At 34.9% G+C, this 72,089-nt stretch overlaps 5 protein-coding genes across 6 annotated transcripts; 2 read left to right on the top strand and 3 right to left on the bottom strand.

Annotated features, from left to right (window-relative positions):
* The first annotated feature begins 31,235 nt into the window (after positions 1-31,235).
* On the top strand, positions 31,236-35,185 carry LOC132165717 (protein NUCLEAR FUSION DEFECTIVE 4). Its single transcript, XM_059576386.2, has 3 exons — positions 31,236-31,747; positions 32,930-33,840; positions 34,352-35,185. The coding sequence occupies exons 1-3, from the start codon at positions 31,424-31,426 to the stop codon at positions 34,836-34,838; spliced, it is 1,722 nt and encodes a 573-aa protein (XP_059432369.1). The 5' UTR covers positions 31,236-31,423; the 3' UTR covers positions 34,839-35,185.
* A 2,036-nt stretch (positions 35,186-37,221) lies between these two features.
* On the bottom strand, positions 37,222-38,348 carry LOC132166240 (sterile alpha motif (SAM) domain protein). Its single transcript, XM_059577018.2, has one exon. The coding sequence runs from the start codon at positions 38,281-38,283 to the stop codon at positions 37,432-37,434; it is 852 nt and encodes a 283-aa protein (XP_059433001.2). The 5' UTR covers positions 38,284-38,348; the 3' UTR covers positions 37,222-37,431.
* A 7,807-nt stretch (positions 38,349-46,155) lies between these two features.
* Positions 46,156-49,383, bottom strand: LOC132165478 (LOW protein: nuclease-like protein). 2 transcript variants are annotated; one of them, XM_059576063.2, is made up of 3 exons: positions 47,984-49,383; positions 47,078-47,175; positions 46,156-46,933 (listed from the first exon to the last, which is right to left on the bottom strand). In XM_059576063.2, the coding sequence occupies exons 1-2, from the start codon at positions 49,352-49,354 to the stop codon at positions 47,164-47,166; spliced, it is 1,383 nt and encodes a 460-aa protein (XP_059432046.2). In that variant the 5' UTR covers positions 49,355-49,383; the 3' UTR covers positions 46,156-46,933; positions 47,078-47,163. The 2 variants fall into 2 exon arrangements, with proteins under 2 accessions (XP_059432046.2, XP_088367781.1); XM_088511655.1 differs by having other exon boundaries at positions 46,156-46,825.
* Positions 49,384-52,413: 3,030 nt separating this feature from the next.
* NUB1 (ubiquitin-associated (UBA)/TS-N domain-containing protein) lies at positions 52,414-58,619 on the top strand. The gene is made up of 11 exons (XM_059576064.2): positions 52,414-52,895; positions 54,425-54,547; positions 54,683-54,779; positions 55,286-55,321; positions 55,900-56,087; positions 56,194-56,296; positions 56,789-56,970; positions 57,055-57,132; positions 57,402-57,504; positions 57,586-57,679; positions 58,054-58,619. The coding sequence occupies exons 1-11, from the start codon at positions 52,594-52,596 to the stop codon at positions 58,407-58,409; spliced, it is 1,662 nt and encodes a 553-aa protein (XP_059432047.1). The 5' UTR covers positions 52,414-52,593; the 3' UTR covers positions 58,410-58,619.
* A 1,497-nt stretch (positions 58,620-60,116) lies between these two features.
* OS9 (ER lectin-like protein) lies at positions 60,117-64,392 on the bottom strand. Its single transcript, XM_059575438.2, has 8 exons — positions 64,218-64,392; positions 62,876-62,949; positions 61,698-61,901; positions 61,527-61,598; positions 61,186-61,301; positions 61,020-61,086; positions 60,835-60,941; positions 60,117-60,388 (listed from the first exon to the last, which is right to left on the bottom strand). The coding sequence occupies exons 1-8, from the start codon at positions 64,297-64,299 to the stop codon at positions 60,232-60,234; spliced, it is 879 nt and encodes a 292-aa protein (XP_059431421.2). The 5' UTR covers positions 64,300-64,392; the 3' UTR covers positions 60,117-60,231.
* Positions 64,393-72,089: the final 7,697 nt, after the last annotated feature.

The following is a 72,089-nucleotide window of genomic DNA, read 5'->3' as shown; positions in this document are numbered from 1 at the left end:
CAAACGCTCCTCCATATATAAAGACACGTAAAGACACGGAAGAGAGGGAGAGAAGCGGGCAACAGAAACAAAAGAAAAAAAATCTGAAGCAGCGCCACAGAGAGCATAGAAGAAAAGAAAAAGATCTGGAGAAGCGCCACAAAGAGTATAGAAGAAAAGAAAAAGAAAAAGTGCCGCAAGGCACTCGGGTAGCAGAGTTGGACTTCTCTCTCCATGTATTTCTAGCTTTAATTTATTTCTTTTTTTATTTAAGGTTTAATAGTTAGTAATTTGTTTTCAGTATTTATTTTCATAGCCATGAGAGGCTAAACCCTCAACTAAGGTTGAGGATGAAGCCTCACAAATGATTAGCAATAGTATTTTAATGTAATTCAATATTTTTCTGATTATATGAGTTTGATTCTAATTGTTCTATTTTTATTCAATTATTTGGTGTCCCTTTTAATTGATTGTTTGGTTTATTTGTTTAAATATTGTATATCTATTGTCATTTGTTCATCAGATACATCAGATTATTTGATTTAAGTTGGATATCCCTTGTGATTTGTGCAAAGCACGGATACATTAGATGATTTAAATTAAATCAAGTATCCTTTGTGAATCGTACAAAGAACGGATACTTTGGATCATTTGATTTATTTATTTTGCAAAACTAGAACATACATAAAATGTGTCGTTGAAAACTTTGAAAATTATTGATGAACATGAAAGTTGTTGCTATGAGTTTGTGAGGGATAATTCCAAAACCTTAGTATTCGTCCATTGATTTATTTTATCTTGTTTTAGTTTATGTTTGCTTATTTCAAATTCAAAAATCACACAAAATTTGGAACTAGGTTAAAATATTATTAGTTTAGATAGAAATTAATTTTTACGACACAATTTCCCGTGGATTCGACCTCGCACTTGCATAAACTATATTGCAAACGACTCGTGCACTTGCGAGTAACATTTAAAACTCACAACAAGACTAATAAGAAGGATGTAAAATGTTCTTGGCTTATGTGGTTGAGTCACCTAACTTTGAGGTGATGCAACATGACTTTTTGTTTGTAAAGGAATTCTCAGGTCTTTTTCCTAAGGACTTGTTGGAATTACCCATATACCTTGAGATCAAGTTTTGTATCGAGTTGGTATTGAGCACCTTGGTAATGTTTAAGGCACCTTACGAGATGGCACTGTCTAAGTTGAGAAAAACTGAAGTCACAACTGCAGGAGTTTTTGGATAAGGCTCCGTCCGCTTAATGTGTGTCTATTGGGAGTACTATTGTTGTTTGGGAAGAAGATGGATAGGATGATGTGGATGTGGATAAATTACCGGGAGCTAAACCAAGTGACTTTGAAGAATAACTATCCTCTACCCTAAATTGGGACATGTTTGATCAGTTGTAAGGCAATGATGTGTTCTCCAAAATAAACCTTTGGTCAGGGCATGTGCTAGGTTTTAGCGTGGCTTTATTCAATGCACATGTTCGTCTTTGTTCTCTAGTTGTATTGTTTTTAAAACCTTGATGTGAGTTTGCAAGCTATTTTGTGCAAATGGAGTTTCCCATTAGAAGAATGTCAGAAAGGCAAGTAACAAGACTTACATAATGACTCTCGGACATCCCTATTGGATGACACAACAGAACTGGCAAGTAACGAGACTTACAGAATGACTCTCGGCCAACCCCGTTGGATGGCACATCAGAACGAGCAAGTGACGGGGCGTTAAGTTTGCTCTCAGCCTACTCCGTTGGATGGCACGTTAGAATATAGACGTGACATGACTTTTAGTTTGCTCTTGGCCTAACCCATCGGAAGGCACGTCAAAATGCGGACGTGATGGGACTTTTGTTTTTGCTCTCTACTTACCCCGTTAGATGGGGCATCATAACTTGGACGTGACGGGAATGCAAAGGTTTTACTATCCACTTCATGATGCGATTCATTCCCCGTTAAGACGTGAATAATTTTAGATCCTTAGATACACGTTCCTTTGTTTTTTCGGTCTTAACAAGACCTGAATCCCGTTAAGACATGATGGTTTGACTTTTGTGTTAAAAGAAAACTGTTATTTCAAAAGAGAAGTGCTTACCTCTTTTGTATGTATTTTGTGCCCTCCTCTATGAGATATATTCACATACTCCACTTGCTATGCTTTAGCTTGATCATTTGCTTTAGTGCTTTCCTCATTTGACAAAAACCATTGTATGTGTTCAATCTCGATTGTTTGATTTGAATTATGTTTGTTGACATTTGACTTCCTAACTAGTATCCTCTTAAGTTTGTTTAGTAAGTCTGTTGTGTTGAGTTAATTTTAGTTTTTATTTTTTTTTAAAAGGGGGGGGGGGGGGGGGGGGGGAGAAGGTGAGAAGGTGTTTGTTTTCTCGTGTTAACGGGGCTAATTTCTCGTCTTAACATATTGCGCATGGACTCCTTTGCCAACTTCGGACTTGCAACTGAGAAAAATATAAATAAAAAGAACAAAATAAATAAATAAATAAAACGAAATTAGAAAAGTAAAATAGAACAGAAAAGAATTAAGTTAAATCTAACCTTTAAAACTTAACTACGTAACTGTTTGCAGTCCTTAGCAACAACGCCAAAAATTGATGTCGTGTTTTTGTGTACAAAAATATCAATAATAAAATTACCACTCGTAATAGAATGAATCATTGTAGGATAGGGCAATATAGATGGTGTCGTGCCTCAAGGACTGTGTAGGTGTTGTTATCAAGATTTTCAGAATTAAATATAACTCAATTAAAAAATGACTGTTTGTTTTTGGATTTATAAAGTAAATGCATAAAATAAAACAAAAGTAGATTGTGATGAGAGAGGGAATAGGGGGTTGATTTTATTACTAACCGCATAATAATGGTCAATAATAAATTACTAAGGAAAATTCATTCTATTCATGATAAAATTTGTGTCACTCGAGTAGTTAAGAAAATACCATTATTAAGAAATAAGTATAATGCATCTTTGGTTGGCATGGGCCATCTGCCTAACCTCTAGATTCGATATGATTCATCTTCCCTACGTATAGACTATCAAATATCTTAATAAGTTACACACAATCAATGGATAAGTATAACTCATCTTAGGTTAGTACAAATTGTCTACCTAAATTACACTAAACTAGGGTGTAGACAAATTTGTCTTCCCTAAGCATGGTCTATCTAATCCTATTTATCATGTTTCAATTAAAACCGTTATGTAATAATAATTCATATAATTACAGAAAATACGAAGGATTAAGTTCAATTAATATAAAAGGCTTTCTAAGAAAAGAGAATAATTTCATAATGATTAAATATAAACATTAAGATCAATATTTACAGTTATACAACCATCATGAATATAGAAATACCCAAATTAAAATACAATTAAACCATTGTTACTTGGAAATGGCTACATCAACACCCTATTACAGATTTAGTTGCTCATGCTAGTTCTCAGATAGCGTTTTGTTATGATCATCTTCTCTTCAACTCTTCAAGCCTACAAGAAGATCTTGTGAATTATCTTCCTCTAAAACTAAGCAGACATTTCTCTTGAAGTTTGAGGCCTTGAAGTGGTAGAAAAGTTGGATTTCCCTCCCCTAGTCAAATTAGGAGACCTAGGCTTCTTTCCAAATCAATTCTATGCTTCTGTCTGCCAAGTCTTCCCGAGCACAAGGGATAGTGCCCTCGAACTTAGGGATTGCTGTAATACCCTGGCAAAACACATGTTTTAATAGATTAATGACTTGCTACAAAAATGGTTAATACTTTCATAAAAAATAGCTTTAAAACAAAGAGACCCAAATCCCCTATGATTAACCCAAGCCCTAGAAGTTTCCAAGACCAAATCCAGAAACCCCACTATCTGACTGAACATTCGCTAGGGACCACACAAACGTTCGCACTTAACTCAAGTACGAAAGTTCGCTAGGGGACCTCACGAGCGTTCGTTGACCAGTCCTTGAACCAGTGGGCAATGCCCCAGAACGTAACCCTTTTATTCAACGTGTAATAGTACCCAAACGTTCGCCCAATAGTACCCAAACGTTCATTGACACATTGAAAAACAATTTAAATCCATTCTCCACCTTTCCAGAGCAAAGCATGCCCCAATCTCCTATATAAGCGATGCCTTCAATCCTCAGTCTTCCCTAACCTCAGAAAAAACCCTAACCCAAGTGTGAGAAGTGACGTGGAGAGAGAGAAGGAAGAAAGCTTGGTGCTTTTGCTATCTTCTAAGTTAATCTCCTTACCCATTCCCTTTGCCTTTTTCTATTGTTAAAAGTATTACAAGTTTTAAAGATGTTTTGACAAGCCCTTACACATATTTGATTACAAGGACCAAGAACGTTTTGAAAGAGTTTTTAACCCTTCATTTATAACTTTGAATTGCTTGATAGCATGATGTGTTACTTTGCATGTGTCTACTTAGTAGCCTAGGGTGAGGTATATCAACCCTTAGTTTCAGATAGAAGAGTTTGAAGCTTTTAGTTGAAAGCCTTAACTCTTTGGCTGAACGTTCGCTCTTGAGCCCCAGTGTTCGACTAGAAAGCAAGGCATCTGCCCTTTAGCTCCAAATGTGCAATATTAGGGCTCAAAGACCCCTTTTTAATATATAGGACTTTGTCACCATCCTCCTAGGAGTTCTCTAGTACTGTGCATAATGATTAGTTGTTCCGCGTCCATATTTTGAGGATTATACCTATCCCTTTGGTGAATAATAGATTACTCAAATTATTTCACATTCCTATGCATTAACTCTGATTATGCATAGAGGGGCGGTTTCTCATTTAGCCACCAGTTGGTTAAAATAGGGTAATTGCCAGTAACTCTACCAGACTAGTCAAGGTCAGTTTTGGAGGCGTTACAGTTTGGTATAAGAGCATACAGTCTTGCCGACCGTAGCGTATAATATGAGACTAGAACGTGATACACTAGGTATAAATCTTGAAGGACTGGAGCATAGGATAGACCTAGGTTCCCTGATTTGTGTTTGATTGAGGTGCGGGCTAAAGTAATAGCCTTTTGATTGCTTAGTATTAGGGTGAACAGAATCACCTGCTTTGTGTTACAAGCACTTGATCCTACTATACACTCAAATGCGCGATGGATGCCAACACCGGGCTACTGTTTGAGAATGGCCAGCAGAGTATGGGCCTTACACACCTAGATACAAGCTTCGTTCCATACAACGCAAGGTTTCAACCCAAACCTTTCAATGGCTGAAGTCCCTGCCACTTGATTAGATCCAAGGAGGGAAAATACATTCAGAATCCAAGGGTGGCCAGACAACGGAAAAATGGAAGCGTCGTAGCATATCAGCAGTAATGGATTTTCCGTCTATCCCCGGAAGATATAATCCTTACCTTAGCACGGAAAGGAAACAGGAAATGCACAAGCACCTGACCCAAATTCCAGATGAATACGCTAAGATGGAGCAAGAAGAGATCCAACAATTGAAGGTAACAGCCTTGCCAGCTGGGTCGGGATGACAAAAGGCCGTTTTCCTCTCCAATATCAACAAGGAGTATGAGGCATTGGTTAAAGACGAGGAAGACCCGTTAGAAGAGCCAACCAGGGAGTGCTAGACTTAGAGGTTGGGTAGCTACGAGATAGCTAGGATACTCAATGTACTTAGAAGTACACTTTGTACTAGATGCTCTTGTATTTTAAAATGAATTTCACAAAGTCGATTTTCGTGTGCCTTTTTGTGAAGGGGTTCTAAAAAATATCCAGCCCATTGACTACAATAATGAAGCCTATAAAATGAGTTTTCAGTAATTGAAACAAAGATTGGTAACTGCTCTTGTGTTGACTCTTCTTGTAACACTCCAAAATTAATTAACTATGGTTATTAACTTAGAGTGTTTCTCTTAGTGCTTCCAAATTAATTAATCCACTCTTAATCAATTGGAAGTACTACCTATAAAATATAGCAAAAAGCGGAAAACATTGAGATTAGCTAAAAGTCTAAATTCCTTAATGTCATTTTCTACCATCAATACGAAAAAAAAAAAAGAAAAAAAAAAGAAAAGGTTACGCAATATATAAAATAGTCAATGAACGATCTTAATAGGATAAAGAAAAAAAATATAAAAAAGCCATCAAAATTACCAACCGTTTACGATAGAGCCCTACAATGTTCAAAAGATACTAAAGTAACCCATCAAACTACCAAACTGTGTCAAAAAGGTCATATCTTTTTTTTATATTCCGACAATACCCCTATTCTTTTAAAAATAAATGAAAATAATATTAAAATAAAAAATAAATTAAATTATTTTTTAAACAAAAATGAAAAAAAAAAACAAGGGGTGAATAAATATAAAATATATATTTTTGAAATAAATAAAAAATTATTCACTGTAGTTGCCTTAAATTACAAATTGCTTGTACGATATAAAAAATTGGATAAATGGAAAATCAAACCATGTGGTTGGCTCAACTGGGAGGCAGCCCTTTCCTTTTTTTTTTTTTAAAAAAAAGAAAAAATTAAAAAATTAATTTTAGTTTTTTAAAAAATAAGGGTATTATAGGAATATAAAAAAGATGTGGCCTTTTGACATGCTTTGGTAGTTTGACTAGCTACTTTAGCTTCTTTTGAACATCGTAAGACTCTTTTAAAAACAACTGTTAGTTTGTGAGGCTTTTTTATATTTTTTCCTAGGATAAATTTAAGTCAAGATGTCGACGTAGAATTTACATTAAATTTTATATGTCATTTCCCTCAAGCTTAAGCTACCTCATTGGTAATATGAAAAATAGTGGTGTGAGTGTTACGGATAAGTCAAATTTTATTATATAAAAAGTTATTAATAAACAATTAAATATGATAGTTAATAATTGATAAAATAATGAAACAAAAAAATTGATTTATTAATTAATTTGAATTGATTTATTGATTTATTAATTTATTTTAATATGATAGTTAATTTACATTAAATTTAGGGATTGCCACTTCAGTTTTAAAATGACTTTGTACTAAAAAAAAAAAAATTGTAATACCCAAATTAGTTTCCAAAATGGAAATGTCAATAGGTTTGTATTGGCCGTTCATCCTACTTTTGCTCAAAAAATGTTATCACTTTGTGCTTTGGTATAAAAATCTTCCAAATTTTTTATCTTAATTATCATAAGTTACCATTGGGGTGAGTCATGTAATCAGCTCCCATGGGCTTCACGAAAAGTTGTCAATAAAAAAAGTCAGTGTCTTGAGGAAAATCATATGATCATCCATATACATGTTATTTTCACCTTTCTCTCAATGATTTAGATTTCTAAATTTATAGTAAACTCCACCAAAATCGAATGGTAAGATTTTAGACAAGTACGATCATTACTTTAATTCAAACTCCTATTATTTATTTCATGATTGAATTCTTAAGGCAACTTTTAAATCCTATAGTCTTTGAATTGCATGATTTCATGTTATTCTCCAAGAAATTTTGCATATATGTAGATCTCTCTTCTTGATCATCTACATGACACAAGGAGAAGATTATCAAAAGTAGATTATAATTAGAACACGTAATCATGCATCGTGTCTATTGATTTCTTCTACTTAACATGTATGCACTTGCAAGAAATCACGTGTCACCACCCCATTGGTTTCGTTCATTGAGTTATAATTTCATGTTAAGACATTAGATTTTCTTCAATTATTTTGGATTAAACACTCTCAATATTTCTTTATCGTGTATTTATCAAGCCACCATAAATGGAAATGGTAAGTTGCACATGGTCATTTATGATAAATAGAATCATGAGCAGTTATATATTTATGAGATTAAGATGCCACTATTTAAGGGAATAAGATTTGGAAAACAACTTTGAGATCATAACAACCAACAAAATTTTGATCTTCTATTCCCTATATATAGTACTCTGAGTCTACAAAGTATGTCCATTGTCACTTAGAACTTTAGTTTTAACCATGATGAAGAAATATTTAGTTGCAGCTATCTTCTTCATTGTTTGCTCAGTCTCGCTTCGTGCTTATGCTGAGGAACTCGATTCACATCATATTCATCCAAATCACGAGCTCGACTCAGATGATGACTTGGCCCTGTTGAAGAAATGTCTCAAGTTTGAGCACACAATAAAGAAATGTGCTGCCCGGAACCTTGGTTCCCATCTAGCGGGGCAGAAAGTACAAATAGGCTCTAAATGCTGCGGGGTTGTTAAAGAATTTGATGAGGGTTGCGTTCCTAAATTTACAGTTTTTGAAATTGATAACTATTTATTTGGTTGGTTGAATGACAGTTGTGTTCAGCAGCAGAATTTACCAAATCCACCTGTTTCATCGACTCAACCTACACCGGTTGGCAACCAGCCATCCTCTTCACCATTTGAACTGCCATTCTCGACTTTTCAGCCGCCTGTACTGTCGTTGCCTCAAGCTTTTCCTGTTGGTTATCATGATGGCTGTGTGTTAAGCGTTGGACTTACGACCCATTCTTGGAGAGGAATAGCAAATACTAGAAAAGTTCACTGCGTACTGAAACGAGAAAAAGGCACCCAATGTGATTCGGGAGACCCCTACGATAAAGTCAGCGAAACCTGTTGGTTGTACTTCAATCATTTAAAAACGTCCGAACACAACAAAGTGGTTCGGGTTAATCCCCATTTTGTAGATTCTTCGGATTAAATTATGAAGTTTCAACTTAGCCATGGATGGTTGTAAGCGTGTCAGTTGGAATGAGACCTGCTACGAGGTTTCATTGAAATAAATTATCGCCTAAGTTATGAGCTAGTGTTTCGTTGTTGTTTTAGGTTTGTTTTTCTAAGTGCTTTATTATTTAACTAGTAGTGAGTATGGTTCTTTGCTTTTTTCTCTGTTATTGCAATTTGTTGAGTTTAATTATGCTATTATATATTAAGTCTAATGGTGCCTTATTCTTATCATTCAATGTGTGTCCAAATAAAATATGGATTCGTATTCAAAGCTTTTGTACAAGTAATTATGCGAATGCACGAACAAATTTGTTTATTCCTTTTTACTTTTTGATTGATTAATTTCAGGAGAGATTTCATTGCAATCAACCATCGATCACACGGCTGTGGACCACGCCTAATGAACCGGAAGTCACTAGTTCGAATTTCCCTCCCCCTTCTCTTTTGTGGACATGTCAAAAAAAAAAAAAAAAAAAAATACCCATTGATCACACAAATAGAAAATTGAACATTAATTTGATGAGTAATGTTGTTTAGTAAATTCTAATTCGACTTCCACACAACTATGATGATATGACAGTAAAAATTAGTCTTTAATTTTTTTTTCTTTTTACTAGTTCTTGTTGATTCAAAGGCTAATTTTTACTGCCACATTATCATAGTTGTATTTGAGTCCTATGAGAGTCTTTTAAATAGCATAACTCTTAGTGGCATTAAAAGCTTCAGATTTATTTAATAGCCCCTTCAATAAATTCCATGCAATAAGTTATCCATTATCAACACTGGGAAAAAAAAAGTCTACCATTGTCTCCCTAAATTCCAAGTTTGTCAATTTTATTATTTTTTTGATCGAGTAATGATATAAGAAGAACTCTAGTCCTTCTAAATGTGATGTGTCTTTTATAATTGTTAAATTACCAGTTATGCAAAAAGCTTAAGTTGATAGAAAAAGGTAAATTTAATCACGTAATCAATACTTTAACACTCCTCCTCACGTGGGCTCAAACTCCCTTTTAATAGGTGATGCCCAACTCGTAGAATATTTAATTTAAATGGGGGGTGATTTGACGGAGTCAACACTACAAAAATATGATTTTTTGGTAACGACCCATTAGTGACGTGTCAAGCCTGTTAACATGTCACTAACGGTTAGTAACGTGTGTGGCAAGTTAAAAAATTGAATCACTATGTGGTAGTCATGAAATATTAAAATTTTTATATATTGCGCAATATATAAAATAGTCAATGAACGATCATAATAGGATAAATTTAATTCAAGATGTTGACGTAGAATTTGCATTCAATTTTATATGTCATTTCCCTCAAGCTTAAGCTACATCATTGTTTATGCCAAAAATGAGTGAAGGTTAGGGATGCTACAAATTTTACCATATAGAAAGTTATTTATAAATAAATGTGATAGTTCATAGTTGATAAAAAAAAAAAAAAAAAAAATGAAATGAAGCAAAAAAATTGATTTATTAATTTCTTTTAATTATTTCATGATTTATGGATTGTCACTACAGTTTAAAATGACTTTATACTAAAATTTATAATACCCAAATTATTTTCCAAAATGGAAATGTCAATAGGTTTGTATTGGCCGTACATCCTACTTTTGTTGGATAAAAATGTTATTACCTTGTGATTTGCTATAAAAATCTTCCAATTTCTTTATCTAATCATAAGTTACCATTGGGGTGAGTCATATAATCAGCTCGATCCCATGGGCTTCACGAAAAGTTTTCAATAAAAAAAGTCAGTGTCTTGAGGAAAATCCTATGATCTTCCATATACATGTTATTTTCACCTTTCTCTCTCAATGATTTAGATTTCTAAATTTATAGTAAACTCCACCAAAATCGAATGGTAAGATTTTAAACAAGTACGTACGAGATCATTACTTTAATTCAAAACTCCCATTATTTATTTCATGATTGGATTCTTAAGGCAACTTTTAAATCCTATAATCTTTGATTTGCATGATTTCATGTTGAGATTTTTTTTTTTTTTTTTTTTTTAAAAAAAAAAGGGCGCCATCATTGGATTCTCCAAGAAATTTTGCATCTCTCTAGATCAAGTAATGCTACAAGTCCTTTTTGTGTCCCTCTTGAGTCCTTCCAAGAATGATACTGCTATTAAAATTACCATTAGGCTTATGATTGATCATTATTGAATTTTGATCAAATTGTGATTTTAATAGCCACATCATTCTTAGAGGGACTCAAGAGGAACACAAGAATGGCTTCTAGAATTACTCATCTAGATCTCTTCTTGATCATGTACATGACACAAGGAGAAGATTATCAAAAGTAGATTATAATTAGAACACGTAATCATGCATTGTGTCCATTGATTTCATCTACTTAATATGTATGCACTTGCAAGAAATCACGTGTCACCACCCCATTGGTTTCATTCATTGAGTTTATAATTTCATGTTTAAGACGTTAGATTTTCTTTAATTGTTTTGGATTAAACAGTCTCAATGTTTCTTTATCGTGTGTTTATTAGGCCACCATAAATGGAAATGGTAAGTTGCACATGGTCATTTATGATAAATAGAATCATGAGCAGTTATATATTTATGAGATTATGATGCCTCTATTTAAGGGAATAAGATTTGAAAAACAACTTTGAGATCATACCGACCAACAAATTTTGATCTTCTATCACCTATATATATAATCTGAGTCTACAAAGTATGTTCATTATCACTTGTTCTTCTCATAGAACTTTAGTTTTAACCATGATGAAGAAAGATTTAGTTGCAGCTATCTTCTTCATTGTTTGCTCAGTCTCGATTAGTGCTTATGCTGAGGATTACTTTATCCTGATGAAGAAATGTGCCAACTTTCAGGAAACGCTAAAAATATGTGCTGGCCGTAACTTTGGTTCCTATGTAGCGGGGAAGAAATTAGACGCAGACTCGAAATGCTGCAGGGTTATTAAAGAATTTGATGACGATTGCGCTTCTAAATTTATAGCTTATGAAGCTGAAATGCTTGTAATTGGTTGGTTGAAGGATAGTTGCGGTAACCGGCAGCCTTCTCCACCGACTCCGACAACTCCATCTCCACCACCTTCTTCATCGACTCCGGCAACTCCTAGTAAGCCAACACCAACTATTGCACCATGCTCACCTATTGGTCAGTTGCTTGGTCTTTGTGATACACCTCCTCCGGCGATTCCGGTAAATCGAAATAGGCCGGCTCCAATTATTCCACCATGTTCACCTTTAGGTAAGTTGATTGGTCGTTGTGATAGTAAACCACCTTCTTCATCGACTCCGACATCTCAATCTCAAATGTCAAGTCAGCCATGAATGATTGTGGGCGATGAACTGTCGTTTTACGTTACGAGTGTTTCATTGTTGTTTCAGGTTATGAGTGTTTCGTTGTTGTTTTAGTTTTGTTTTTCTAGTGGTTCGTTATCGATGTATGTCAAAATAAAATATGGATTCATTTTCAAAGCTTTTATACAAGTAATGGATTGATTAATTCCAGAAGAGATTTCGTTTAAAACATCAGGTGTTTGTCGTACGTACAAGTTAGGTGTTGAGGCAGATCACATGCACAGGTCAACCGTTGTCTTCTAAACTACTCTGGCAACACCAAACCAAGTAACTTTTATTGCTATTTCTTTTCAAGACAACACATTTTACTGTTCATAAAAAATTAGAGGAAAATTAAGAATATTTTTGAGAGGGTCTTCTTTTTTTTTTATTTTTTGAAATATGTGAGGGTCTTCTTAAAATGCCTTAAAGTTCAGGAGAATCATTAAGAATAACTATTTTTCCAAAAACAAATTAAGAAGGTTGTTTTAAGATTAAAAATTCCTATAAAGATATATAGTTACTGCAATTTTTTTTTTTTTTTTCTCAAAAACATTCACTCATATACATGTTCAATAATAAGCAAAATATTGAACATGTATATGCATGAGTGATTGTTTTCATTTGAAAATTTTCAATGAAAGCTACTAATTTTTTGGATATAAGCTAACACTTCAAAAATGTGCTATATTTTTCCTATATTTATCCACCCCTTGAGTTTTTATTTTTTTCTTTTTATTATTTTTTTTTAAAAAAAAATAGTTTTGTTTTGTTTTTTATTTTATTAATTCTTTTATTTCAGTTTTTAAAAGAATAAGGGCATTATAGGAATATAATAAAAAAATGTGGTATTCTTAACACACTTTGGTAGTTTAATTGATCACTTTAGCACATTTTAATCATCATGGAGCTCTTTTAAAAACAACTTTTAGCTGAAGGGGCTTTTTTATATTTTTTTTTCCTTAATAATTTTATTTACAACAAAGATATAATAAAAAAATATAAAACAATTTAGTAACTAAATAAATTAAATTGAGATAATAACAATAAAAAAATAAAATAAAATAAAAAAAGATTTTTAAGTAGATGATATCAATGAGATAACATTTGTTTTTTAAAACATCATAACTCAACCATATACACGTTATTTTCGCCTTTATCTCAATCATTTAAATTTTAAAATTTACAGTAAACTCCACCAAAATGGCATTGTAAGATCTTAGATGAGTTTGATCATGACTTTAGTTTCACCATTTAATTCCTATAATCTTTGATTTGCATGATTTCATGATAAGATTGAAAAAAAAAAAAAAAAAAAAAAAAAAAAAAAAAAACCCCCTTACAAAATTGCATAATAGGTAAGGCTAGGTATAGGTTATATCGGTGTCGTTATGGGTATTTTCGATTTTCGAACCGAATAACCGGTTAATTTGGTTAAATCTTACCAATAATAATTGATTTCAAAATTTTCGGTTAAAATCGAAAATAAGTTAAATCGATTGGTTAACCGATACTTATCAATTGGGCTTTTTAAATAGGGCTAAGACAAAGTCTGCAGTTTTTATTAAAATTAAAATGGGCCAAGAATGGGATGTTTTGAACTTTTAGAGGCCTAATTTTTTATTTTTTATTTTTTTAATTAAAGGGAAAAATACAAAATTAGTCTTTGTGGTTTACTTGATTTACAATTAACTCCTTATAGTATCAAAATGAATTCAAAAGTCCTTAAGGTATGCCAAAAAAAAATAATTTAGTCCCTACAGTCAAATTCCGTTTACTGACTTAACAGATTATGATAACATAAAACGTTAGAACCAATAAAATTGTGATATTTATCATATTTAAGTCAGTGTCACATTAACAGAATCTGTTAAATTAGTAGACATAATTTGACTGTAGGGACAAAATTATTTTTTTGGCATACTTTGGGGACTTTTAAGTTCATTTTGATATCACAAGGAATTAATTGTAAATCAGGTAAACCACAAGGACTAATTTTTCATTTTCCCTTAACTAAAACAACAATTTAATCTTTAACATACAAACCAATAAAATCTCTTTTTGGGCCAAATTGGTTATTTTTTGGCCCAAATAGTTTTTTTAGGGTTAAACAAGTATTGATTGGACACGTTTATAAGCACCCTTAACATATTCATTATCTTAGATAATTACAAATTGTCACTAATATAGATAAAATTAAATGATAACCGATTAATATTGCTAGGATGCTACCCTATTATACTTCGGCGGTTAAGTCGGTTAATTTGTTTTCAGTTTGGTTTGGTTACAGAAGTCGGTATAAATTTTTATTTCCTTTACCCAGAGTTGAAAGTCAGTAGAATCGATAGGTGGTTGATAGCGGTTCGGTGACGGTCGGTAGACGATAATCGAATATTTTGCCCACCCCTAATAATAGGATCTCATATTCTTTTGGATAACCTTGGCTTAAAGAAAGTGAAAGTTTCTAATAAATTCCTGAGTCAGTGCATGAAGAAAAAAAAATATACTTTTTTTGTTTGTTACAAAAAAACTTTTACAAACTGATGTGGTATAACATGATTGGATATAAGATAAGTTCAAATTTTAAAAAACCTAATCATGTTGTGTCACATCAGTTTCTGTAAAATTTATTTGTAAGCCTAACACCTTTTTTTTTTTTTTTTTTTTTTTTTTTTCGATTTTTTAGTCTCTGAGTCAATCGAAAAGATGTCATAGGCCTTTCCGTTACATTTTCTTCAAAATGTCTAACACTCGTCATTTAATTTCAAAACTCACCTTTTCTGTTTGCGGAGAACTATTAGAATATGAGATATGCGCTAACAGATAAATTTATGTATTTGATTACTATTGCTATATGGTGCTTTTATAGACTAAACAAATTCCGAGGACGGAATTTTTATAAGGGGGGAAGGATGTGACATCCTATAAATTTTATAGATTAAAATAAAATTATAAAGCATTTTGTTTATATATATATATATATATATGAAGACTCTTTTAGTTAGGAAAATATTAGTGGGGTTGTTAGCCTATTAAATATTTGGGAGCTTTTAGATTTATTGCTTAATAATAATAATAATAATTTTATTAAAAAAAAAAAAAAACGTGTTCTTCAAAAAAATTTTGTTCATGCAACGTGTTCTTCAAACCAACACTTTGGTTCATGCAATTTTCTTTTTAACACCTAGTAATCAACGTGTTTTCATCAATATGTCTCTTACTTTGGAATTGCCATGTGGTTTCATGCACTAGGAAAAAGCCTCCACGTCACGCCTCCGATTAAGGTGAATAGGGGAAACGCGAACTCAAAAGAAAATCACAACAATTAAGGAACAATTATCAGAGATCATTACATTAATATTAAGCCAAGGAAAAATAGGAAGTCAAAAGTTATATAGAATTAGTGTTTTACTATGAACATTTAGAAAATCTCGTTTACACATGAGCTGGGAATCCAAAACAAATATTTCAAGCCCTGTCAGGAGGCATAATCAAAAGTGACCACTATAGGGGGTTATAGCCTCCCCATGCATCAAGTATTCTCCTATATATATACATAACAAAAATTGTGCAGTATACAAAAAAACAAAAGTCTGCACAACAATGGCTTGATCTTTGCAACCCATTGGAATCCCATGCTCTAATCCTCCTACGGCTCCGCAAAGCAGTAGGTCCAGGTGTCCCAATCATAAGGCCATATGATTGGGTCCTCGAGAGCAAGGACACCCACGGGCAACCTCATTCTCAAAATTATAATGTACAGCGGCATCTGAAAATTTTAAAAGGGAAAAGGGTTGAGTTCGACAACTCAGTAAGTAGCCACAACACCAAGATGCTATAAACATGCTATGCAGATGTTATGCTATAATAATAAAATAATTGACAATTAATACAAGAATATCATGTAAAATGTACAAGCACCTCATTTTACTTTCTTTCAAAACTACTGTTTTACCCTTTTGACCCGACACCACAAATTTACTGTGAGCGGCGCACGTTGGCTTGTCCCGAAAGACCTATATGTTCATCCTGTCGTCACAGGGGAGAGCTACCAGGTTGGGAACTTCCCTAGGTGAAGGCCACCTGGCCAGTAGCACACACCTTCTCGTAACCGTCCTTCGGTGTGCTTGCCATGCTACCCTATGCGGTACCGATCGTCACTATAATCGTGTCTCGGGTGAAACATTTAAAACCATGAATGCACATATAACATTTCATATGATCTGTAAGCTCATCTGTAATTGTATGCTATGCCATGAATTTTGATAGCTTTTTTCATTCATAATTGTAGTCATGCATAAATCATGAAATATGGTAACTGTAACATGTAAAATTTCTAAACAATGACATATGATTGAATAAAACTTAGCATTAAAATATGAAAGGAAGTGAATCCTTTATAAAATCCCCAACATTTTATTTCAAAGATTTATAATAAAATTTGTTGAGGTTTTTGATGTTGTGTCCTTTTACTTGGATTTGACGCTGGGTTGGGTCGAGTCGTCCTTTCACCTAAATAAATTGTAAAGATGAATTGAGAAGAATATTTAAAGTTTTAGTCAAAGATTTAAATAAAATATTCATATATATATATATGTGTGTGTGTGTGGGTGCACGATCCCCCATGTGTAATTGCACAGGTATGTATATATATACATATAATTCTCATGATATCCAATTTCCCTCCCAATATGTTGTACACGTGTATAAATATATTTATAAAAATACTATATATATATATATATACACATGTGTGAGGTGCTAGACATTTATCCAAGAGATTAACACAATAAAAATATTATTATTGCTATTACCATTATTATGGATGTATAATAGTTAATTACGAAAACAATATACTTATGTGGAAAAGAATCTGTCTAAACAAAATATATATAATCTCCATAAACCTATAGAACTAACATTCCAATAAAAAGAGTCGAACTCCTTAGATAACCACCCAAACAAAAATTCTAAAATATCCATAATAAGCAAATACTAACCTATCCTAAATCTCTTTCAAGAAAATAAAATAATAATAGAGAAGGGGACTTACCGCTATTGTGCTTAAATGGGGGGGAGGGGGGAGGGGGAGGGGGGGTTGCAAGGAACTGAATAAACTCCTACTTTCGCTATTGAGGTTGTAAGGGGAAGAGAAGGCTTTTGGGTGTATATATAGTGTTGAGAGGGATATAAAATAATACAAAAAATCTGAGTTAAAGGACAAGTGTTTAAAGGCTAAGGGAATAGTCATGCTAGAGTACATCGGTCCTATTACGTGGAGGGTTTTTCCTAGTATATGAAACCACATGGCAATTCCAAAGTAAGAGACATATTGATGAAGACACGTTGATTACTAGGTGTTAAAAAGAAAATTCCATGAACCAAAGTGTTGGTTTGAAGGACACGTTGCATGAACAAAAGTGTTTTGAAGGACACGTTTTTTTTTTTTTTTTTTAATAAAATTATTATTATTATTATTAAGCAATAAATCTAAAAGCTCCCAAATATTTAATAAGCTAACAACCCCACTAATATTCTCCTAACTAAAAGAGTCCTCATATATATATATATATATATATATATATATTCACATGTGTGAGGTGCTAGACATTTATCCAAGAGATTAACACAATAAAAATTTTATTATTGCTATTACCATTATTATGGATGTATAATAGTTAATTACGAAAACAATATACTTATGTGAAAAAAAATCTGTCTAAACAAAATATACTAACCTATCCTAAATCTCTTTCAAGAAAATAAAATAAAATAAAATAATAAAATAATAATAGAGAAGGGGACTTACCGCTATTGTAAGGGGAAGAGAAGGCTTTTGGGTGTATATTGGGGGGGGGGGGGGGTGGTGGTTGCAAGGAACTGAATAAACTCCTACCTTTCGCTACTGAGGTTGTGAGGGGAAGAGAAGGCTTTTGGGTGTATATATATATAGTGTTAAGAGGGATATAAAATAATACAAAAAATCTGAGTTAAAGGACAAGTGTTTAAAGGCTAAGGGAATAGTCATGCTAGAGTACATCTGTCCTATTACGTGGAAGCTTTTTCCTAGTGCATGAAACCACATGGCAATTCCAAAGTAAGAGACATATTGATGAAGACACGTTGATTACTAGGTGTTAAAAAGAAAATTGCATGAACCAAAGTGTTGGTTTGAAGGACACGTTGCATGAACAAAAGTGTTTTGACGGACACGTTCTTTTTTTTTTTTTTAATAAAATTATTATTATTATTATTATTAAGCAATAAATCTAAAAGCTTCCAAATATTTAATAGGCTAACAACCCCACTAATATTCTCCTAACTAAAAGAGTCCTTATATATATATATATAAACAAAATGCTTTATAATTTTATTTTAATCTATAAAATTTATAGGATGTCACATCCTTCCCCCCTTATACAAATTCCGTCATCGGAATTTGTTTAGTCTATAAAAGCACCATATAGCAATAGTAATCAAATACATAAATCTATCCGTTAACGCATACCTCATATTCTAATAATTCTCCGCAAACAAAAAATGGTACTTCTTGCGTATCTCCTCTTCTAATTCCCACGACGCTTCTTCAATTTCATGATTCCTCCACAAAACTTTCACTAGTGGAATGCTTTTCGTATGTAGCTCTTGGACTTTGTGATCTAATACTTTTACCGGAACCTCTTCATATGCCAAATCTCCTTGTAACTGCAACGGTTCATATCGAATTACGTGGGATGGCTCAAGGATGTATTTTCTCAGCATAGAGACATGAAAGACATTATGTATATTTGCAAGTCCCGGAGGTAAGGCTATACGGTAGGCCACAAGACCTACTTTCTCCAGAATTTCAAACGGTCCGATGAAGCGAGGGTTCAACTTCCCTTTCTTACCAAATCTAGTGACTCTCTTCATTGGTGCCACTCTAAGAAACGCTTTGTCGCCTTCTGTAAATTCCAAGCTTCTTCGACGTATATTTGCATATCTTTTCTGTTGGTCTTAAGCTGCTGACAGTCTTTGTCGAATTAAAGCGACTTTATCTATGGTATCCTGCACAATATCTAGTCCTAAAATCCTTCGTTCACCAACTCATCCCAATAAAGTGGGGATCGACATTTTTCGTCCGTACAATGCTTCATATGGAGCCATTCCAATACTTGCTTGATGGCTGTTATTGTAAGCGAATTCCACCAAATGAAGATAGCGTGCCCAGCTACCACTGAAATCTAGTACACAGGCTCGTAACATGTTCTCCAATGTTTGGATGGTCCTCTCTGACTGTCCGTCCGTCTGAGGATGGTATGCAGTGCTAAATCTCAACTTAGTCCCCATTGCTTCTTGTAGACTCTTTCAAAATCTTGACGTGAAACGAGGATCTTTATCTGACACTATTCATACAGGTACTCCATGTAATCAAACAATCTCCTGTAAATACAGTTCTGTCAGCTTCTCCAGTGAGTATCTCACCTTTATTGGAATAAAGTGAGCGGCTTTAGTCAACCTATCCACAATCACCCATATTGTATCGTATTCTGCCTGAGTTCGTAGTAACCCCATTAAAAAGTCCATGGCTATTTCTTCCAATTTCCACATCGATATTTCTAAAGGTTGTAGTGGTCCTGCAGGTCTTTGATGTTCTGCTTTGATTTGTTGACATGTCGAGCACCGCCCTACAAATTCAGTAATGTCCCGCTTCATTCCGTTCCACCAAAAACGTTCCTTAAGATCCCGATACATTTTAGTGCCTCCTGGGTGTACTATATATGGTGAGACGTGTGCTTCTTCCAATATCAGCTTCTTTATCTCCTCATTATTAGGCACACAAACTTTATTCTGGTATCTGAACAAACCATCTGATGTGGTACCAAAACCCAAAATCCGACCTTTGTTGACTTTCTCCTTAATTTGAATGATCTCTTCATCTTTTTCTTGAGCCACACGGATATCCTCCAGTAGTGTGGATTTAATCTTGAGTTTCGCCATTAATGCTTGCACCTCTCCTATCACGATCTCCATATCGAGCTTCTCAATGTCCGCCTTTAGATTATGGGGTAAGGCTTTTAAACATGCTATCTCACTTCTTGATTTTCTGCTTAGGGCATCTGCAACCACATTGGCTTTCCCGGGGTGGTAATTAATTACACAGTCGTAGTCCTTTATTAGCTTCAGCCATCGCCTCTGCCTTAAATTCAATTCCTTTTGTGTGAATAAGTATTTAAGACTCTTGTGATCTGTATAGATTTCGCACTTCACCCCGTAAAGATAATGTCTCTAGATTTTTAATGCAAAAACTACTGCAGCAAGTTCTAAATCATGAGTGGGATAGTTCAGCTCATAACTTTTAAGTTGTCGCGAGGCATATGTTACTACTCTGTTGTTTTGCATGAGGACGCAGCCAAGCCCCTTTCTAGAAGCATCACTATAAATAACAAATCCACAAGATTCTAATGGAAGTGTTAAGATTGGAGTAGTTACCAACCGCCGTTTTAGTTCTTGAAAACTTTGCTCACATTCATCAGTCCACAAGAAACGAGCATTCTTTCTTGTCAAAGCAGTCAGTGGTCTAGACAATTTTGAAAAACCTTCTACAAAATGCCGATAATAGCCAGCCAGACCCAAGAAACTTCTGATTTCATGTATATTGGTGGGTCTCTCCCAATTTACTACAGCTTCAACTTTCTTGGGGTCTACTGAGATGCAGTCTTTTGATACTACATGCCCGAGAAAAGTGACTCTATCCAACCAAAACTCGCACTTTGAGAACTTTGCGAACAACTGTTTCTCTCTAAGCCTTTGCAAAACACACCTCAAATGGTCTTCATGTTCTTTCATACTTTTGGAGTAGATTAAGATATCGTCAATGAACACCACCACGAATTGATTTAAGAAATCATGGAATACTCGATTCATCAGATCCATGAATGCTGCTGGGGCATTAGCTAATCCAAATGGCATTACCAAATACTCATAATGGCCATATCGGGTGCGGAAAGCCGTCTTGGAAATATCGTCCCTCCTTATCCTCAACTGGTGATACCCCGAACGAAGGTTGATCTTCGAGAAAATCAGAGCACCCTTCAACTGGTCGAACAAATCATCTATGTGAGGTAGTGGATATCTATTTTTTATGGTGATTTTGTTAAATTCCCGATAGTCAATACACATCCGAAAAGTACCATCCTTCTTTTTCACAAAGAGCACAAGTGCTCCCCATGGCGATACGCTGGGGCGTATGAATCCTTTGTCTAACAATTCTTGTAGCTGGGTCTTTAATTCTTTTAATTCTGCTGGTGCCATCCTGTAGGGTGCCTTGGATATTGGAGCTGCTCTTGGAATTAAATCAATGCAAAATTCTATTTCCCTGTCAGAAGGAAGTCCTGGAAAGTCTTCTGGAAAGACATCAAGAAATTCTTGCACCACGGTTATCTCCTCCATTTTTCTCTCCTCTTGAGGCGACTCCTTTAAACATGCCAGGTAGACTTGACATCCTTCTAGTAATAATTGCTTGGCTTGTGTTGCTGAAATTAGTTGTGGAGTAACGCCCACATTGGTTCCCACAAATTTGAATTCGGAATCAGTTGGAAATCTGAAAATTATCTCTTTGTTGTGGCAATCAATGATGGCATGATTGTTTGATAACCAGTCTATTCCGAGGATAATATCGAACCCTTCCATATCAAATACTATCAAATTAGCAGTGAGGGTTCTTCCCTCAATAAGAATTGGGCAACCCAAGACTATTTTCCTGCATAACACTGATTTGCCTACCGGGGTAGATACTAGTACTCCTACTTCTATAGGTTCTATATTAATACAAAATTTCCTAACATACTTAGCTGATATAAAAGAATGAGTAGCTCCAGAATCGAATAAAACCACAGCCTTGCCAAATAAGAGAGATAGAATACCTGTGAATACTCCATTCTCCGTTTCTGCTTCTCCTAGTGTGAGGGCATAACCCTGGCTTGAGTGGGTGGTAGGCGATTATTCCTTGCCTGTAGTGATGCAGCACCTCCTTTTGCCCTTGGGCAATCCCGTGCAAAGTGACTGGCCTGACCGCATCAATAGCACATATTAGTCCTCGTACGACACAATCCGTAGTGGGGGCGTTGGCATTTTGGACAAGGCGCACCGATGGTTGAACTCGGTCCATTCCCTATGGGTTTGACTTCATGATTATTTCCATTCGACCTTCGTCTCCATCCAGCTTGGTTTTGATTTGGTGGGGGTGCAACCCTCTTTCGTGTTTCCGCTATTGCTAAAGCACTCCTCTTCACGCTCTCCTCAGCTAGAGAGGCCTTGTTGACTAATTCCACAAAATCTTGAATTTCAAAGCATACAACACGTTCATGGATTCGTGGGTTAAGACCCTGTTCAAACTTCCTTACTTGATTTTGTTCATCCGCCACCAAGTAGGGAGCAAAGCGAGCCAATTCATTGAAGCAGCCAACATACTAGGCGACTGTCATATTTCCCTGGGTGAGGTCCATGAATTCTCGAGCCTTCGCATCCCTGAGAATCTTGGGAAAATATTGCTGGAGAAATTCTTTCTGAAATCACTGCCAAGAGATTGCTTCCTCCCTACCTAGTTCTTGAATTAGTAATACCTTTTTGGCAGTCCACCAGTGCCTGGCTTCACCTGATAGTCGAAAAGCAGTGTATTGTACTTATTGTTCTTCTGTGCAACCTGCAAATCGCAAAATCTCTTCCACATCAGTCAGCCAATTTTCGCATACCATAGGATCTCGTTTCCCATCGAACGGAGGAATGGGGAGTCGCTCGAAGCGTTTGATTGGGCAGCCGCGCTCCTCCTCACGGGGTGCTTCTCTTCTAAGATCAGTTATGGCTGTGACAAATTGCCTAGCCATAGCTTGAAGCATCTGAGCCATATCCGAGGTAGCCTCGACTTCCAAACCTTAGGATGATCCTTCTCTTCCTTCTGCCATGACTCTGTAACATGTCAAAAATTAGAGTTTCCTATCTAACTACTTGCAAAAATTATAAACGTAGTGATGCAATCTGACCAAAGCCTAGGTTAAGAAAATACAAGTCAAACTTATAGTTGACTTGGCTCTGATACCATACTTGTCACGCCCCCGATTAAGGTGAATAGGGGAAACGTGAACTCAAAAGAAAATCACAACAATTAAGGAACAATTATCAGAGATCATTACATTAATATTAAGCCAAGGAAAAATAGGAAGTCAAAAGTTATATAGAATTAGTGTTTTACTATGAACATTTAGAAAATCTCGTTTACACATGAGCTGAGAATCCAAAACAAACATTTCAAGCCCTGTCAGGAGGCATAATCAAAAGTGACCACTATAGGGGGTTATAGCCTCCCCATGCATCAAGTGTTCTCCTATATATATATACATAACAAAAATTGTTCAGTCTACAAAAAAACAAAAGTCTGCACAACAATGGCTTGATCTTTGCAACCGTTCGGCTAAACTATTGGAGTCAAAATTTTAAATCTACTCAAAATCCACATTCTAATCTACTTATCTACATGAAATAAGGAGAAGATTATTAACAAACTTTGTTCAAAAACAGAATCTCATATCTCACCAATCTAGTAATTATCTGTATCCTTATTTCTCTTCCAAAAGTTGATTAAATCAAAGTTTATTAGAACACGTAATCATGCATTGTGTCTATTGATTTCATCTACTTAGTATGCACGTGCTTGCGAGAAATCACGTGGCAACACATCCCAAATTTTTCTCTCAAAAGTTAGTTTTCAAATGATATGTCACAATCTCATAAGATTTATTATTTTGGGAAATGTATCACCAACTCATGAGATGGTGACACATCATTTGGGAAGGAAGTCTTGGGATGTCTAGCATTTCCCTTGATTTTATACTTTCATGTTTAAGACATTAGAAAAAGCATTAGAGTAGTACCACACATTATATTATTTGGTGAGCATGGTGATTAAGCAGCTCTCTTGAATAATAAAATAAGTAATTAACATTTTTACATTTAATTTCTTCAATTGTTTTGAATTAAATAGTCTTGGTATTTCTCTTCTTTCTTAAGATAAAAATGCAAGAAGCAATTTGAACTCCAACAAGAGTGCAGCATGTAGGGATTCTTACATCTCAAAGCTTGTCAAAATTAAGCATTCTCAGGGTTGAATTTTTATTAAGGAGTATGATTTAGTTGAGAATTTCAACCCTTCTACAGCTTAAAAAATAAAAAATAAAAAATAAAACTATATCATATACTTTTATTCAATAAGAATCCAACAATATTAACATTGCAATCTCAACTAATTTTTGTTTTTGTTTTTTTTTTTTTTTTGGTTAACAAAAAAATGGATGTCGATCCACAATTAGGAGAAACTTTTATCTTTTATTTTTTTTAATTTATTTTTTTTTTTTAAATTGATTTTTATCCAACAATCTTGAAGGTCGCTTATGAAGATTCACAATTAAGATGATTTTTGCTTGATTTTTGTTTCTCCCCCTATACAAGAAAATAAGGGAAAATATAAAATAAAAATTAAAAAAAAAAAAAAACCCTCAACTAACCGCGGTTTTTAAAAGAGCATTATAATGTTCAAAATGTGTTAAAATAGCATATCAAACTACCAAAGTCTGTAAAAGGCCACATTTATTTTATATTCATATAATACCCTCGTAATTTTAAAAACTAAAAAAAAAAAAATTAAAAAAAAAAAAAAAAAAAAATCTAAAACTAAAACTAAAAAATTAATTCTTTAAAAAAAAGGAAAAGGCAGCCAAGCCTTTCCTCTTTCTTTCTTCTTCTGTTTTTTTTAATAAAAAAATTAACTTTTTTTTATTAAGAATGACACGTGTCACTATTTTATTGGCATTGACGTGACATTTACCAAAATTTGTCAAATTTTTTAACGAAATTTGCCTCCAGTTACTAAATTGTTTTGTTGGTGTATCCTAGAAACCTCATATTTCACTTTTGTTAGTTTTTAGGTTGGCTAATTCGGTGTCTAAAAATTTAATTTTTTCTCCGTTGAAGCTTCGTTCGTTGGGTGTTCATATGATTGTCCAATCAGGAGTTACACTTAGTAAATCTAGATAGGTTCATTCGTTGTTCGTTGTGGGCTCGGACGAGAATTGTCAGAGAAGAAGTTTAACCTAGACGTGCTTGAACGAGTATCAAGCCTGTCCGAACGAAAGCTGTCTATTGTTGCATTAGGGTTTTTCAACTTTAGCTTGGATTTCTATAAAACCCTAATTCCGTTCGAAAAAGACCGTTTGCTGCCCGAATGCGATTTCAAATTTTTTATAATAAGGTTTTCTACTTCAACAAGGAAACCTAATTCTCAATTGCCTATATATAAGACTCTATAGAGCATGATTTTCCCAAGCAACTTAGAGACAAAATTTCATATTGTGCTAAAAGAGGATTATCAGTATTTAGAGCTTCAAAGATATTTTCTCTTAGAGTGTTGATGTGCTTGAGAAGCCAATTTGTTCATCAACGATAAGAAGTCTGATGCGGTATTTTTTGTGTCCAAAAATATCAATAATAAAAATAACCACTCGCAATAGGACGAATCTTTGTAGGATACGGCTACAGAGAGGGTGTCGAACCTCAAGGACTGCAGGGGTTTAATTATCAAAATTCGAAAGATTAAAATTAACTTAATTAAAAGAGAATGATTTGTTTGTGTGAATTTAAAGTGCATAAAATAAACGGAAATAAAAAGAGTAAATAGATGAGAGAGAGAGTAGGGTATTGACTTCACCTCTATCCGCACAACAATGGCTAATCATAATTAATCCTAGAAATTCATTCTATGCATGTTATAAATAAACAAGAAACTACCTTATTAAAGAATAAGCATAATCTATCTTCGGTTGGCACGGATTGTCCACCTAACCACTAAGATGCGGTACGACCCGTCTTCCCTAGGTATAAATTATCAAATTCTTTAACAGGATACACACAATCAATGAATAAGCATAACCCATCTTCGGTTGGCACAAACTGTCTACCTAAATTACACTAAACTAGGGTGTAGTACAATCCGTCTTCCTAGGCATGGCCTATCAAATCCTATTGATCATATGTCAATTAAACCCATTGTATAACCATCATCCTCATAATCACAGAAAACAAGAATGATTTGATTTCAATAAAAGTAAAATACTTTATAAGACAAGAGAAGAATTTCACAAATATTGATATTGGAATTTAAGAACAATTGCATTTAATAATTAAGAACATAAATCAATTGTAGCAATCCTCATAGTTATACAATCAACATGCATAAATTGAAAATCTAGAAAGTAAATACAATCAAACCATTGTGCTTGGATAGGGCTACATCAACACCCTATTACAGAATTAGCCGCTCATCGGGGTGCTAAAATGGCCTCCTGCCATGGATTATCTCCTCTTCAACTTGTCAAGCCTCCAAGAAGATTTTTGTATCTAAAACTAAGCACACCTTCTCTTGAAGGTTAAGGGTCTATTTATAGGGAGCAAGCCAGTCCTAGAAGCCCTAGGAAACCTAGAAATTTCGGAGATTTAAGTCCAAGTCCAATTAGGATAAAGAAAACCTAAGTCCAAATCGGAATAGGATTCGCCCAGAATTACGTTCCTATCTTGTGGGGCGATTTTGGCAATGCGGTTCTCCGAATTAGGAGCTATTTCACAATGATTTGTAGAAATTTGAGTTAGCTTTCCAGTGCCGCTTGAATCACCTCAATCAGATATTTGAGCTGAAAGTTATGGCCAAAATACCGAGACGTATGCAGAATCCAAAATTGAATCCAATCCGATTTTGACTCCAATTTGAGAAATTTCGAATTAATCATTTTCTTTATTTGATTTAAACTTAACCATGATTGGTTAAGTTTAACCATATCTTATAGGTCTTCTCAAAGTGTGCTTTTAAGCCCAAAATCAATGGAATTAATTGCATCTTGATTTATAACCTGAAAACACAAAAACAAAACAAAATCAAACAAATAACAATACTAAGGAATTAACATATGCAAATTAAGGGGCTTGAATGTGCAACATTCGGCGCTTATCAAAGTCTACCAAGGGATCCGATAAAGGAGAATCACTTTAAGAAGATTGTCGAGCTAGGAAGACAAGCAGGAAGCTTGTTGATCTTACAAAGCCTAGGAGTTGCAAAGGTTTGTAAGTGTTCTTGTGTTTGTAATCTTGATTTTTTTAGTAATTTCTTGGGTTTGGCTGCCCCGAAGAGATTTTACTTTTAGAAAGATTTTTAAAAGGTTTCATCTTCGTCATTAAAATATTTGTCTTTGTGATTTACTGCTTTACATATTTTGTGATTGATTGTTGCATTTTTCTTATTTTTAATTCCGCATTAATTTTTGTTAAAAACCTATTTACCCCCCTCTAGATGTATTTTGGAGTCTAGTATATATTTTTAACGTTCACACGACATGGAGCGATTTGTAATTTAGACCAAATACTCAATTTTATTTGCATTTATCCATGGGAAAAATCCACTTTACCCCCTCTAAAGTTTTAATGGTTTTTTAATTTGAACCTCAAAGTTTAAAAATTGGCAATGTACCCCCCTAATGTTTCAAAATTTTTCAATTTAAACTTTCCGTTACTAATTTCCGTCAAATTGAACGGAAATCTATGAAATTACGTAATTACCCTCAGGCCTTTTTAAAAAAAAAAAAAAAAATCTGTCCAATTTAGCGGAAATTAGTAACGGAATGTTTAAATTAAAAATTTTTGAAACATTATGGGGATACATTGCCAATTTTTAAATTTTATGGTTCAAATTGAAAAATACCTGAAACTTCAGAGGGGTAAAGTAGATTTTCTTCTTTATTCATATTTTTTATAGTGCACCAACGAAACAAGCCAAGTGTGAGTAACTTATTGCCAATATATATATATATATATATATATATATATATAGTGAGAGACTATTTTATAAGCATTATTAAACTATTTTAGGAAATCTGAAATGAAAGATACAAAACAAGGAAGGTCTCGTGGGCCAAGTCAATGGTCCACTCCAGCTTATTGTACCCGTTGCATTTGAAAATTTTGTGCCCACAAAAGGAAAAAGTAGTGATTCTCATTTGAGATAGAAAATGGGATCAAAGCAGTAAATTGTTCAAATATTAATAATTTAAGTAATGAATTTGGAAAAATTTATATGAAATTTGGTTGTTGGGTAAATAGTGCGACAATCTAAAATTTATTTAAACAAGTGATTCATATAGAGCATTTTTAGCAATGATAGTCATTTTAGCTATTCAAAATACAACTTTTTTGTAGTTTAACTACTAAGTGTTTGACAAGTGATACACATCTCAAAAAAAAAAAAAAATTTCAAAAATTGGTTGTGTCACAATCTCATGAGATTTATTATTTTGAGAAATTTGTCACCAACTTATGGGATGGTAACACATCATTTGAAAACTAACTTTTATAATAAAAATTTGGGATGTTTAGCATTTCTCCTAAGTTTTTAATCTACAATATAAACATTTATTCAACTCTTTACTTTCTTTAAATATAATTTTTATCCTTACTTTTAATGAGAGAGAAAAAAATAAATAAATAGCTTATAAAGTGTTGTAGTGTACTAATATGAAAATTCACTGTTGTAAATTTTAGCAAAATTTTTATTTTGAAGTATTTGCTGGAGAAGAAAAATAACCTATAATAACTATATTTAACTATAAATGATTATTTAGAGCGATTAGGACCGTAAACGAACAAAGCTACCCATGAACTCGCTTGGGTTCGACTTGTGCACGACTCGGTTATTAAATGAGCGTGGACACGAAATTAGACTTGATTATTAAATAATACATACTCATATAAAACTCGGCTCGCTCACTTAAAATTCGTGAACATATTCGTATAAGGGCTCGGCTTGCTTATTAGTGCGACTCGTATATATTTATTAATAATCATATGTATTTATATTAATTAATAAAAATTGTTTGTATGGCAATAATCAATATATATTAAGTATAAACAAATATATTTTAAGAAACATATAAATATATATATGTGAATTATATACATAAAAATATATTTAAAACAAACAATACATATCCATCCTTATTCGTACAGTAGTTGTTCACTTTAAATTTTAAATGGTGTCCTTGTTGGCACTCACTCATCAAATGGTCATATTATACCAAGCTACAATTACCACTCATCTCAACCACTAGATAACTGGCACGTATCACTTAATGCTGCATAACCAAGGGTCCAAGTTTCGGATTTTGATTCTCTGGAATTTTTGAGTCATGATTCAGAGCACACGGCATGCGTGCAGGAAAATTATTTTTTTAATATTTTAATGCAAAAAAAAAGAAAAAAAAATTTGCCGGCGTGCTAATATTTTACTTCACCCGGAATTTTTAGGAGGATTTCAATTTTACGAACAATTTCTCGAATTAGGGATTTAAGCCATCCAATTTAATCAAAAGACTATTATTCTGTTACGTGTCTCACTTATAATAAAATAATATTTAAATTTTAAAAATAAATATAATAAAATAATAAAATATGGATTGACCGGCCACCCCATTTTTGGGGTGGCGCTGGCCCCTGGGGTGGCTTCCATGGCAAAAATAGGGTGACTGGTTACTTTATTTTTTAAAAAATTTATTTTATTATTATATTATTTTTTATATATTTTTTTAGGGTGAAGTAAAATCTAGCACGCCGTGCAGAAATTTTTTTTGAATATTTTAATGCAAAAATATTCAAAAAAAAATTTTTACACGGCACGCCATGTACTCCCAATCACAACTCATTTTTTTTAAATTTAAATATTATTTTATTATAATTAAAATACGTGGCAGTACAATAGCCTTGGATTGAGTTAGAAAGTTTAAATTCTTAATTTCAGAAACTAAAAATTACTTAAGAAATCAAAATTCAATTCCAAGCTTCAAGCATTCTCACACGGGGTAACCTTATCTTTAATCTTATCTTAAGAAAATCTAGAAGGCCACTCTTAGTACACCACGTGGACAAAATCTGACATGAGGTAGACCTCTTAGGAGATGGAATGGAAGAAGTTTTGCGCATGGAAATAAGATCTCATTTCAAAATTATCTCTTTGCATTCAAAGAGTAAGGTTGTTATGTCTGATACGGTGATACCCATGAAGAGCATCCGAGATTGCTCGAGGCTGCTTTCAAAAGAAACCGAAACCACTTACTTCTGCTCTTGCTGCTTCGTTCTCTCTTAATTTTTTTCTAATTCATTCATTTCTACAGAGAGAACTATGACATCGGGAGGGCCCTCGATGATGCGGATGAGAAGCCATGTCTTTCTCTCTATCACAATCTGATTAGCTGAGTCGAGCTGAGTGCTTGATAAGGCACTCAACTCAGCCACTGGACAAGCTCGAGCTCACACAAGGTTTTTCCCCTTGGCTAGTCGAGCCAAGCCAAGATTTTTAGGCTCGTCACGAGCTCGAGCTTTTGTATAGTATGAACGAGCCGAGCTTGAACAATCACTGTCCGCCCAAACTCGGGAGATGCTCAGACAATTTGACCCGCCAATAATTGTGGTTGTGTTTTATAAATGAGAGATCTTATATAATAATATAATATATATTTTTTTTGGGTAATTATATTTTTCTTCATCAATTATAACAAATTTTCACTTTATCTTATAAATTATCAATTTTACTGCCTGATTTTCATGAACTATTATTTTGTGTTTATAATTCTCTTTTCATCGGTCAAAAATATTAATTTAGACGATCAAAGTGACAATGTATTGTAGTTTATGGGAGTAAAATGATAATGCGTTGTAATTCATGTGAGTAAAGTGACAATGAATTTTAGTTTATGAGGGCAAAGCAACAGGTAAACTATTTGAGTTAACGCATTTACTGACAGAAGGGAGTTTTTGGCATAAAATGATAGTTCATAGGGTCGAGCATTATGGTTAGCAGTTAATGAGTACAAAGTAAAAATGCATTGTAGTTTATAGAGAAAAAATAATAATAAATTTTTTTTTTTTTTTGGGATTTAAAGCTAATAAATTTAATAATATATGTGAAGTTAATATTGACTCTCTTTTTTAATTATTTAAATAATATAAAATTACCTATGCCATTGACCTTGGAATACTATTAAGGGATATTCTCTTTTGTAAGGAAGAGGATGCTTGTACCGGAAACAACTGCTGTGCTGATGTGTCGATTCACCGTCCCCAATCAAAGAGGGAAAATAACATTGAAAATAAAAGACAAGAAACTCGACAGCACTCCAAGTATCGACTGCCAAGTCATTTGCGATGATGTACATGTACAACAAATCCTCCGACAAATGCCACACACTCTGGCTTCGGGGTCACCTTCCTCTCACTTTCTCCGTCTCCCTGCACAAAATTTCCTGAAACTGTGAACTCAAAATAAGACGGCCTCGCTTGCGCTTGAGCACAGTGGTACCCATCAATGGCGGCACTGAAGGGAGGGACAAGGCCGCCATGGGTGGGGCTGGGAGCTGCAGTCTGGGTGGAGATAGTATCAGGCAATGCCTACACCTTCCCTCTCTACTCCCATACCCTGAAATCGGTTCTGGGTTTGACCCAGCACCAGCTCACCATGATTGGCGTCGCCAACGACATCGGCGAGAACGTTGGCCTCCTTCCAGGCTTAGCCTGTGACAAGTTCCCTCCTTGGGTTGTTCTCTCTATTGGTGCTCTCGCTTGCTTCTTTGGTTATGGTGTTCTCTGGCTTGCTGTCAGCCGTACTGTTGAGTCCCTTCCGTACTGGCTGGTAAGTTAATCTTCGAGTTTGAGGATTTTACCCCTGAAATTTTGCATACCCATTTATTAATTTTGACTGCTTGGTGATTTTAATTAATGGGTATTTGTTAATTTTGGGTTCTCTTACCTTTTTTCGATGGCTAATTAGATTTTTTTAGTACAGAGTTGCCATTCTGATCTCATTATATCTGCTGATGGGATTCGTTGATTTTTCTTGTTGGTAATTGATTTTATTGATTTCAATTTCTTTTCATTTCAAGGGGATAGGCTGGTTACTGTGTGTGTGAGTTGAAGCTATTCTTTTTGTTGATTAAAAATCTTACGGAACCGTGTAATATTGGGTAAATTTCCTAATGGAATGGTGGACATAAAAATTGATAAAGTTTCCTAGTTAATGGTGAATGAATTCTCCACAACATATGAAGTAGGAGTTCTTTGAACTTGCAGAATCTGAGGCTTTGTTCTTTCTTTATCCCTAGGTCTCAACCTTTGCTTATGATCTCATGATTCTTTGATTTCATGTCAGTGGGGTTCAAACTGTTCAAAGTTCGTGCGCAAACTTACAGAGAAACCATTTTTCTGCTCAAAGTGCATCATCTGTCAGTCACCCTTCATACGGGTGACTTCTTACCTTTTGTTGCTACAATGAGCTTCATATCATGAGAATTTTAAATAACCAGTCATTACTCTACTTGATGTCCATTTGGCATGGAGAACTAATATTCTTTCAAAGAAATTCAAGTTTCTCATTAAGTTGTGAGCATTTAGGCAGCTTCTTTTGGCACATCAATTTTTGGAGATGTATGTTGGGAAAAGTGGTTGCTGGTTGTTAAATTATAGGTTGTCCCAAAAACTTAAGCTGATAGAAAAAGATAAATTTAATCACTTAATTATTACTTTAACAATCTCTTCCACGTGTAGGCTCAAACTCCTTTTTAATAGGTGAGGCCCAACACGTGGAATATTTAATTTAAATGGAAGGTGATTTGACGGAGTCAAGGTTCGATCCCACGATCTTTGGCTCTGATACTATGTTAAATTATCCGTTGTCCCAAAAGCTTAAGCTAATAAGAAGAGATAAATTTAATCATTTAATCATTACTTTAACACTAGTGCATATAGTTTGTTCAAATCCAGATGCTTTCGACCAAAAAGATCTAGCTATAACCTTTTCCCCTTTATGATATCACAGATATGGCTTGCTCTTTGTGTTGCCGCCAATAGTAATGCTTGGTTTTCCACAGCTGTTATTGTAACCAACATGAGAAACTTCCCCCTTAGTAGAGGCACCGTTGCAGGTATTCTCAAAGGTTATGTGGGGCTCAGTGCTGCAGTATTTACAGAAATTTACAGTGTACTGCTTCATAGTTCCTCTTCTAACCTTTTGTTGTTCCTCGCACTTGGAGTTCCTATTCTATGTTTCATTATGATGTATTTTGTTAGGGCCTGTACTCCTGCTTCTGGTGAAGACTCCGTGGAATGTTGCCATTTTTTTTTCATCCAAGCTGCAAGTATTGTGCTTGGCATATATCTTCTTACAACCACAATTATGAGTGATGTGCTTTCCTTAAATGCTTCAATTTCCTATACTCTTGTCTTTATAATGGTTCTACTTCTCATGGCTCCGCTTGCAATCCCTGTAAAAATGACATTTTACCCCATGAGAACACGCAAATCAGGGACACTAGACCAACTGATTGGGTCTTCAGACCATCTGGTTCAAGGAGAAGGCTGTGTGGACAAAACTGAACCACTGCTGAAACCATCTTCATCAAAAACAAATGTTGGCAGTTTTTGTGAAAGTGATGACGTGTCTGAGGTCGCTATGCTTCTTGCTGAGGGTGAGGGGGCAGTGAAGAAGAAGAGGAGGCCCAAAAGAGGGGAAGATTTTAAATTCAGTGAAGCTGTAATCAAGGCAGACTTCTGGCTTCTGTTCTTGGTTTATTTTGTTGGGGTTGGTTCTGGGGTGACTGTCCTTAATAATCTAGCCCAGATAGGGATTGCACAAGGTGTGCGTGATACAAAAATCTTGCTGTCTCTCTTTAGTTTTTGCAATTTTGTGGGTCGTCTTGGTGGCGGAGTTGTTTCTGAACATTTTGTCAGGTCAGTACCATCTATCCTCATTGCTAGTCACATAGGTGATTAAACTGAACCAGGGCTACTTGCTATTAAGTTTTCCTGCACATCACTTTACATGGAGGAGCTTTATGTTCAATCATCAAATATGGTCTGTTAATAAATGTCAGGGATGGGAATCAATTGGATGATTAGAAACATTAAACTTGTTGCAAACATTGAGGGTGCACATTGAATCTTTTCAAGAAAATAGGGCTTTTATTGGATGTGAAATTTATCTCCTTTTATCATATATATAATTTGAGCATACAAATATAGATTGGTCACTGAATATCAGACTCTTAGTTGAACCTTGCTGAATCTTAACAGTATGTCCAAGCATATAGCATGGTAGACTAAGCTAATTTTCTCCAAGAATTTGCTGTTAGACATGAATAAGCACCATGTTGTGGTAAATGCTGCGGCCTACTCTATATATATATCCTGTTATTCCAATTGGGTGTCACTTTAATTTGGTGCAAGGTCCTATTCTTTGCAGGTCTAAGACAATTCCTCGGACAGTTTGGATGACATTCACTCAAATAATCATGATTATTACATACCTTCTGCTTGCTTCTGCAATTGATGGCACCCTTTATGTTGCAATTGCATTTCTTGGGATTTGCTTTGGCGTTCAATTTTCGATCATGATCCCAACTGTCTCTGAGCTATTTGGGTTGAAGAATTTCGGTTTATTAAGCAACTTCATGTCATTAGGCAACCCTATCGGTGCATTCCTATTCTCAGGTCTCCTAGCAGGATATGTATACGATAACGAGGCGGCTAAACAGCACAGACTTCTTAGGTTCGGTTCAAGTCTCTCCTGCTTGGGTCCAGATTGCTTTAGAATCACCTTCCTGGTTCTGGCTTTTGTCTGTGCTGTTGGCACCATCTTGAGCATTGTTCTCACTAGCAGGATAAAGCCTGTTTACCAAATGCTTTATTCAGGTGGTTCCTTCAGGCTGCCTCCAAACACAAATCATTGAGATTGGTGGTGTGTGGAGCATATCTCTTTTGCTGGAGGACATCAACCCCTACAACTGTATCTGTAGCGTAAGTTTGCCAATATTGAATAAGCAGTGCAGTGGATGTTTGGGCAACAATAAGCAGTGGATGCTGGGGTTATCTGCATGGCCATGGTTGAAACATATCAATGCATCCCATCTTGATGATTGAGGTGCTGATGTAACACTCTGAATTTTTATTTTACAAATAAAGAGGTTTTGATTTTGAAAATAACACGGATTTGTAATATTTTTAGGGCCAAATAATAATTGTTGAGGACTGTAAGGGAATTTGTTGATATTTATGTTAGTAAGTTTTGGTTGATGAATTTTAGTGTATAAGCCTTGATTTTTGTTATTAAGGAATTTATTTTTGGTTTTTAATTTTATCAAGGAGAATTCAAAAATGTTATGGGATTTTATTTGGGTTAAGGGAGATTTTTGAAAGTTTATTGTAGATTTCAAATAATTAAGAGATTAGATAAAAACAAAACAAAACAACAAAAAACAAAAAAAAACAAAACAAAAAACAAAAAACAAAAAAAGACCACATGTAGGGTTGTTACTACTTATAACAAGCCCAAAGGGAAATTATTTGAATTCCCATAAGATGCTACTACCTTCTCTCTTTTTTTTCTTTTCTTTTTTTTTTTTTTCTTTTTCTTTTGACATGCCCACACAAGGGAATGGAGAGAGAGATTCGAACTAGTGACCTCCGTTTCATGAGGCATGGTTCACAATCGATTGAGCTACAGTCAAACTCTCTTTTTTACTTGGTTTTTTTCATTATAATCTTTTAATTTTCATCGTAGGACCAATCCTAAATTATGCTAAAGGCAAAATTAAAAGTTTTTGGGCTAAAGATGGATTTTAAAACCAGAGGGATGCCATGGCCTACACTGGTCTCCCTGTGTCCGTCTCTGCCTTAAAAGAGTTGAAACCTTCCTCTCACCAAGTAATTATAACATTGCTTGATCATTTTAGTAGCTACTCAAACGGTGGAGGCTAAAATTTCCATCAATTCCATTAAAGAGGCTTTATTTTCATCTACTCTTAACAAACTCATCAAAAAAAACCTAAGTTAAAGGAGATGCCAGCTTTATAAACATTACTAATAGGCAACAGTCCATTTATTGTTCATAAATAGCATTTATATACTATAGGTAATTGCATTAATATTGAGTAATGTTGTTGACACATTTTCAACAGTTGTTTTGAAGGAGCAAGAGCAGAAGAAGATGATGACAGATGAAGATAAAGAGAGCAAGAGAGCCCCACCCACCTAGACTTTGATATGTTTAATTTGAGTAATATTACAAATTATACTCTTTATCTTATTCCATTTAACGAGATTGCTGTGGTAGTTTCCATGGAAAAATGCTACTTTTATCAAAAAAATTCTCTAAAATTGGTTTTTAGATGTGTCACTATTGCATGAAAGGGTGACACATTTCTCACCCTAATAGATTTCATGGTATGATGACACATGATTTAGGAACCAAATTTTTAGAAGAAAAGTTTGTAGATATAACATTTTCCGTTTCCATTAGTCTATAATTTTTTTAATAAGGGTTAATGAACACTGTCACATTAGCCCAATAAAATAAAAGTAAGATATGAGTGTAATATGTAATATTACTTATTTAATTTTGCAATGCAATTCATCCCCCTTTATTTTATTTTTAATTAGTTCGTAGAGCACAAACAAAAGCTATTGAGTTGTTCCACTAAGATTTGGTCAACATTTAATTTCACTCTCTTTCTTAAAAAAAAATTTCAAATTAAATTTAAATGGTTAAAAAATAAAATAAAATAAAATAAATGGAAAAATAAAAACTAATGCTATAAGCACTTAAGCTTATTACTGTCAATTTTTGACACGAGCTGTGAACTTGATACGAACCCAACACGAAATTAAAGGGTCAGGGTTAAAGAGTATGACCCGTTTAATTAAATAGGTCGTGTTAGGGTTGTCCTATATAATTTTATACACATGCTTCGACACGACCCGAAACTAACACGCGACATAATAAGATGCAATTTTTGACATAATCCATGAACCTAATACAAAGTTAGAGAGTTAAGGTTAAAGGGTTTGACCCATTTAATTAAATTGATCAGATTATGATTGACATATATAGTCTTATGCATATGACTCGAACCTAACACACAGAACGCGAATTGTTAGCTCTACTCTACTCTCAACTACAACTTGAATCAAATGGTCGGTACTTTGCCCATTCCAAGGAATCAAAACGCAAAACTTTCACATATTGAATCGTGTAACAAGTTTCTTCATTAAACTCAAAGAAAGTAGAGACCAATGCACAAACTTATGAAGGAAAGATCCACAAACTCAGAAATGCAGAGAGAAAACAGCTGCAATTTGGAAATCCACGCAAATAAACCACTATTGTCGATGCTCAAAACAATGCGTTCTTGTGGCCTAAAAATGCCATTATTGGTGCACTATAATAGTCTATAGACATCATATATAATATAATATATCACATAAACAAGCCTCAAAAGCAATACAAATTTTGTTGCCTCCTCTGATGAAATAAAAACACAAAATTCAAGTGGGTTTCATATCATGAAAGAGTGTAGCCCACAGTGAATGATCATCATAATCAACATCCTCCTTTTCCTGGCTATAATGGCTGTAAATCACTGGTGGGGCTGCAACTTTCCCCCCCTCCAGAGATCCTGCTGTCCCTGGAATCCTCCCTGTCACCATCAACCTCTCCTGCAGCCTTGGGCTCTTTGTTGTTGTCACCATCAATCTTTCTGGGGCCCATCCGTCCATGGGCCCAGCTAACTTTGGGCTCCTTGATGTATACTGAGGTCCTGACAATCGTGGGCTTCTAGCTGTGTACATAGGCCCAGCTAATCTTTCATGCAGCTTCCCATCCAGAGGCCCAGACAATTTCAAGCTCCTTGTGTTCACCATAACCTTCTCCCTCACCCTCCCATCAAGAGGTCCTGAGAGAGTTATGCTCCTCTTCTTGAACACCGGCAGCCTCTCCTCCTTGCCCTCCTGGCTCTTGTACCGCCTCAGCAACGCTCCTCTCGGCAACGGCTGTGGAGGGGCCGCCTTGAACGACATGTCGTCGCGGTAAACCCACTTGCCAATGTACTTGTTGAAGCACTTCTTGGTTTTGTTGATTGCCAAGATGAGGCTGGAGAGGTTTCCTGGCCCTCCTCCCTCCTTCCTGGCGAGCTTGAGAATCTCTAGCCGGTGTTTGGCCACGGAGATTCCCATGCTCTGAAGAAATTCGTGGTTGAAGTAGTTTATGTCCTCCTGCTGGAGCTCGTTGCGAGCCAAAGCAAGGCCATATTCGTAGACAAGTGAAGGCTCCAGGGCAGTCTTGGATAGCCAGGAGAACCAGTCCATGGGTGGTGATGATGATGATGATGGTGGTGACATGCGAGGAGCTAATGGGCATGAATATGTGTATATATATATATATAAAGAGAGAGAGAGAGATAGATAAGGAGGTGAAGATCTGATCAAGTAAATGTGGTGGTTAAGTTTCTGATTGCTCTTGACGCCCTATCGTCTCTTTCTTTTATGGAATTTGGATGGTAGTTGGGACTTGAAAGCGACAAGTAAAATTGTTTAATTGAATAAGTCGAATTAGGGTTGATCTACATATTCAGTCTTATACTTATACATCGACACAACCTGAACCTAACACGCAACATTTAGGGTTTGGCATGACCTGAACTTAACACGCATGCAACAATATTTGTAGTTAACAATTTAGGGTTGAGAAGTTTTGCTCCTTTAATTAAATTGATCATGTTAGAATTGACCTTCATACTCTTATCTCTTATTCCATGAAGGAATTTATAAACATAAAGAAAATTAAAGTGAATAAATACAAAGCATTACAGGATTTAGTATATGACCTACGTTCTCGGGATTAAGTCTTAGACAGTTAGACGTTACAATTTTACTCTTATTTGTTAATGATTTTGATAATGCCAATGTAATATGTAAATAGGATATAAATAAAGTAATCAAATTACACTATCACAAAAATATAGAAATATATTGTAACAAAAATGTTCAACAAAGGCGTCCTTGTGGGCTAAATTGGGACAAAAATTTGATACAAATTGATTTGTAGCTAATTCATACAAATCAATCTAATAAAATGACATATGTCCCTTAACATGTGAAAAGTATATGTTTTTTAGTAACATATGATTCTCACATATGTTTTTTAATAACTAAGGGATACATTTCGCTTTATTAGATTAATTTGTATTTTCTGTCTACTAAATTGTGCTTCTTCTACTATAACTGTAGTTGGTGTAGCTGCTAGGTTAGGCACTTCACCATCAAAAATCGTGGTAGTTGCCTCAATTATATAACAAGGCCCAATGCTTCATACATGATCAAAATCAGGCTACGGTCATATTCAATATAAGGAGAGTTAGGAGAACCTTATAAATACTTATAAATACAGACACTTGTACTAATTAATACACAAAAAAATATAAAAGATAAATTCAATTGTAGTTTAGGAACCTCCTTAAACTTCCACGTGTATTGAAAGTGTTCCCCAAAGTTAAAAAACTCTTAATTAAGGATATCGATAATTGAGTATTATTAAACTTTGGAAGTAGTGTCAAAACGGGTGGAAATTAAAAAAAAAAAAAAAAAAAAAAAAAAAAAAAAATTGGGTTATAAGAAAAATGGTCAAATCAAATGGAAAAAGATAGATGGCAGCATCAAGAAGACTTAGTATCAAACCTAATGCTTTAATTGACAAATAAATAAGTCCAAAATCTACTTTGGAGTGAGATAGTGGGCAGGTAAATCCTTTAGTAAGGCTTTAAAAGTCCAAGGGCCAAACAAAAAAGTAGTTAAATTCAATAAGGAGTACGCAGGGGAGGGGCAAAATCAACAACCGACTACCAAATTTTGTCGATGGAAGTCAAAATGGGACACCATTAAGGGGCCCCTGCTGCCATGAAGCCCTACTGAATCGTGTTCTACCTGCTCCATATAATAATGGTGGTTTCTGGAAGGGAGAAAAGGGAAAAATGATATAACAATTGATGATCTCTAGTGCTGCATTTCTTCCCTTTTGTGGGGATTAATGGGTGTCCTTTAGTTGGCAGCCCAAATGAATGCACAACATTACTTCACAGCCAACGTTTTCAGATGTTAATTCGTTGTTTTGATTGCTAGACGTGAGAGAGTTTTTATGGGGTTCATATGCTTTAACAAGATACCTACTTGAATAAGTTGTCCTCATTTCTCACATTTGCTAGCAATTTATATAGCAAAAATATTGATGAGAATCTTTATCCCATGAGTAAAAGATGAGAAAAGATACATCCATGACTCCGACATAGAATTTGTTAAAATCTCTCTCTCTCTCTCTCTCTCTCTCTCTCTCTTATTTTTAGTGTGCAAGACATTAAGGGTGCATTTCGCATTGCCATTTTATAAATAAAAAGTGTAATTTTAAACCAAATCGCAGAAAACAGATTGTTTGGAATTGCGTTTTTAAAAAATTACGATTTGAAAAATGCAAAAAAATTAGCGTTTTCAAATCACAGGTAATGAGGTGCTTTTTTAAAAACGCATAATTTTAAAAGTTAAACTACGATTTTAAAGGTCAAACCGCGATTTTGCCAAACATTTAATTATGTTTTTAGAAATCACGTTTTCAAATCGCTATTTTTAAATCACATTTTTAGAAAATCACAAACCCAAATAGACCCTTAGACTGTTGATATTGTGAGTATCCCTCGAGTAGAGTGCTCCACCGTTGGGGAGAGAAATTGTTGGAGATTCAAAAGATATAATACGTGGAACAACTGAATAAGATCCAATTTTAATGAATGAGAGGTACTAAATATTTTATTTCGCTGCGTATTATATTTCTAACACCATTTTTTTTGTAATTGAAATTAAGAGAGAGAGAGAGAGAGAGAAAAGATAAAATTTATGAACATTATCTTAAATCCACCCTAAAAATAAATATTTTTTTACACTACATTTTACAACACATCAGACAAAACAACATACAAACATAGTATGCCTATCATCATCCAAAGTTCATACGTTTTCATCAAATAAGTCAAATTTGTATAAAGTATTATCATTAGACAATAGTAATAGTGTTTTTAAAATCGAAAAAGAAAGGGTTCGTTACCAATGATATCAAAGCTACCTAATAATATTATGTGGTGTTGATCAAGTACTACATTTTTTCATCCTAATAATATCTTGTAATTTCGACATCAGATGAAGGTAAACTTGGTTGTGTTGGAAAACTTATTCAAATAGCTACAACTTAATATTTCATGAAAAATTTCAAATTCCAATATTTATCAGGTCAAAACTATCCGTCAACAAAAATACGAAAATTTTTTTTAGGAAGTTCGGTTGAAGTTCAAAGAAAAAAAAAAAAAAATTGTATATAAGAGGTCTCAGACGACAACAATCATTACCTCCATGATTTTAGTAATTTTCCTTTTGATGTAGTGTTTTCTTGCATGGCTATTCCATTGTTTAGAATAGGATGGAAAAATGAGATTCACATTGGGTTGGGTTGAGAAAATTTTGATTAGGTTAATCAATTAGGTTGATGGGTTGGGTTGTTTATTACTTGCTATCTCGTTGCATTCATACACATCGCTAATGGTTGCATATCTTTCTCCATGTGCTCCTCTACGTTCCATGGTAGGAAAGTAGTTGGGCTTTAATACCAACTAATGTAGCGCACCTAGACTTTGATACTAACTAACGCAATGTGGTGTGGTGGGAAGCTGAATCTAAAGCACAATAACTCACAACTCTTCCACAAATTCAAGAAAAGTCACTCCTTGAGTGTTTTTTTATTGGAAAACTAAGAAATATACCAGAGTCTTATAGTCAAGCCATCCTTAATAGACTTATGTAGAATTAGCTTGAAAACGAAACTTACAAAACTACCCAACCGCAAGTTCAATTGAACAAACATTAAGTTCGATCGAAATATCAAGCGAGGCTCTCAAGAATTTGTACCGGTGGTTCTCATCATTTCGGCCAAACGAACTTTGACCGAATTATCAACCGAATTTCATACAATCACAAATTGTTTTGTAGAATCACATTGATACATGATAATTTAATTATATTACAATTAGATTGCACAACCATGATCAAGAATCATTAAGTGGGCCACAGCCATAGCCAAAATATATGATGGCGCTTAGTTTATTAAAAATATATTCATTACTAAATTAATTATCAGTATCATAAACTATAATCTTACAAAAATATTTTAAAAACCTGATTTGTGAGACTTGAAATTCGGCCATGGAAGAACCTCCAGAGGCCAAACAGTTCACCAAAAGGTCCTCTAAAAGTTATAGAAACCGATTTATGTTATAATTGTACATTTTATGGAAAAATCAGGTTTAAAACAAGGTTAATTTTTCAAGAAATTGTATGAAAACCTACTGATTTGATTTTACTTCCAGAAGTTTTATTGAACATGTATTTGACCCATTGTGAGAATGTTATGGGCCTCAAGAGGCGTTTTTAGCTAATTGGAACCAAACTAGAATGTTAAGTTTTTAAGCCCGTTTAAGTTGTCTAGGGCTTTAGAATTGAGAAACTAGTTAGGAGAGAAGGTTTAAGTGGGCCATTCATGGCAATTCCCCAAATCAGAAAGTCCAAAAATTATATTTTAATTTTTTTAGGGGAATTTTCTTAAGTTAAAATGAGGAGATAATTGATTTTCTAAGTCAAGAATGTGTTAAAAATCAATAAATAGAAGCAAAATGTATTTTCAAGAAATAAATGTTTATTTAAAATAAAATTTTCATTTTTGGAGTTAATCTAAGAAGGGGGTGGGGGTGTTTAGAAATTCTTCTAAGTGTGTGTAGGTAGACTTATGTTTCCAAATGAAGTAATTATTCTATTTATGGAAACTTATGTTGAATGGAAAACAGAGAAAAACCCCTTTCATATTGAGTTGAAGATGATGAGATAAAAATTCAAGAAGGAATAAATTAAAAATGTATGAAAGATAGAAGTTACAACACAATATCAAAGCTGGTATAAACTATAAAGCGTACCACACTAGAAGAAGAGTGGCCCATCACCACATTTAGCCATTGTGTGCACCAATGTTTATTAGTTGGCCTAAATGACTCTTCCGACACGAGATGAGACAGTCCTTCAGGATTACACGCAACCCAATGCATCGGGGCGTAATTGTATGTGAAGGCCATAGTATAAGATCAAGAAAATGTTTTCAAGTTCAGCTTTACAAAGTAGTAAATAAAAAATTTATTTCATATGTGGAACTAAATGTTTTAAAAGAAGAAGTATTTTTGAGAAATGTGTTAACCCAACAGAATTTAAATTGGCTGGGAATGTTCTTTACTGAGTCTTTTTGCTCACCCGTTTGGGCCGTTTTGTTCTCTCTTTTTTTCAAGTCAGGAAAATACAAACTAAGAGGCCAAATGCACAAGTAGATAGGGAGTTTATTTAAGTGCATTTATGCTATGTTTTTTGGCATTTAAGTTTCTTTTAAGTATCTAAAGGCACAAGAGATATTTTAATGGGATGCAGTGCATTAGTGCCTGTGTGATTGCACCCACACAAGGGATATTTTAAAAACTCTTTTATCTCATTTTTGTTTGAAGAAAATCTTCATTAAAGTTTAATGAAGATTTTTATTCAAGCATGTATTATGGTCATAAGAGCCTTTACATTCGGACAACAAATATTTAATTAAAATTGAGCTAAATAACACTTTTTGTTTTAGTTATTCACTTTTCTAAGCATTTACATCCGGCTCAGAATTTTAGTTCTCAACTCTCACTTTTTCATTTAAAATATTCTTTTTTATTAAAAAAAAAAAAAATTCACTATTTCTAGAAAAGAGAGTCAAATTGATAACCTTTAAGCTATTTTGGCTAGCCCAATGTTAGTGCTCTTAGAGCATTCACATCCATCTCAACGAATATTTAGCTAAATGATCCAAATTTTCTATATTAACTATCTATTTTTTCAAAACACTTACATTCGGCCCAACATTTTAACTATCAACTTTCACTTTTTTATTTAAAATATTATTTATTTATCTATTTTCCCTATTCCCAAAGAAGATAAAGAACTATATTATATATATATATATATATATATATATATATCAGATATGCATTGTAGAGCTACAGTGCTAAACAACTTTATTGAGTACTATAGCTAGGGGTGAGCAAATTAACCAATTGCCTATCGATTGTGATCGAACTGATATTAACCGCAACCGAAAGATATCGGTTGGTAATCGGTTAAAATTTCTATACCGAACAGTTCGGTCGGTAATCGATTAAAAAAATTTGGTTATCAGTTTTTGATATACCCGATAAGAAACCGATAGTGGGGGTATAAATGTAATTCTTAATTTCTTTTTTAATAATAATTCTTAATTATTACAAAATGGCGCAATAACTATTAATAATAATTTTGTTTTTAATTGAAACCAAAACGACGTCGTTTTGGTAAGAATATATATATACCTCTCTTTCTCTCTTTTCGTCTAACCCCTCCCCCCCCCCCCCCACGTCGTTTTGGTAAGAATATATATACCTCTCTTTCTCTCTTTTCGTCTAACCACCCCCCCCCCCCCCCCCCAACTCTCTCGACACAACCTCTCACTCTCAAGCTCTCTCATCTCTGACTCTCTCGCACGCCCCTCTCACTCTCTTAGTCTTGAAGCCTCATGAAGCGTCGGAGCCTAGTGGTGCAATGTCGGAGCATCTTGGGTTGGCGGTGCAGTGTCAAAGCTTTTTTTACATTATAAAAAAAACTCATGGAAACCGTTTTAACCGATTACCGATTTAACCGAAATTTTCAGAATAAAAGCTTATCGAAACGATATCGGTTAAGAAACTGATTAATCGATAATTTCAATTCGGTAACTGGAAATAGGAAAACCGAACCGGTTTGGTAAGAATATATATACCTCTGTTTCTCTCTTACCCACGTCGTTTTGGTAAGAATATATATACCTCTCTTTCTCTCTTTTCCTCTAACCCTAACCCTAAATCAACCACCCCCCCCCCAACTCTCTCAACACAACATCTCACTCTCAAGCTCTCTCATCTTTGACTCTCTTGCACGCCCCTCTCACTCTCTTAGTCTTGAAGCCTCGTGTAGCATCGGAGCCGAGTGGTGCAATGTCGGAGCATCGTGGGTTGGCAGTGCAATGTCAAAGCTTTTTTTACATAATAAAAAAACCCACGAAAACCATTTTAACCGAAATTTTCGGAATAAAAGCTTATCAAAACGATATCGGTTAAGAAACCGATTAACTGATAATTTCAATTCAGTAACTGGAAATAGGAAAAACCGAACCGGTTTGACCGATACCCACCCCTAACTATAGCTACTCAACAAATGTTTGATTACTTTGTTAAGCCATTTACAAAATGTTTCTAACAGTATAGCTCAACAAAATAGGCAAAAGTAGGAGTAGGCAGATTAACCGTTTACTGCCTACTAGCCGCCACCAAACCATCATTGACCAACAACTGACTTCCACCTGTCGGTAAGCGTAATAAAAATACTATTTCAACATCGGTCCGATTCAAAAGGCGGTAGAAAAAAAAAATTATCAATTAACCAACTTAACCGATTTTTCGAGTGAATTTTGACTTTTATTTGGTAACTTCTATATTATGTTTGTCTAGCTGATTTATAGTTGTCATTTTGGTCGTATTCCATGAATTTATTTTTTATTTTTATTTATAAAACATATTCTTTATTGATTCTGTAGGTACAAAGAAATTGATAAATCTTAACATAAAAACTTATAACCGATAATTAACCGACTTAACCGACTTAACCGACTACCTCTTAACGGATTAACCCAAAAAGTCGAAACTATTCATTGTCGATATGAAATTAGTTAATTAATCGACTTAACCAACTTTTACGAATTGGCAGGCGAAAATGCCCCTACCGACACCGAGGGAATCGATACTCACCCCTAGTCGAAAGGTTATTTTATTGAATCAGATGTGAGTGCTCTGGTTGTCTTATTTAGAGCATATTTAGGATTGCATTTGAGAAATAGAACTTTTAAGTCAAAAAGAGCTTTTAAGCAAAAACTGCATTTTTAAGCTTTTGTCAAAAGTGTTTTTTTGACAATTTTTAGGCTTTTTGGACCTTTAAAAGCGCTTTTAATTTTTTTACCAAACGAGTACTTTTTTCTTCAAACACAATCTCAAACGGACTTTTTGAATGTTAAAAGCACCTTTAAGCATCTTAAACACAATCTCAAACAGGTCCTTAATGCCTTTGCGTATGAAGCTTTTATGATAACAAAACTAACCCTAACAAGTTGGGAATAGGATCTTCTTTATTTCAAATGAAATGGATAGTATCCATTTTATGATCATTATTTAAAGTTTGTGCATATAATAGTGTATGTATGAAGTAAATGTTGACACGTTTTTTTTTTTAAAAAAAAATAAAATAATATGGAATCATTTATACCATTAGATACACAAACTTTAAATCATAACCATAAAATAGACAGTAGAATCCATTGAGTAATGTTACGTACCACATTTTCATCTGGATAGAAAGGTTTTTTCTTTTCACTTTCGTGAGGACCACTCTAATAAGTGATCCCCATTCCACTAATTGTGAAGGAAACACCCACCATCTGGATGAAGGAAACACCCACCATCTGGATGAAACTGTGTACTTAGCATTACTCATATTCATTTCATTTGAAATTTACAGGATCGTTGTCCAGAGAGTTGGGGTGTTCCATTACATGTTTGTGTTATAGATTTTCAAATTGAAGAATGGATTATTAATAATTTCCTATTCGCCCGCAAGAAGCACCACCTCATTGAATTTGGCAACGGCACTGCCGCATTGACAAATTAAGCTTCTTTCTCCTTCTTATAGTGATGTCTCTAGCACAATTCCTCGTTGCCTGAATATCATAACATCCATGTTAGTAGCACAAATGTTTCTGGCTTTTGTCCCATATCAGATCAGTCCATAATTAAGCTTTTCATGAATCAACCTCTCCTGCAGCAACCTGAAATGCATATTTTTTCCTGAAATTGAAAAGCTTCGCAAGATAGGTGCACTAAACCTTCATAACACAGTCTTAGAGGACCAATTTCAATCACAATTTCTAACCTATGACAGAGAGAACCGTAATGGTAAAATTCATTCTCACCTGAGAAAGGAAACTGTGATTTGTGGCCTTCAATTAAAGCATTTTTGAGGAAAATACACTTCTTTGGGGCCTCCTATTCATAATGGTCACTCCAAAATCTGATACCATTGCCAATGTCAGATTCGATAACATAGACAAGCATTTCAACTCATGAGAAATGTTACATGTACTTTCAAGTGCATATTCCCTTATGTGACAATGAAAATCGCCATTGATATGAAATATACTGGTCAATTTGTTCAAAATTCAATGTTAATTTTCAGTGTCACATTAAGGAGTAAGCACTTTAAAGTATACGCAGCATTTCTCGTACAATAATTTTTGTTAGGGATATTGAGTCGAGTCCATCAATTCTTATTGAAAATGTGCATGGTTCCATCATATTAGTACATTACTAGCAACTTAAGAAAGATCAGAACCTACATCTAGATAACTACGTATATGTGCAGAACAATCTTATTTCTTTACTGACTTCCAATGATTAAAATTTTTTTCAGCTAACATTATGACGGAGAATTCCCCCATAAAAAAATTTAGGTGAAAGATAGTGCACCTATATACTATATCTTCAAACACTATTACATGACTCACCATGTTGCTGCAAAATCAGAATCTTTTCATCTTATTTTGGTCAAACAATCAAGGGGAGAGATGCCGCATGAGACACCTTCAAATTTGGATATCCAATCTCCACATCTTATATGCATGGCTAATGTTTTTATATGTTGCTCTTCATTGTTGATGAATGAATTCAGACACTTAAGGTAATCATCAACACAAGCATATACTAAAGCACATCCTGTCTGAATTCCAAGTCATCCAAATCCAATATTAACAAGAACTACAGAAAGGCAGAGCAACTACAATCTACAAATGTAAGCAAAGCATTCATCTTCTGATGCTTACCCGGCTCAAATGCGAGGCAAGGGCATCCCTGGTCCTCTGCGCACTCTCATCCAGCTCTCCCTCAAAAACAGAGAGTTCTTCCCCTTCCCTTAAGCACCCCAGATTTTCATTCGGCATGGGCTCGCTGCACTTAATCAGAAAATTATGCAGCAGACACCCTGTAACAATAACAAAAGGCAAAAACTCAACACACTCCTCCTTCCACCGCTTCGACAGAAGCTGCCACCGAGCCCGAACTCTCCCAAACGCCGTGCAAACCAATCCCATTGCCCGACTATGTACGGAATTAAATTTCCGTTCCGACGAACCAAAACTATCTTCCTCGTTAGCTCTGACATAGGGTGTTAAAAGCCAAGGCAATAGAGGGAAGCAAGACTCCCCCAATATGTACTGAGGAATCGAATTGCCATCGCTAAGCTTATACATTGGCCCATTCAACAACTCCCTCGATTGCTCAACTCCCAAATAGAGCTTACTCTGACGGAAAATGGCTTCAGGCTTCATCGTGCTGGGCCACCCGGCGGAGACGTCCAAGAACCTCCCTTCAGAGTCCACCAATGCCTGAACCATCACCGACCCATTTTTTCCAAGCACCTGACCTTCAACACCAAACCTCCCAAACCCCAAAACTCCGCAGCAATTGGGCAGCGAAATCCACCCGAAACCCACCACAATTCTGTCTGTATCAGCTCTAAGCTCGAACAAATGCCCCAGTCTCTCATTCACGGCCTTGCACACCGCGTAGAACGCGCGGCAGGCCTCGGCGGAACGGAGCCCGAAGCGGCGTGCCACGGCCTTGTAGGGCGCAGCGTGGGCCAAGCGGTAAAGCGCGGAGGCGAGAGCGTAATCGGGAGGGACGGAGGGAAGAGAGGTGGAGAGAAGAGGGGAGAGGAAGGAGAGGAGGAGAGTGAAGGAGGGTTTGGAAATGTGGAAGAAGTGGGACCAGCGGGGGTCGTGTTGGGTGGAGGCGGAGAGGAGGCGGTGGAACCAGCATTGTTGGGGAGGTTGGGGAGGAAGAGACCGGGAGGGGGAAGAGGAGGAGAGGAGGGAGGAGATGGAGAGGAAAGAGGAGGAGAGGAGGGACTCCAGGGTTAGGATCTGGGAAGGAAGGAGGCGGAGGTCGTGGCGGCGGAGGAAGGAGTGGGCGGCCGAGGTGGCCCTCGAAATGAGAGTTAAGAGGTGCTTCTGCTTCTGATGTTGGTGCATTAGCCGAGTTTTCTGGCAGGTCTTGCGTTTGGCGGTGGATTTGGTGATGGTGGTGGTGGTGGTGGTGGTGGTGGTGGTGGTGGTGGGCTCTCTAGCTCCGTCGCAGCCGGCAGCCATGGCTGTGTCTGCTTGTGTGTTTGGGCTTTGGAGTTGGCTCCCTTCCATGCTGTTCCGCTACTTCGTTAGAACTTAGAGAGGAGCCAGCGGCTCACATCCCCATAGAAGCCAACAGTTTTTGCTCTTTTTCAAAGGATGGAAGCCACGTGTATTAAAAAAAATAAAAAATAAAAAAATAGATCAATTAAATGGATCAACATCTCCTACAATTTCAGAGAAATTGTTTTTGTTTACGTGTGATCTCTGCTACGTGTTTGATAAAAGTCCCTTTTGAGCATAAAGTCTGCTACTTTTGCTGGCAAATTGCTAGATGTCCACATGTTAAGTGATTCTTTGAGTTTAGGCATCTAATTGAAGTTTAATTTGTTCACTTAGGCCTAATATCGAAATTTTCTTCTTTCTTCTTTGTTTTTCTTTGGTATATAATAATGATAGGGCATTTCCATATCATATGTACAAAATGTCCACCTTTATTTGGTGGGTCTCTTTATTGTGGTTTTGTATAATGATTAAACAAAATTATATAAAAGGCTTAGCTAAAAGAAGATTCTAGCGGAAGATGATGAAAAGAAAATGCAATAAATTCTTCATGAAGCACAACGCCTTCCTGGCACGTGTTGGCTACACGCGCCACCGCTACCATGTGTCTCTTGCAATAGAGACATAGTCCTCATGCTCTTCTCCCGATCTAAGCTTTAACACAATCTATTTTGGTTGGGCTTTAGACTCATCATCCAATAAAGAGATCCCGCAACTATAGTATATATTTTTCTTAATCTCTCTAGTTCACTCAAAAGCTGATTATTACCTAAGTCCCGATTGTTTTCTTCCATGGAAGGTTTCAATCACCAGCTTTGTTGGCTGCATTCTCCGCTCGTTATCTACCTTCTTGGTTTTTCTCCGAAGTAGTGAGGTCTTAGAAGTCTATCTGGATTAAATTTTTCTATTGATTTGCTTGTATTCAGTTTTGTTTTTTTCTGATTTTTATTGTTGTTATGTGTGTTGCTTGTAGTTCGTTCACTTATACTTAATAAAAAAATTAAAAAAAAAAAAAAATCTTCGTACAAATTATCATTTGGAATATAAAATGTGTAAATGTGTAATGAGCATTTCATTCAATTAACGTACATTCGGGATATTCTCAGAGAGAAAATTGTTTAAAACATGTCATGAGCATTTCACTCAATTACTACATCCTGTCTCTTATCTCTACTTTGTCTTTTGGTTGTGATTACAACATATACTAATTATGGTCTTTAGAAGCTATGAACCCTTATTGAGTTTTACCAATTGAATTAGGAAGAAAAACATTTTCTAATATTGACCTTTCTTGGTATTGAATATGAACTTAGCTAGGAAGGATTAAATATTGGCACATACTTAATCTGTTTCTAATTGTTTGTTCCTATGTTAAATGGTTTTAAATTATATTGGTTCTAACATTATATACGTGGTTTGGGCTACATTTGTGAAAGCTGCTGCTCAAATGTTGTCGGCAACTAGTGACTAATTTTGAGTAATTCTAGAAGGTTTACTTGTGTCCTACTAAGAATGATGTGGCTATTAAAATCAATATTTGATCAAAATTCAATAATGATCAATCACAAGCTCAATGGTGATTTTAACAGTCACATCATTCTTAGTAGGATACAAGTAGACCATTTAGAATTACTCACTAATTTTGTACGGTTTAGGGTTTAGAATTTTTGGTTTAAGATTTAACGTTTAAGGTGTAGTTCTCTAGGTAAGGTCAGGCTACAGTTTCTTTTAATATATAAGAAAAAGAAATATAAATACAAGAGGCCCTTTTCATTGTTGAAGGAAATATTTGACACTTTACTTATCACAAAAAAAAAAAAAAATAATAATAACTTTCGTGGAATTGAGCGCAAGAGATAAATAGGTTTGAGCTAAAGAAAAGGGTTTCATTCGAAGTGTAAACAATTATTGCATAGAAACACACAGATGAAAACAAATCAATTGTAGTTGGATGAAAAAATTTATTTATATTATTAATTTTAAGAATTAGTACTTGTATGTGAGATGAATGTTCCTCATATGTGTTTATTTTTGTTTTTATAAATGATTTCTATATATGTGTTTGTTTTTCCCTTTAATTAAGTGTTGGCAATAATATAATAAAAAGGAATGAAATAGAGAATCTGTTGAAGTGTGTAGTGAAAAAATAGTAATTAAAGTAAAAAATTGTGCTTTTTTACTAAGTAAAATACCTAATGCTGTTGGAGATGCTCCAATGGCTTATTTATAGGCTGAAGAGTTGAAGTTGACTTAAACTAGTTCTCATTGTTTGAGTTGGTTTGAGAGTCTAGAGTTGAGTTAGACTTGAAGTAGTTCTCCTTGTTGGAGTTGATTTGAAAAGAGTTATCTTTGAGATAAGCTTGAATAGATTTCCTTGCTTGAGTTGAATTGGGATTCCTAGGAGCTTGAGTTAGAATTGAGTTCCTATTCTCCTGTAGACTTGGAATAGGACTTCTTTATTCCAACATCGTCCCAACTGGAATATATCTTATATTAATTAATTAAATAATTCTTGCTTATTTAATTAATATCTTATTCTATTAATTAATAGCCCTTGTTATATGTCAAAAAAAAAAAAAAGAAAAAAAAAAAGCACTTGCTATTTAATTAATATTTTCATGGGCCTATCTTTAACCATTGGGTCCAGAATTTGATGGACTTGTAGTGTGAATTTATTTCCAACAACTATCCTATCAAGAAATGCACCTTAAAAAGAAAGAAAGTGAAAATGTATGCGACATTTGTTTGAAATTTTACCAAAACCCAATACTCAAAACTTAAAATTATTTTCAAAACCAAAGACAAAACACTTGTCAAAATTTTACAAAGCCTAGTCTTTCTTAAAATTTTTAAATGATTGTAATACTATCTCTTGTGTATGGAGTTCTCTATCTATGGATGTATTTTTTGAGAAATGATATATATATATATATATATATATATAAAATTCTCATTAACATATGAAAAAATATAAATTTTAAAATTCGAGAGTGAAAATGTCTGCAAAGTATTTTTCATATATATTTTTTATCTGAGCAAAAAATGAAGCATATTCTCAATTTCTTGGCGCTAACTGGTGCGCGCTGACACAGACCAGATGTAAAGCAAATACCTTACTCCCCAAGCTAATCTCCTAGAAACATTTTTTTTTTCTCTCAACCTATAAAAAGCCCATCGAAACCCCAATCCATTACTCTGCTTCCCTTTCTTTCTAAAACTTCTAAACCCTCTGCATCATCGCTTTCTCAATGGCGAAGCTGAAGATAGCAGGCATATGGGTAGGCGTGCTAGAGGTGGAATTGGAGGAATGGACCGTACCCATGTTGAGAGAAGAGGTAGCAAAGCGATCGAACTGCGGGACCGTGTCGATCAATTTGATATGCGCAGGGAAGGTCTTGAAAGACGGCGATGGGACTGAGAAGCTGACCCACTTGGGCGTTAAGAACAACGCTAAGATTCTTGCCAGTCGGGGCTGCGCTGAGGAGGGCAGGTCCTTGGAGGGGGAGTTGATGGCCGAGGAGGAACGCTCTCGGAGACTCAACCGAGTCAAGTGAGACTTCGAAGTCTTTGTCAATGCTTGGCCTCTTTCAGATTGATATTTTTTTTTTTTTTAAATTGACTTTTTTACTTGCCAAGAAGAAAAAATAGGGTACTTTTTCATCATGGGTCTTGTTAATTTTGATGAAAGGTTGGGTTTTCTTCATGAGCAACGTGTGTTGTTGAGTCCTTGTGCTTGCTTGGCCTCCGTTTAGATTGCGTTTTTTGATCATTTGCTTTTTAATTTTGATGTAAAAAAATGTTTTTAATGCTCTTTTTTTCTTTTTTTAATGGAAATGTGTTCTATTTGTTGCATTGATGAGAAAGAGAAAATGTTTTCAATTGTGTTTATATAGGTGCTTAACTCACGCACTCTCTCTGTGTCTGTAATTCGTTTTGTTGTTATGGGATTTTGATGAGCAATGTGTCTCATATTTAAATTACTCGGCAAATCAAGTTCTAATTTCAGGATTTCATACAGGTTGAAAAGTTCTCTTGTGGATTGTTAGCTTTGATTGATGAATGGTTTTTGGATAACACTGTGGTTTGGGAGTTGAAATTCTTGAATTGATTGAGAAAATTAGTTGTAGTGCATAACTTTAATATGGTTGTTCTCAATGTAAGTATCAGAAGTTCTCAGTAAACCCATTAAAATTTCAGTGAACTTGGAAGTTCTTTTCCTTTCTTTGTTTTTTTCTTTTTGCATTTTCATCATGTTCCTTTTCGGTTCTGTGGAAACTGTCAAAAGGAATTTATTTATTTATTTATTATTATTATTATTTTTTAATATTCTGTTTAATGTTGTTTTAGTTCAATTTGTAAGAATCTACCACCATAAAGCCTAAATGTTTTATTATGCAGAGTTGAGTGGAAATTATCACTTATGATCTTTTATTTTTCATAGGATGAAATCCTTTTCACCCCAACCTTTGCTCAGCGACCGAACATACCAATCATATGGTTTAAGTTCATGTTGTCCTACATTTAAGACTGCATACTCCTATTTGATATGGTTTGCCAAGTGGTACCCTTAGTCAATAGGTGGGCTGTTCCTCCATATCTTAATAGGCCTCTGAGTTGCAGCACAATTAAGTACGCTTGGATTAAGCCTAGTGCAATAGCATGTTTAACATGAATCCAGTGACTGTGGAAGCAGTAATTGGGTATTATTTCTTAAGATGTTATCACACGCCCACCAATATAATGCCTAAGGAAAACATCAGAAAAGCTGATTAAGTAACCATTCTAGTGCGCATTTAATTAGCTGGAGTATCAACAATCTTGGACATTGTTGGTTTGTCCAATCATCTTACTTCGTTTCTTTCACCTCTCAATGAGACAGCTATTCATAGACCTGCATGATCTGCCACATGATAATTACATCGTATGTTTTAGATGTTATATTGGTGGGCTCATATAGTGTTGATTTTGCATAGCTGATAATGTTGATGGACAAAGGAAAGGGAGCCTTTTGTTTTTCATTGTACTGCTTTGCTCGTGACTTTGTTTCTTTCTAACTTGTTAGAATCTCTATCACAACAGGGCAGCTGCCACTGTGATGGCCAAAAGGCATGCTGATGGTTCATTGCCAGTTGAAGACTTTAATATAGAAGTTGAAGATCAAAGTGGAAAGATAGTACAATTGGGATCTGAAACTGATCAGCGGTATGATAAATAATTGATTTTTTCTCTTATGTTTTGAAAGTGCAGTTAGATGTCAGCAAGGAATTCCTTTATTGGGAGATTTGAGGATCTATGATCCCATTCTCAATCATGAAGATTTCAACTTTTATGTTGCAGGGCAGTGATGATGGGCCTGATGCTTCATGCAAATGCAAAACAACTAATTAGGAGGGAGAATTACAAAGATGCATTAGAAGTGCTTACCATGGGAGAGGTCAGTGGCGGTTGAATATTTGTAAATGGTTAATGCATTTCAATTAGTTGTATAATAGATTTTTTTCATATCTTAGAATCTTGCTATGTTTAATCAAATCAATCTGATATGCTTTCCATGATTTTGAATTTACAGTTAACCTCCCCCCCACCCCAAAAAAAAAAATGTCGAGTTCATGTGTTTCTTGAGATCCATGTCAAAAGGAAATAATCAAATGCAATTTTTAAGTACTCCAGTTTATATGTTTACAGCTTTAAAGTTGAAGTAAGGATTTTTTTTCTGTAATCAGTTAATTTTATTTTTTAAGTAATCACATAGTGTCTCGTATACCATCCTAATCACTACAACTCCCCCTATTTTTGTTGTCTTAATCTTGCTTAGATGACTAATTTTTAATCTTACATTAGCCACTTTTTGTTTTGCTAGCATGGAAATTTGGTTGTGGTAATGACCAGTAAATAGTTTCCCTGTGAATAATTCCAGTTGGCTTAATCTCTTTCTTGTAGGAGGCTTTCTCTCTTTGCAATCCGAAGGTTATTGAGGTGAGTCAGCTGTTCTTTCTTTACATATATGGTCCATTGATAGGATTAGATGTCTGATGACTAACCACTTTGAGAGCAATTTCATGCATAGTGGGTGTCCTTTGACATTTGATTGAAACAGCTGAAATTCAATCTGAGTTCCTACCTTGTAATGGACACCATTTGGCTGAGCTTCTTGTGGAACCAGCATTTCGGGATGAAAATTGCTGGTGACCATGAGACATAAAGTTGCTTCTAGAATTTCACTAAACATGATCTTAAGTTACTCTGAGCTTCTGAGAATTTGAAAATAATAATAATAATAATTAAATTAAATTAAAGCTACTTAAGTAAACCTTGACATGGAGAATTTTATGTGGATTCTGTAAATGTAACTTTAATGATTTCATCATCTTGACATTTAACTCTGTCAATAACATTTCAGTTTCTTTCTGGTTATATGTTATCATCTACTTTTTATTGATGTCTTGTTTCCTTTAACCTGATTGACAATGTCCCCCAATACTGCAATAACATGTCAGTTTCTTTCTGGTTATATTTTATCGTTTGCTTTTTATTGATGTCTTGTTTCCTTTCAGCTGATTGACAATGTCCCAATACTGCAAATAGACATGGTGTGGTGCTATTTCATGCTTCGAGACATCACAAGGCTCTCGGTGGCAGGAACACGCTTGGAAAAGGCTAGAGAAGGAATTGAACGTGCTCATGGGAAGGACTCCTCCCGTGTCAGACTCCTCCAATCAGGTCGCCATCCAGAGCTTGCAATGTGAGTATTCATATGTATGTTTTTTTCTGTATATTCTTGGCCGGTCATAGGATATTCTTAGATATGCTGTGCGAAGCTAATTTATTTTGAATTCCTGTTTATATAGACATTTAAGACTGGAGCTGCTGGAAGGGGTGGTTGCATATCACAGTGGTCAGTTTGATAAATCGAGGAATGCATTGACCTCAGCCCAAGCAAAGTACTTCAAGGTTAGTTGAATACCTTACATGTTCTGAGGAATACTGGTATTCAAAACAAGAGTGACTGAGAGAGATGCTGAAGAAAAAGTGGGCATACCAAACAGAGGTCGAGTATCGAACAGTTTGCTCTGCTCCCCTGGGTTTTTATGGTCTCCTAGATTTCACCAATGGATTTGTAATAAATCAAATGTTCTCTGTATGTCCAACTTACCATATGCATATTACTTATAATTTGTATAGAAAAAGTTATAAACTTTTATTTTCATTTAAAAAAGAGTATTAATATAAAATTTTATAACTAGCTATAGATATTGCATTTTCTTTATCTGGATCAATATTAAATTACTTTTTGGTTATTGCCTAAGCTGTTCATTTTCTTTACTTCCCTGCCCCCTCCCCCACAAAACTAATATCTTCACCTTTTTCACTAACTATCCAAGTAATGTACCTTCTCTACAAGTTCCTTCCATCTCAATTCCTATCTTCTATTGTTGATTGCAGCTACAGGTGCCAGATGAAGCCTTATCACTTGTAATGAGCATGGGCTTTAAAGAACGTGATGCTAAGAGGGCTTTGCGAATGAGCAATCAAGATGTTGGGAGTGCTATTGATTTTCTTGTTGAGGAGAAGGCAAAGAGAGCGCTGAAAATGGAGGAGGATATTAGGCGAAGAAGTGATATCATGTGGGTGTGACTTGATAAAATTTAATTATGGTACATTTTGTATTTTTCCAGTCAGTAGTGTTGACTGGCCCCAAAGTTTTGCAGGGAACAAAAAAAGTATGGGATGACACCATCAAAGAAAGCTGTGGATCTTAAGATATTGAATGAATTGGTGTCCTTGGGGTAAGCATGCCAACCAATATGAATTTTTAGGGCTTGTGGTATACTATTCAGGAACTTTGTATCTAGTTCTATAACATTCTTTATGTCTGAATTTTTATCTTTGAAAAGTGTAAACTTTAAATAGCTTGTTGCTGCCTTTGATTTTGAGGGAACTGTAATATTAAACTGAAGCTTCAGTGTGATGATGCCTACTGTCCATGACCATATATGCACATTGCATGAACCCCCATGTAGTTACTAATTAAGCTATGAATTGCTCAAATTGGCAGGTTTGAAAAGGAGCTCGCCGCTGAAGCCCTTCGAAGAAATGAGAATGACTTTCAGAAGGCGTTGGATGATTTGACAAATCCAGAAGCTAATTCTGCCATACAGGTCACCTCACATTTCCAATGAAATAGATTTGGTTTTAATGTATTTCATACATCTATCAGTACCAACTTTCTCTACCCGCAGGTTGATATTGAGTCAAGGAAAAGGAAAAGACAGCAAAAAGCATCAGAAGCTGCAATTGTACAGCTTGTAGGAATGGGTTTTGACAGATCAAGAGGTAACTAATTGAATGAAAAAATATTGCAGTATCACTTACGGTAGTCCTTTTATGTCCATCTTTGTCATTTATTTTACCCTTGTTTCAAGAAGACCTGTTCCTTTGGGTGGTAAAGTCACCAAACCTTCTCATTGATTTCCCTTTTACTGATTCTTCTTACTCCAAGAGTGTATATTCTTGAGGAATTGAAAAATGAGTAGAAAACTCTGGCAATTCCCACCGAATCTATTCTTCAACATTTTGATCTGATATAGGGTTGTAGGGCATCTGAGAGAGACATAACTAGTATCAGAAAAGCTTCGGTTGATTTTCTGCATCTCAAACCTCTACCACTTTATCGCAACTAACAGGACTCTGTGGTTTCTTGTGTGCAGTGGTTTCTGCTCTTCAGGCTGGTGGCACTATAGAGCAAGCAATGAATCTGCTTCTCTCACAACCACCCGAGTTTGCTGCTAACAACAATTCAGAATCTGAGCCAAACCCAGGGATTTCTGCTGATTACAGTGCCAATTCTTCCATTCCAATGCTTTCTGATGCTTCTAGCAGCATCGACGGTGTTGAAGGAGCATCAACTTCCATTGAAGTAGAAGATCGGGACGCAGAGATGGAAGATGAACTTGCTGGAGAACTAGCAAAAGGGGATGCTTTAACAGACTATGACATCGAAGTTGTAAAGGAAGGTGAAGCCGTAACTGAGTACTTGGCTCTGCTGGAGTCAGCAGGCAAATAGTGTGAGAAGTTGACTTTAGGTGATACTTCATACTAGATATATGTGAATAGTAGGATGGTATATATATGTAACGGAGCTACTTAATAAATAGATGTATGAAGTTCACTCATGGTGATGGAATGGGCATTTCACTATAGAGTTGACAAACACTTCTAATTGGCATATTACAGAATATCTATCATATTTCCTGTCACAAGGGTTTGTATTTTATCCTGATGTAGCTTTCTCTCTTTCTTTTTTTTTGGGTGAGAAATGGGATGTTTGTTCAAAATGGCAAGATTTGGTGGCTACTCCCATTGGTCTTAGCTCCCAAATTGTGAATAAAATGGTGATTTATACTCTGTAGGGAGCATTAATGGCCAGCCGAAAATATCCGAGAGAGATTAGTCAAGGTTGAGCTGGGATTTAGCCTATTGTTGTGTTCCATGTCACCTTTGATGATAGCTTTCTCCAAAGATTCAAAGAAAAGTGCTAATTACATTTGCGTTATAATTCCAAAATTATTAGTTAATTTGAAAATTTTCTGAAATTACTTAACATTCATGAATGTTTTTCTATAAATTACTCACTCAATGTAGACAACTCATCTTCTCAATATAGATTCAGAGTGTTACATATAATATCCATTTAATTGGCGAGGAGGCATTTGGCTAGGATAAAGATCAACCATGTAAAAAATTATATATATATATATAAAAAAATTAATGTAATATATATAATTGTTTGGGTTGGATATATCAGTTTTACCAACATCTTAAACCTGAAAATTGACTTAACCTAATTAGAATTACAATCTTCTTCATCTAGGGCGGATGATTTGTTACACAACCCGTGAGCCCGATACAAAATTAGCAGACTAGAAAGTAAAATAGAATTAGAGTTAAAACAGTTGACCCGATTATACATGATTAATAAACGGGCCAATTTCGAGTCAACTCACTTAACTCGCGAATAACCCTCGTAACCCGTATAAATTGATTTATTTATTTATTTATTTTTTATCATTAAAAAATTTATAACCCTAAGACAAAATAGTACCCTTGGTCTCTTCCCTAATTGGAAATATATAACTTTGATAGTGTAGTTCATTTTCTTAATAATTGGAAATTATTGTGTCAATATCTTGGTATAAAATGGCATTTCATGCTCAATGATTGAGAATTCTTTTAATTAACCGAGTTATGCAGATCGGGCTAGGTGAACCTAACATGGTCTATTTAGTAAATAGGTTACGCAAATTAAATCGAGTCACCCGTCTATTTAAATAAATCGTGTCATAGTTGAAAGGACTAACCCGTTTAATTAAAAATCTCAAATTCAAGTTAACCCCCATATAATTTTAAATTAATATATCAACACAACCTGAACTTAATACGCAACACGAATTGCTAACCCTACTTCCTTCGTAGCAATAGATGGTCAAGTTTACACAAACTCCATCAATTTCAATTGGAATTGTCAGGTCAACCGATTTGGGCCGACCCAATGATTAGCCTAACGAATGCTGGAATAATTACTAAAGTCTTATTCCCTAGGATCGATATATATAAGGAAGTAATATCGTAATATGTGCAGGACTTCAATTTCTCAGAAATTGTTGAGAGGGAGAGAGGATAATCTTCTTGGAGAGCTATCGACAGGGATGATGAACTCAAACAAAAACTTGTAAGGGATCAATTTTATATCTATCTTCTGACAGGAAAAGCAAAAAAAAAAAAGGATTATCTATCTATTGCATTGGTGGGCAAATGAAATAGATAAACAGTTATATGTCACTCTTGTTTAATTCATATTGACAAACTCTCTACTTAACAGTTATATGTCACTCTTCCGAATCATAAATAGATGGACCTTCATTGTCCGTGACTAATATGATCTTCTGTTCTTTGGATTCTTCCTCTACTTTTGTTTGCTTATAATCTTTGGGAAGCACATTACAGTTAATGGTGTGCCACACTGGTCTCTCTTCTTGGAACAATCTGCCAGATCAAAGGTGGTCATCAGACCTAGCATGTAATGCAATGCCATTACACAAAACACATGCAGGAATAACACACATTGAGCACCATACAATGGCATGCTTCCATCAGTAACAAAAGCAATTCCTTTTTTCCATCAGTAACAAAAGCAATTCCTTTTTTTTCCAGCACATCAGGGACGAAGATTCTCTCAATTTCATTTGAAATGAGTACAAATGGAGAGTACCAATTTCATGGTCAAGATTTAAAGTATGTGCATTTAACGTTGTACATAATCTCATATTAATTAAACTTCTTAAAATAGAGGCCAATATTAACATCATGAACCCCGTTAGATGCACAAACTTTAAATCCTAACAATGATATGAATAGTATTCAATTCATTATAAATGGAGACAATCCTATTCCACACATCAGGTAGAGAGAGAGAGAGAGAAGAGACTTACGGGTGGTTGCAAAGCATTGGGCATTGAACCGTAAGCGCATATTTGCAAGTGGACAGCTCTGTAATAGAACTAATCATAGTTCTGGGCTCAGAGCATACAAATCTCACCTGCGAATGAAAACAAGAAAAGAATGGACATGAGAGAGATGGGAATTGAAAACCACTAGATTTTCAATTATTTCATACCTCTGTCTGTCGTGGCTCATTTGTAAGATCACATATGGTTCCATTGGTATACTGATGAGCATGATACCTATATGAACAGTTCAATATGATAATTGTATCTTTTCTTGACCCAAGTCTTTCCCAATTAAAAGACAATTTTTCCTCCTCTGTTTTAATGAAATCATACCTTTGAGATGCATCCTTTGAGCGAGGATCTTCCAGTGTAGAAATTTCAGATATATTCTGGTTGAAAGCAGCTGTAGCCTCTGCATCATACTGACCTAAGACAAACTCCTGAACCACCTGTAACAGGAGAAAAAGTTATCAGATTAGCACATGATTCTAAAAAATTTCAGGTCTTTAAAACTCTTAAAACAATTCCAATAAGGGTAGCCACGACAAGAATGAAATTTACAACTAGCTGCTGCTTGCTACTACTGCCATTGCTAATAAACAAAACTAAACCAAAAAAAAAAAAAAAAAAGGGGAATATAGGAGAAGATGACCTTAAAGCCACTTCAGGAATACCTTTTCATCCTCCACATGAACCTGAACTAACTTCTTCTGATAGCAAAATTCATATGACCACCAACCTTCTTGCTGCATAAAGGATTTGGTAACGTAGAAATTTTATAAAAGATGAAGTATTATTTCAACCATGGCAGACAATTAAGACAGTTTTGGGGTCACAGATCGAACTCTTATAAGGCATCGGTCCTTCAGTACTTCAAGCAGCTCATCTGGTGTCTTCATTTTAATTCGCTTCTCAGTTTCCACAACCATGCTGCTTATATTGTGCTGAGTAACTGGCTTTCCACTCTTAGCTTTCTCAACCTTAGGCAAAAAGCATAAAAAATTCTCTCCATTTTTATCAGGCATAATCACGGACTCCTGGTCATCATCCTGCCAGAATTCAGGAAAAAAAAGAAAAAAAAGAAAAAAAGAGACCCAATTATTAGATAACACTATCACTGGATGTACCCTCTCTTCTGCAGTTCACATAAATATAATAAATTTCATAAACACACAGAACTAGGAAGGAAACCAAATATGGATTATAACTTAATAAGTGAAACGAAAATGTGATCCCAAAACTCACCAAGGCCTTATGCAAGGTCTAGAATCTTGTCAAACAGAACTTGACAAAATAATGATGACTAATAAAAACCCAGGCAGTAAATAATTGCAAAGACAAGGCACCTCCACCCATTTGCAATGTGTTAAGCACCTAAAAGTGTAACTGTGGCTTGCTGTTTAAATCCTACTCTTGCACAAGGGACCGAGACATAATTTACTCAGTGAAACAAAAATGTGATCCCATAACTATGGGAGGTCCAGAGTCTTATATAGAGGAACTAGACAGAATGACTATGACTAATAAAAAGCCAGGCAAAGCACTTCCATCCATTTGCAATAAGGTTAAGCACTTAAAAGTGTATTATGGCTTGCTGTTTAAATCCTGCTCTTGCACAAGCGAACTGAACCACCTTTCTTTCCTGTCTCTCAAATATTTTGTCTCCTAGTAGTGGCAAAAAGGCACTAATTGCAAAAGAACTTGTGCTAATATGAACTTTTATGCTGGAATAAATTAGAAGAAATAATGTCCAACTTCTAAGAGGTAACACAGTACATGCCAATTACATCGTTCCCCCCCGCGCCCCCCCCCCCCAAAAAAAAAAAAAAAAGATCTCCAAAGAAGACCATAAACCCAAATTTGCCTCAAAAATACAAAAAAGAAAAAAATAATAATAATCTTTAAAAACCATAGCACTTGAAGGACCCATTGAACATGTAATTATATCTGTAGGTAAGAGTACCCATTAGCATAACTGCTAGGCCAAACGGCAAATACATGTAAGAGATTCTAAACTACTTACAGGGTGAAAAGGCGAATCTTCTGGATGGAATTCAATCTTGTACTTTGGTTCGCGAAAGCTGTGACCAAATGTGCCTGTTGACCAAAAGTTACAGTAATACAGAAAAGAACATAAACTTGCAGCACCAAAAATGAATACAGAAAACAAGACTTTCTGATTATAGTAATAACAGAGACAAGAATATGTGGTTGGTAAGCACAATCCCCATACGAACTGGCTTGGGCACCACACGGGAAAGAAAAAACATATAACAATGTAACCAATACACCCCACATGAATCTGTAGGCCCTTAAACCGATCAGGATTGCAACTGCCTCTTCAACACATAGTCAGCATCTACAATGGCCTCAATACAGCTGAATCACTCCATAATGTTCCCAACTAGTCCTTTTGCCAGATCATATTTTGATCCTGGATAGTTTAATCATCTCTACAACACCTTGTCATTCTAGTTGAACTTTCTATGATTTTAACCCTTGGAGTTAGTAAGCATGAATAAGCAGAAGCCTTGTCTTCATAACTGGGACTTCATTGTGAATCAGCCTATGATCCATCAATTATGCCAGCTCTCAGCTTGAAACTCAAGCAGCTACTGATTGATGCTCAATTCATATCAAGTCGATTAGCGTCACATGGGATCATCAATAAAACTTGGCCCTTTTCAGTAGACCATTCAAACACTAAGCAAATTTGCAATCCCCTTGGAGCTGTAAAGACATCATACTAGTTTCGTTTAGTCACTAGGTCAGTAACATAAACAACAAGAGCCTTATAGCTAAACCTAAAGCCCTAGAATGAAGAAGGCCTCAAACTAGGCAATCTATGGCGCCATCATTCTCCATTCCGTCACAGTGCCCATTATAATTAGAAGACTTTCAATCTAGTCTACATGAAGCGTCTGAATCTCATAGATTTTTTTTTTTTTTAAAAAAAAAAATTAGTATAATATAAAGCCAGTATAAATGGAAATGTTTGATATTATATCCCCAAAATTTGATCCTCCAACCTGAAGATATAGCAGGTGCTTCACTAAGCCCCACGAACCGTTAAAAACCTGAGAACCTATTAACCATTCAAAACCTGACACTAGCCACAGACCCACAAAACTATTAAACCTTAAAAACATGAGATTAAGTTCCAGATAAGTCCCACGAACCAAGTTCCTCTTGAGCCCAGTTTCCGCAGAAGCAACTAAAAACCCATCAAACTCTATCAAATAAAAATAATTTGAAGCTAATGGGTGCAAAACCAATCAAAAATTTCAGAAATAATAGTGAAAAAGACATGAAATTTGAATCAAAAGAAATGTGAAATTAAAAGGGTTTTGAGAAGAGGGGTATACCTACGTGACCAGAGAAGATCTGATCGGCAAACACACGGTGACACAGAGCATACGATAGTAAGATCAGCCACAACACCTTCATCTTTTTTCCTTTTTCTTTTTTTTTTTTTTTTATCTCTTACTCACAAATTAATCTAATTTAAACCCCGGAGAAGAAGAAAACAACTTCATAGCCTTCTCCAAGGAGCACTGCCCTTGGGTCTGGGGAGACCTACTAAAGTACCTCCACGCAGAGTCACCAATCAGTATCCGCCACGTCATTGAAATCCTATGACGTGTTGGTCACAAAGCTGCTCACCAAGCAGCATCACACGGATCAGGATCCTCCATACGTATTAAATAGGGAAAAATATATTTTAGCGATTTTTAATTCGACTTCTAATATTTTAATTTTTATAATACATTTTTTAAATTTGTAAATTTTTTTTATTTCTATTAATATTATCCCAAAATTTTTATATTGTTTCTAATTTTTTATTTTTTTATTTTATAAAAAAAATTTCTACGTCTGGCTATTTTTGCATCCCAAAATTTTTTTTTTCTTTTTAAAAAAAAATTATGGGTAATATAAAAATTTTGGAATAAAATTGATCGAATTGAAAAAAATTTGCAAGTTTGGAAGGATAAATTATAAAAATTAAAACATTAGAGGTCAAATTAAAAATCGCCCCAAAATTTAGAGGATAAAATGTAATTTTCTTTAGAAAATATGAGAATTTCATATTTGTCAAATTCTCATCGTCCATGAAATCTAATGATTTATGCAACTGCCAACTGTTTTTATTTTAACCAGCCAGCCAGTTGCTTTCAATTACGTTTTGTTTTCCCTCCAAACAAAAAACTCTCCTCTTGCTCAAGCTTCTTCTTCACTCTTTCTCATCCCTCCATGAAAGCTTCTTCCTCCTCACACCGGAAAAAAGGTTTCTTCTTATTAGCGTTGGATTTCTGCCGCCAAACAAACAAAAGAAAGCTCTAAAGGACCCAAACAATGTAAGTACTCTTAGAATTTATTTTCTCATACGGTCTGGGGTGGAGGGAGATTTCTCCCAAAAATTTTCCTTCATCCTGGATATATTGATCGGTGATTTTCTGTAGATTTTCTAGATTGTTTTGGGTTAAACGTACATTTAAAACTTCTGAATAATTTCTTTCATTTTGGAAGAAAGTTTGTAAGACGTATAACAAGATCCAAGACCCATTACTCGTATAACAAGAGACAAACATGTTACTCGTTACTCATATAGCAAGATCCAAGTTTGGATTGAAATTCGGACATAACCCTCCGGCTGTAACAAAACCCAGATGCCAAATCTTGCATAAAACGAAAATATAAGGCGAGACACTAAGAATAAGAAAGAGGGCAAAACAGGCTCTGAAATGGAAGACAAAAGAGAGGTGAGATGGGTGCAGAAATAGTTTTTTTGAGCTGAGAGAGAGAGAGAGACTGATAAATGGGAAGGATCGAGAAGGAACAATCTGTGGGTTTTTTTTGTGTTACATACATGGTGAGAACCCACGAGCAACACAAGATCTCAAACTGGGCCACACATGCTTGCTTACAGGTATGGCCCAGTTTTAGTTCATTTGATTGAAAAAAATGCTCACTTGAAGTTGGCATTGCATCTGTTGAGAATCTACCATTGATTAGTATGACTTTTTTAATGATCTTGCTTATCATGTATTTGCCTTCACTTTTGCTACAATGGTAATTTACGGTTTGATTATCTCTTATTGTTGCCTTGAATTTGTTAGTTAAGTGTAAATATGACTATTTGAGGTTGGTGATCTATTTGTGGAAATAAATGGGGCATGAATATGTTCCTTTTAATTTTAATTTTATTGATTCTCTAATCAAATCAATGTTCAAAAATGATGTCAATGCACTCTCAAATCCTCTACAACTGTACTATGAAGGGTAAGCATGTTATATAGTTTTTATTTATGTAATTTTGAAAGATAATTAATTTTGTTGAATTGTTTCTTTTATTTTGTCCGTCATATTTTTTAAATATTTCTAATCAATTTTTGCTAAACTTTATTTTATAACCTTGCCCTTTGTGAACAAAAATTGTGGCTCTTCCATAGGGTAGATTAGATAGATTAGATATAATATTTATAGGACATTACATTGTTTTGTAGTTCAACATTATATCTTATCTCTTATGTAGATTAGATATAATATTTATCTTATAGTGTAGGAGATTACATTGTATTCTAGTTCAATATTATCTCTTATCTCTTAGGTACATTAGATACATACAAATCAATATTCACCATAAAGGTTAAATATTGTTGGCTTTCATTGCCCTTGTCTTCTCAAGTATCAAATCATGCGGTAAAAATATAAGTTTTATTCATACTTGAAAACAATAATGTATCTCATACTAGGTTGACAAGTTAAATGATAATGTAATTTTTAGGGAACTAATGAGTTCAATCTTACACCAACATCCCTTACTGATAGCACAAATGCAAATATGGATCTCATAAATTTTCTTGGTAAGTAGCAAACTTACTAATAAATAAAATATTTTAGTATTTTCTTTTTCATTTGATAAATGAACTTTAATTTTGAAATATGTTGTTTTGATGGGTTGGTGTTGTGCTTAGGACATTTTTTGTGTTGAATATTATATTGCTTTTGTATTTATTGTATATTTGATATAATAGACGAATTATTTGCTTCGTGTATAAACATGCTATTGCAAGTAGATTAGGCTTTCTATTTTTTGCAAGTAGATTATTCAATTGCTCACTTATGGTCTTGCATATTGCAAACCCTATACTATGTGCTTCTATTAGTGTGAATACCTTAATTATATTTCTAATTCATTGATTTGTGTTGCTTTTCATAGAGGGGCTGCAGTGGCAATGAAGATGTTGTAGTATGATTTTCTTAGAATTGATGTTGTATTTGCAAACTATCCATTGAGCTTGTCGAAGCGTTTGCTTGCAAAAGTGATTCCATTTCTTCAGATCCACCTAACTTGTTGCTCTATAATGCAATAATTTCGGATCATGAGTATGCATAGAATGTATGGTAGTTTTAGATATGTAAATGAGTTGAATTATGACGAGATTGATAGACCATCAACCAAATCCAATTTGTAAATGAATACTAAGCTCTATGAGATAATTCTAAATATTAGTGCTGATAATTTTATCGTTGTGTAAGTAAGTGTGTTTGAATTGGATTTGAATATGAAATTATGTAAATTTTATATTTTATTCTATTCTGCTATTTGATTTTATGACATCAATATCAAAAGCAAAATTAAAATACTTTGAGGTTGAATGATTTCTATTGAAATTACAACTGGAAATTATTTCTATTGTTAAGCTACCTCTTAATCCAACTAGTGCAACAATTGATGAAGTCCAAGATCAAAACAAAGCAAATAATGTCGAAGAGGTTGCTGTTGATAACTATGATGTTATTCAAACACGAGATCAAATTGTTATATCAGATGATGATAGGGTACAAAGGGATTCAAGTTCAAATACTACATTACAAAACAATTGAATTCAAAATGTTGTTGTTTATCTTCTCATGAACTTTATAGATTAGACACTTTGAATAGGTAATCGTGTATTGTTGTAACTTATCTCAAACTCTCAACTGTAAATGTTATAAATTGATAAATTCAAAACATGGTTTGATCATCTTGATCAACCAATTCATCACTTAAATGTCATGTTATAAATAATGAATCTTCAAGAATTGTGATGTCAATATCTTGATCCATTATGAATTGATCAATGATCACCGTATGTCCTATGAAATCCACTTTCTTTTTTTTGGGTCCACCAAAAGAGAAATTTACACTTTCATTAACACATAGCTACTAGCTAGCAAATGTGTGGAATTCAACTCTCCACTGGATCTAATGCCAATAAGTTTTCCAAGAAAAGAAAAATGTAAAATAAAGGAAGCAAAATTTGATGAGGTACTACTTATGAAAATAGTATATTTCATAAAATCCACTTTGTAATTGTTTGCTCAATAGTTACATGCCCAATCCCTAACTTCAATAGTCTCTCCATATCTACCATATGGGATATAATGCCAAAAATATAAAAAGACAGCTCTAAAATAACTACTGAAACTGAATTGATGATCCAATTAAAGATGTCATGACATGCATAATTGCCTCTGGCTATTATCAATAGAAACATTGAAATCGAGAGCTATTTCAACAATGTCATCCCACATTAAAGTAGAACTCTCGTGCAAAATACTGCACTACTAATTTAGCTTTAGGAGTCAATATAACACCATTTATTGCCCACAAGACAGGAGAATTGAAAATCCAAGGAAACAAAATAGGCAAATAAGTATGCAATTTTCAAAACAATACTTTATGTCGATCAGTATTTTTGACAAACATCTTACCCACAAATCCAGAGCACAACTAGCTACAATGGCAACTTTGTCACTTTCCTCACCCAACTGTTCCCTCTCTTCATCTGCTGCTACCACCACCCAATTCCATCACAATTTTTTTAATGTAAGCAAGAATAGGCAGGAGGAAATTAAATAATCTGCAGGTACATTCCTACAAGAAATTCTCTGCCACTTTGTTTGAATTAAAGAAGTTTTCATTGAGCAATTGACATAGTTGTCAAACTTTCAATTGTCATTCCTAAAGTAGTCATTGGAAAATCAGTGAAGATTTTGCAACCAAAATTTTCTGAACAAAGAAAGCACTACAATCGACCACACCAAAAACAACCACAAACGAAAAGACGGACATCAAAATTCTATGTAAATTCTTCTCCCAACCATCAACAACACAACAAATAAAATGAGAGATCCTTTGACAAATCAACACAATGAGTCAATAACCCACTGAATTCCATTTACTTAGAAGTTTAAATAACTTTCTTTTTATGGGATGAAGATGCAGGCCATATATCAACAATTACAATAAAACTCAGCCGCTCAAACAAGGAGGAAAAAAAAAAACACCCTTTGAACAGAACCAAATCATGAATGAAAAAAGGGGTTTCGGTTATGCCCAAAATTTTTCATATTCCACCTAAACTAGCAAAATTTTCAGGAAATTTAGCTAAATCGCCTAATGGGTGTCTCAAAGGAACAACAAACTTTATGGGTATTTTATTGTGTTTATTTTTATTTGATATTGTATTTATTTTATTCTATGTAAGAGTCTTAATAACTCAGCCCTATAAAATATTGTAATAGTTTGCCTATTTAAAGGCCATTATGTTATGAATAAAGTAACTAAAAAATTAATCCAAACTTTACGTTTGAAAAGGTTTTAGGTTCCCTTCAATGAATCTAAAGAGTCAAGGTTCCCTCAAAACCTAACAATTTATCCCGTTACGTGTATGTAAAAACATTTACGTAACATTGGTATCAAAGCCAAGTTCAATGGCGGATCAAAGAGTAGATCGTTTGGATCGTTTGGAGCAACAAATTTATCATCTTGGGATCTTGTTGGAGCGTTTAATGAAGAGTATGGAGGAGCAGGTTGAGAAATTAGAGAGTTATTTAGCCGCAACTAACCATGCAATCGACTTATCCTACCACATTGAAACAAGCCAATCTCAATCCAATGTGCCACTGCCATGCAACGAAACACAATCCACAAAACCCGTTAGTTCGGAAAACCCAGTGGCGCTACCATCACCGAACACCCATCTCGTCACACCACTACTATTTTTGACCAACCCATCAAGCCAAGCACTATCCAAAATCTAGCCACTAGTAACACTGAATTTGTGTGATTTTTCACACCAGGAGAACCTGTCACTGCCAGAAACCCAAACACCCAAAACCCCCCACCACAAAGACAACAAACCAAAAATACCCACACCCCCATCAACCTCCAAGTCTCATACAAATCACATCCCAAGGCATATTATTCCAACCCCATCACAACCCAAGAACCCCCACCAGTGTGCATCGCCATGGTTGCACAAAGTTGTGCACACATTCACAAGCTACTGATCAAGACGCCGCTGGCACCACCACAACCTCAAATTGAGGAGCCCCACCATCACCGTGTACCGCCTCTTCAGAAAGAAGAACCACTGGGTGAACGTCCCCCTAGAAAGCGAATAAGGAGTCGACATCTACTGTCAAAGGGAAGGGAGTTAAAAAAAATAATAATAATAAATAAATAAAATAAAAATAAAAATTAAGGGGATAATGGGTTCAAGATTTGGATGAAATTGGAAAAAAAGGTTGATGGGAAAGGAAAGGAACAAAAGGTGGGAAAAAAATTCGTGGTTATAGTAATATTTTATTATTTATAATTATTAAGTGTTATTGATCTAGCAGATATATAGATGTGGTTTCAAGAGCAAGATTATTTCAAAAACAAGATTTTCAGGACCTTGACGACAAGGTGCTCTTTAAGGGGAAATGAGTGTTACAAGAATGGAGTTTTATGCGGAACAATTATTAATATTAGAATATATTAAAATATATGATACGGTAGGATATTTTATTGTGTTTATTATTATTTGATATTGTCTTTATTTTATTACATGTAAGAGTCTTAATGACTCAGCCTTAGAAAATATTGTAATAGTTTATCTATTTAAGGCTATTATGTTATGAATGAAGCAACCAGAAAATTAATCCAAACTTTATATTTGAAAAGGTTTTAATCAACTAATCTAAAGGGTCTAGGTTCCCTCAAAACCTAACAGTCTATCCTGTTACATGTATGTAAAAGCATTCACGTAACAAACAGAGAAGAAGAAGTAAGATTTAACAATGTGATGAGAGAAAAACAACAAGAAGAGGGAGAGAGATACACCTTTATTTTTCTTTGATTCTCCTCATTCTTTCTCTTCTTCCACACTGATTTATCTCTCTCTCTCTCTTTCTTTCTACATGTAGAACCTCAGACAAGAAAGAGCGAAGACGTGTTTAGCTACCTCATGTGTGAGTGGTGGTGTAGGAGGGGTGAAAGGAGCTATCCATGGGACTACTCATTACTGGCGTGGCATGGGTTGAGGAGGGCTTGGAAAAGCTGGGATTTTTTTTTTTTTTTCCCATCTTGACGTGAGGAAGAAGAAGGGGAGAGGAGAGGGAGCATTCTATGTTTTTAAATTTAAGCGCTCAACATTTTCGTTTTGAAATTCGAAAGCATTTGTCTACTTGATTGTGGCGTCCCACATCGCCTGAGTATTGAGATGAGGATGTACTTAAATGTATACTTACACCTTTAATGACAACAACGCGTTTTAAAGTCGTGATGGTCATGATCCCATAAAAACTCCGTAGTTAAGCTTGCTTTTACAAGAGTAGTACGAGGATAGGTGACCTCCTAGAAAGTCTGGTTCGGGAGAGCCAAAAGCGGACAATATTGTGTATTATTGAGATGGGGTGTTACAAATGGTATCAAAGCCACTGCCCCCCCTCAGATGGGGGGAGCGTGTACAAGCCCATGAAAGTCACTAGCAGGCACTCACTGGGATGCCAAGAATGGGCTAATCTCATGAGGGTCGATAGCGGGGACGTTGGGTCCTTAAGAGGGGGTAATTGTGGTGTCCCACATCACCTGGGTATGGAGATGGGGATGTACTTAAATGTATACTTACACCCTTAATGACAACAACATATTTTAAAGTCGTGATGGTCATGATCCCATAAGAACTCCGCAGTTAAACATGCTTCTGCGAGACTAGTACCAAGATGGGTAACCTCATGGGAAGTCTGGTTCGGAGGAGCCAAAAGCGGACAATATTGCATGTGTGTTATTGGGGTGGTGTGTTACATTGATAACACAATAGATAGCTCGCAGTTGCATAAACCATTAGATTTCATGAATGATGAAGATCTGGCAAAAATATGAGATTCTCATATTTTCTACAATATGAGGGGATTTGGATCCG

This window comes from Corylus avellana, chromosome 11 (genome assembly GCF_965113065.1).
Source record: "Corylus avellana chromosome 11, dhCorAvel1.hap1.2, whole genome shotgun sequence".
In the NCBI taxonomy this organism is placed as follows: Eukaryota; Viridiplantae; Streptophyta; class Magnoliopsida; order Fagales; family Betulaceae; genus Corylus; species Corylus avellana.
Note: the sequence above shows the minus strand (reverse complement) of the source record. Positions and strands in the feature narration are given on the sequence as shown.

Bases quoted from the DNA above. Each gene is read 5' to 3' on its own strand.
- LOC132165478 (XM_059576063.2), bottom strand. From the start codon at position 49,354: ATGGAAGGGAGCCAACTCCAAAGCCCAAACACACAAGCAGACACAGCC.
- OS9 (XM_059575438.2), bottom strand. From the start codon at position 64,299: ATGAAGGTGTTGTGGCTGATCTTACTATCGTATGCTCTGTGTCACCGT. The intron at 61,902-62,875 runs GTAAGTAGTTTA...GAATTCTGGCAG, and splicing joins AAGATTCGCCTTTTCACCCT to GATGATGACCAGGAGTCCGT. The intron at 61,599-61,697 runs GTTCGATCTGTG...TCCTTTATGCAG, and splicing joins AGGACCGATGCCTTATAAGA to CAAGAAGGTTGGTGGTCATA.
- NUB1 (XM_059576064.2), top strand. From the start codon at position 52,594: ATGGCGAAGCTGAAGATAGCAGGCATATGGGTAGGCGTGCTAGAGGTG. The intron at 54,780-55,285 runs GTCAGTGGCGGT...TCTTTCTTGTAG, and splicing joins AAGTGCTTACCATGGGAGAG to GAGGCTTTCTCTCTTTGCAA. The intron at 55,322-55,899 runs GTGAGTCAGCTG...GTTTCCTTTCAG, and splicing joins GCAATCCGAAGGTTATTGAG to CTGATTGACAATGTCCCAAT.
- LOC132166240 (XM_059577018.2), bottom strand. From the start codon at position 38,283: ATGTCACCACCATCATCATCATCATCACCACCCATGGACTGGTTCTCC.
- LOC132165717 (XM_059576386.2), top strand. From the start codon at position 31,424: ATGGCGGCACTGAAGGGAGGGACAAGGCCGCCATGGGTGGGGCTGGGA. The intron at 31,748-32,929 runs GTAAGTTAATCT...ATGATATCACAG, and splicing joins AGTCCCTTCCGTACTGGCTG to ATATGGCTTGCTCTTTGTGT. The intron at 33,841-34,351 runs GTCAGTACCATC...TATTCTTTGCAG, and splicing joins GTTTCTGAACATTTTGTCAG to GTCTAAGACAATTCCTCGGA.